This window comes from Quercus suber, unplaced genomic scaffold (genome assembly GCF_002906115.3).
Source record: "Quercus suber isolate HL8 unplaced genomic scaffold, Cork oak 2.0 scaffold_497, whole genome shotgun sequence".
Lineage (NCBI taxonomy): Eukaryota > Viridiplantae > Streptophyta > Magnoliopsida > Fagales > Fagaceae > Quercus > Quercus suber.
The window spans coordinates 137,056-209,144 of NW_027069946.1; the positions used below are offsets into that span (position 1 = coordinate 137,056).

At 37.0% G+C, this 72,089-nt stretch overlaps 3 protein-coding genes across 4 annotated transcripts in view; all 3 read right to left on the reverse strand.

Annotated features, from left to right (window-relative positions):
- Positions 1 to 15,629: 15,629 nt before the first annotated feature.
- LOC112040998 (uncharacterized) lies at positions 15,630 to 18,838 on the reverse strand. Its single transcript, XM_024073921.2, has 3 exons — positions 18,552 to 18,838; positions 16,229 to 18,139; positions 15,630 to 16,106 (listed from the first exon to the last, which is right to left on the reverse strand). The coding sequence occupies exons 1-3, from the start codon at positions 18,603 to 18,605 to the stop codon at positions 16,041 to 16,043; spliced, it is 2,031 nt and encodes a 676-aa protein (XP_023929689.1). The 5' UTR covers positions 18,606 to 18,838; the 3' UTR covers positions 15,630 to 16,040.
- Positions 18,839 to 30,170: 11,332 nt separating this feature from the next.
- Positions 30,171 to 30,575, reverse strand: LOC112009600 (uncharacterized). The gene has a single exon (XM_024041932.1). It carries the CDS (start codon positions 30,573 to 30,575, stop codon positions 30,171 to 30,173), a length of 405 nt encoding a protein of 134 aa, XP_023897700.1.
- A 39,201-nt stretch (positions 30,576 to 69,776) lies between these two features.
- The window catches only part of LOC111992783 (transcription factor TGA9), an 8,914-nt gene continuing 6,601 nt past the window's right edge, over positions 69,777 to 72,089 (reverse strand). For both annotated transcript variants that reach the window (XM_024024643.2, XM_065763212.1), the window contains 2 exons: positions 70,727 to 70,869; positions 69,777 to 70,143 (listed from right to left, as the gene is read on the reverse strand). In XM_024024643.2, the coding sequence (XP_023880411.1) occupies positions 70,056 to 70,143; positions 70,727 to 70,869 (231 nt within the window). In that variant the 3' untranslated portion in view covers positions 69,777 to 70,055. The remainder of the gene's footprint in view (positions 70,144 to 70,726; positions 70,870 to 72,089) is intronic.

Here is a 72,089-nt window from a genome sequence, read left to right on the forward strand (position 1 = left end):
TTGTTTTTCTCTAGGGTTTCTCTCATAAAATTCTCTCTGTGAGCTCTCTACATTTTGTGGGTATAAGGGTCTATATATAGTGGTGTGTGTTTGGAATACGAAAAGTCAGTTTTGCCAAACAGGGCTGGTTGGCGACTTGGCCTCGCGGCTTTTCCAAGTCACGAAGTAACAGCCTGGCCAGCTTGGGCCTTTTGTCTTATAGTGTGATAGCTGGCGTGACCATTCACCTTCCCGCAAGCTTCTCACGTGCACAGCATTTGGCATCTTGCAAGCTACGAGTCAGTCGCAAGTCCTAGCCGCGAGTCTCTGCTTCTTTGTACAAAGATGAGCAATTCTTCACACACTACCCTTACATGAATCCCACCTAAATACATGGTTACTAAGTGCTAAATTATAAGCAAATTGGCACGGAATAAAGCCAACAAGATGGTTGATAAATTTCAACCTCACACAAACAACCAATATGGGGCTTACCAACACATCTTTTTAAACCATTTTTTTTTTCCTACCACATGACTTTTTGCAAAGGTAAATGAAATACCTTTTGAAGACATGCTGTTGTGTTCTTGTGGATGAACAATTGAAAACTTTTGCCTGTCCTTTTTCATTGATTATTTTTTCACAAACATAATATTGGCAAAGTTGGGTGATAATATGTCTACACAAATATTTAACGTACCCCTCAAAATGGGAAGCCAAAATATTGCAAGAAAAAGTATAAACGGTTAATTTAAAGGAAACAAAAATATATAAAGGGTAAATTACATAAATGGTTACTATCAATTATACTATGTGTCAATTTAGTTCCTAACTTTTAATTGTATCAATTTGATCTTTAACCTTTAATTGTCGTGTCATTTTGGTCTCTACCGTTATTCCTTAAATAGAAAAATTTGACATATCAAATGGGAAAAAATAAAAATTGATTTACTTGCTACATCAACTGCCAATTGTGTAGCCATGTCATCATATTAAAAAAAAAATCAAATTTTAGTTCTCATGTGAGTTAAAATTTGGAGAAAAAACTAAGGCCAAAATGCAAAACTGACTCTCTAAGTTTCACCTTTTGTCATTTAGTTATCTAAGTTTCAATGTTGTCATTTTAGTCCTCTAAATTTCAAATAGAGTCAATTCAGTCTTCTATTAGGCTTTTGTTAATTGCTACCACCTACTGACATTAATGCTAAATGTGGGAGTAAGGGTCCAAATTCGTATATTGGGCCTTGGGCCTTATCTGAGAATAAGGATATGTCTGAGGAGGAGTAAATGATTAGGAGAGGCTCCGAAATTTAGAATTGCATGAGGAAAGAATGGAGGAATATAGTCTGAGGAGGAGCTCCTTCTCGGATACAATAAATATTGATCAAGTCTGTATTTAGATGATTTGGGTGACCTTCCAGGAAATTTCAACGATAAGGATGAGATCCAAGCACGTACAAAGGCTATAGGAACTCAGAAATATCTAAAGGAAAATTTGCTACTACCGCATTAAATGCACTGCAGCAACTTTTTTAGCTATATTTATGTGGAGAAGACCCTTGAATAGTATAGTCTTAGCTATCACAACTCAAAGAAAACTGAAATGGATATCTGATGGGACATGCACTCAAGTGAAGAACTAGATGATTAACAAGTGTAGGTTCAAGATGGTTTGAAAGGAACTATATAAGGTGAAAGATGTCCCATAAGGGGGGATAAAAACAATAAAATAAAATAAAATAAATAAAAGAGAGGGAAAAAGAGAAAAGAACTATTGTAGCTCTAAAACTGTACTAACATTTAGTTCTATCGGTTTAAATTCATAATATATCTCCTCGGACAATCATTTCATTTAGTTTTACATGTCTTTCTTGCTTGTTCATCTTTTAAATCCCTATTAGCCGTTGTCCAATCCACAATAGGCCCAGCTCTTTTACCCACTCTCTACAAATTTATTGTACTGGGCTCATTGGGCCTATATCCCATATTTTTAGGACTTGGGCTACAAATTGTGACCTTACAATTGGCGCCATCAGTGGGAAGAGCTTGTGTTATAGTGAAGGCAATGGTCAAATATGGCAGAACCAAGTCCACAATAAGCAGACTTGAGGGAATCCCAACACGATGATCCTTTTCTCAACCTTGAACGGAGAGGTGACCGTGAAGGAAGTGTACACACCACGCACACTGATAGAAGTCAACCTCGAGTTGGAAGCCATATCTCCCATGCCAAGAGCAATAGGGGAATGCAACTAGAGATTGACCAGTTGAAGAGGGAATTACGCCATGCAAAAAGGAGGCGAGCTTCCCCTGACAGTGACATTTCTTCTGATGACGGAAGAGATGTTAGTTATAGGCAGAGGTCTCGAACTCCGCCCAGTGAATCCTTCTCCTATGAAGAGGAACACCATAACGAGCGGTAGTTTAAAAGCCCGACGCATAGGGGCGTAGGAAACGATGTTATGAGTAGAGTCTTAAACCAAATCTCCAAGTCGCCATTTACGCATAAGATTGAAGGGGCAAGACTCCTTCGGCATTTTCATTAGCCAACGTACACTATTTACAATGAATGAACAGATCCTGTCGAGCATGTGAGCTATTTCAACCAGAGAATGGCTGTCCATTCTAAGGATGAGGCCTTCATGTGCAAGGTCTTTCCATCCAGTCTCGAATCCATTGTGATGAGATGGTTCGACGGCCTAAAAGTGGAGTCCATAAACTCCTTCAATGAGCTCACTCAAGCATTTGGCTCCCGATTCGTGACCTGTAGGAAAGTTCCTAGGTCGTTGGCTTCCCTCTTATCTTTGAGCATGCAAGAAGGGGAGAATCTTAAAACATACTCAAATAGATATTGGGAGATGTTCAATGATATTGAAGGTGACTTTGACGACATGGCCATCAGTACTTTTAAGCTCGGCCTTCCAGCAGAGCATAGTTTAAGGAAATCTTTGACTAGTAAGCCCGTTACTAACGTGCGTCAGCTCATGGATCGGATTGATAAGTGTAAAAGGGTAAAGGAAGACCATCAGTAAGGAAAAGGGAAGGATAAGGCTATCCCTTAAGAGGAGAGGGATTTTAGGTCGAACCGATACAACAACCGGCCACGGAGAGATTTTTCAAGACAATCTGGCTCTACCAATGTTCAAATGGTCAATGCAGTGTTCCGAGAACCGGTGTAGCGGGTTTTGGAGAAGATTAAGCATGAACCATACTTCAGATGGCCGAACAAAATGATAGGAAACCCTGAAAGGCACAATCAAAACCTTTACTGCCAGTACCACCTAGATCAAGGACATACCACAGAAGATTATAGAAATCTATGGGATCATTTGGACCAACTCGTCTGAGAGAGAAAGTTAAAGCATCTCTTGCATCATTCCAATAGCCAAAGTGGTCAAACTAATTCAGGACCCAAGAAAGATGACTCTACAAAGCCTTACTTAGTTGGAACCATGCAACCCCACGATGATGCTCTAGTGGTTACGCTGAGAATTGGGGGCTATGATGTAAAGAGGGTGATGGTGGATCAAGGGAGCAGCACTGAGATCATGTACCCGGACTCGTATAAAGGGCTGAACTTAAGATTCGAGGATTTAATGTCCTACACTTCCCCATTGATAAGCTTCGATGGAAAAATTGTCATTTCAAGGGGTCAAATCAGATTACCCATACAGACCAGCTCAAAAATAGTAGAAGTAGACTTCATAGTGGTTGTTGCTTATTCCTCCTACAAGGCTATAATGGGCAGACCTTGGCTGCATGCGTTAAAGGCTATCTCTTCTACGCTGCATCAAAAGGTGAAATTCCCATTAGGGGACCAGATTGAAGAGATCGTTGGGAGCTAGTCTATGGCTAGACAATGCATGGTTGCTGCCATTCAACACTATCCTGACGCCGAGTCCTCAGCCTATGCTGAGGAAAGCTCATAGCAGTTAAGGGTTCTGATGCTACTTGCTAAATGGTTAGCTGAGGAGGCGAGATGTGAGAATCTAATGAAAATGGTTATTGACGACGACCCTAAGAAGTTCAAATTAGGTCTCAATTGCCTATCGAAGAGAACGAAGAACTGTTGGAATTTCTAAAAAGAAACGTGGATGTGTTTGCCTGGAATGCTTATAAAGCCCTAAGGGTAGATTTAAATTTCATCTGTCACCATCTGAACGTCAACCCATCTGTTACCCCCAAGAAACAATCACCTTGATGCCCATCCAAGTAGCACGTAGATGCAATACGAAATAAAGTAACGAAGCTTAAGCGTGCAGGGGCTATCAAGGAAATTTTCTATCTTTAATGGCTGGCCAATACCATGGTAGTAAAAAAGAAGAATGGAAAGTGGTAAGTGTGTGTAGACTTCACTGGCTTGAATAAAGCGTGTCCGAAAGATCCTTTCCCTATGCCCCAGATAGATCAGCTGGTAGATGTAACCGTGGGTCACTGTCGGATAAGCTTCTTAGATGCCTTCCAAGGCTATCATTAGATACCATTAGCCATGGACGATCAAGAAAAGACAGCTTTCGTCACCCCTACTAGGAATTATCACTACAAAGTAATGCCTTTTGGTCTAAAAAATGCAAGATCTACGTACCAAAGGATGATGACCAAAATGTTTGAATCACAGTTGGAAAAGAGTATTGAAGTTTACATAGATGACATGGTAGTGAAGAGTAAGGTTGAGTCCAAGCACGTAAGAAATCTCAGAAATGTTTTTGAAATCCTAAGAAAACACAAGTTATGCCTTAATGCTGCCAAATGCTCATTTCGTGTTGGATCAGGCAAATTTCTCGGCTACATGGTGACTCATCGAGGAATTAAAGTCAACCCTAATCAAATCAAGGCAATTAATAACTTGCAACCACCTCAGAATCCCAAGGAGGTCCAAAAGCTTACTGGAATGACTGCTGCTTTAAATCGGTTTATTTCCTGATCGGTTGATAGATGCTAGCATTTTTTCCTCTTAATGAATAAGTGGAAGGGATTCGAGTGGACCGATGAGTGATCTTTAGCTTTTCAGCAACTTAAGGAATATTTATCTCGGCCGCCTATTATGTCCAACCCAGAGGTAGATGAGGTCCTGTTCGCTTACATTGTTGTGGCTCCTCATGCAGTAAGCCTCGTGCTAATTAGAGTTGACAGTGGCATACAACGGCCAATTTATTATGTAAGAAAATCCCTACAAGAGGCCGAGATTGATTATTTACCACTAGAAAAGGCTATCATAGTAGTGGTGCATGCTACGAGAAAGTTTCCTTATTATTTTCAGGCACACACGGTTATTGCCCTTACCTAACTTCCACTCAGATCCAAACTACGGAGTGCTGATTACACATGAATGATTGCTAACTGGGGAACCATCTTAGGGGCTTTTGACGTCAAGTATATGCCTCGCACTTCTATCAAAGGCCAGGTTCTTGCGGATCTAGTAGCTGAATTTGCTGAACCTTCGTTAGAAGAAATAGAAGAAACACAACAAATAGATGAAAAATCAGTCGGCAACATCTCTCTACAAGCACCTTTGTGTAGGAAAGTATACGTTGACGGAGTAGCAAACCAAAAGGGATCTGGAGTGGGGCTAGTTATGATCTCACCCAAGAAGCTCACCATTGAAAAATCATTAAGATCGAACTTCTCGGCCACTAATAATAAGGTCAAGTACGAAGCCTTGTTGGAAGGAATGTCTGTGGTTTATAAAATGGGAGGAAAGGCAGTAGTGATGTTCTCTAACTCAAGATTGGTCGTTGGCTAGGTGAATGGCGAACTGAAGGTGAGAGATGAAAGAATGCAAGGGTATCTGAGTCAAGCTAGGCATCTATAGTCAAGATTTGAATTGTTCAGCTTATTGCACATCCCTAGAAGCGGGAACACATATGCTGATTCCTTAGCCACTCTTGCAACTTCCTTGGCTCAGAGTTTACCTCAAGTTATCCTTATAGAATATTTGTGCAGACCCAAGGATGAAAAGGAAGAGGTAGTCCAGGTTCATCAAGTTAGAGTAAGTCCTAGATAGATGGATACCTTAGTACTATTCTTGAAAGAGGATATCCTACTAGAGGATAAGTCTGAAGCTAATAAGATACGCAGAAAAGCACCTCGTTTCTGGTTATCCGACGACCACAAGTTGTACAAGCGATCTTTCTCAGGGCCTTATCTACTTTGCATCCATCCTGAGGCATCAGAACTGCTTCTTGAAGAGTTACATGAAGGGATCCGTGGAAGCCATACCGGAGGCAAATCTTTATCCCATAGAGCCATCACTTAGGGCTATTGGTGGCCAAATATGCAAAAAAAAAAAAAATGCATGAATACGTGAAAAAGTGAGATTAGTGCCAGAGATTTGTGCCAAACATACATCAACAGGGAGGAATTCTTAACCCCCTATCCAGTCCTTGGCCATTTGCTCAATGGGGCTTGGACATTTTTGGCCCTTTCCCTAAAGCAGCAGGGACAAAAGATATTTGTTGGTCGGTACAGACTATTTCACCAAATGGGTTGAAGCTGAGCCCTTGGCGAATATCCGAGACGTGGATGCCAAGAAGTTTGTGTGGAAAAACATTGTCACGCGGTTTGGGGTCCCTTGTACCCTCATCTCAAACAATGGCCTTCAATTTGACAGTAAATCTTTTAGAAGATATTGTTGTAAACTAGGAATTACAAACCGGTATTCCACCCCAGCTTATCCTAAGGGAAATGGACAAGTTGAAGCAGTAAACAAAACCATAGTGAATAGAATCAAGAGAAGACTGGATGATGCAAAGGGAAAATGGGTAGAAGAGCTGCCACACGTCCCTTAGACATACAGAACTACACCTCGGAGGTCCACAAGAGAAACCCCTTTTCAATGACATATGGGGCAGAGGCTGTCATTCCTTTAGAAACTGGCTTCCCAATGCTAAGGACAAGCTCATTCAATCCAAGTAATAATAACGAGTTGCTAGAAAAAGCCTAGACTTGATCGAGGAAATAAGAGAAAGTGCAATGGTTCAATTAGCATACTACTAACAAAAACTCAAACAAGGCTACGATGCCCGTGTAAAGCTGAGGCCATTAGTGCCCGGCGACTTGGTACTGAGGAAGGTTCTAGGCACTGTGAAAAACCCAGCATGTGAAAAACTAGGACCCAATTGAGAAGGACCATACCGCATCATTTTGGTGGCTAGTATAGGAGCATACTTTCTAGAAGACTTAGACAAGCATGTAATACCACGTCCTTGGAATGTAAACAACCTGAAAAGGCATTACTATTAATGAAAATTTCCTTTGTCAATATGTTCTTTTGTTAGTTGAAGACATAATATTTGTTACTGGCATTCTTTATAAGAGTTTAAATAGATCTTAAGTCATGTTAGGTCTCTCAGACCATATAGTTGAGTGAAATTAACACTCAATGGCATCTTTATAAGTGTTTAAATAGAACTTTAGTCATGCCTGAAGTCCTCGGACTAGATGCTTTGGGGAAATTAATACACTGGCATTCTTTATAAGAGTCTAAACAGATCCTAAGTCATGTTAGGTCTCTCAGACCACATACTTGGGGTGAAATTAACACTCAATAGCATCTTTATAAGTGTTTAAACAGAACTTTAGTCATGCCTGAAGTCCTCGGACCAGATGCTTTGGGGAAATTAATACACTGGCATTCTTGATAAGAGTTTAAACAGATCTTAAGTTATATTAGGTCTCTCGAACCATATACTTGATTGAAATTAACACTTAATGGCATTTTTACAAATGTTTAAATAGAACCTTAGTCATGCCTGACGTCGTCGAACCAGATAATATGAGTAAGTTAACATTCAATGGCAACTTTTGTAAGTGTTAAATAACTCCTAAGTCTTGTTAGGTTCCTCGGACCACATACTTGGATGAAATTAAACACTCAACGACAACTCTACAAATGTTTAAGTTTATGATTGAAATCCTTGACTACTTATTCAAATATTGATAAATGTGAAAGGCATTTCCTCTTTTCAGTCCCTACCATGCGCACTGCTTATTTTTATTATAATCAACCTTCATTGACACTTAGTTAAATTACTTGTATTATTATTGGAGTACTATTGTGGGTTGGTTCTTATTGAAACTAAATGACAATGATTCAAAATTATTTGCAACAGCAAAAAGTCTAAAACTATATGAAATAAAGACGCGAGAGATAGAAAAACAAGTACATTCATTAGTCAAAAAGAGAAAAAATACATATAAAAAAAAAAAAAAAAAAACTATTAAAAAATGTACTAATAACTAAGTCTTGGTCTTGGGGGCTGGAGGATCAATGGCTTGGCTCGACTGAGAAGAAGCAGCATCCTTGGCCTTAGGATCAACTTGTTTACCATTTGCCTTGGCCTTGGAAGTAGCTTCTCTCTCTTGGGCTTTCTCCTTTTCCTGAGCACCCTCAGCTTCCCTACCCTGGTCCTCTGCCTGGCTGGACCCCTTTAAAGCCTCAACAGGAGTAAGAGCAGTTTGGCTTGTAAGGGGTTGCTCTGATGCCTCCGGAAGATGCTGAGAAGGAGAAGGGTCAGAACCTAGGAGCTTGCGAATTTCTCGATGATAGTGAACAGTTTTAGACCCCTTAAAACAACCAGATTGGTTAGCCTAGATTAATTAGCCAAGTTGTTACTTAGTCAAATTATGCAATTCTAGGTTAAAGCAATCAAATAATCATATCAAGATATAAAGCAGCGGAAAATAAATGAACACAAGATATGATGACCCAGGAAACCACACGATAAAAACCTGGGGAGGATTTGACCTAGCTATCCTCAAGGTAAACCTGAATCCACTATGCGAAAGAATCGAAGTTCATACAAAAGGACTACAAGCTCCCCGCTTGACTTCCTAATACTACCCACCAGTAGAACTTACTAACACGACCACGTGCAAGCTCCGAATCCACGGACTCCTTCTTTCTTGGATTCTTCAATCAGCTACAAGCACCCCCGCTTGATTATCTTTAAGCTTCAATGGTAGCAACCAAGTTGATCATCAAGCTATTGATACTATCTCTAACTTGAAAACCCTAAACTTTGTGTAAAGGAAAGCTCCTCTAAATCTCACAAGAGATTTACACAAAACAGCAATGTATGAGCAACAATACAATTGGAGCAACCTTCAAAAACGTGGCTAGGGTTTAGTTTATATACCTAGGGTAAAAACATAAAACCCTAAACGTTTAATGAAGTAGGGCTGAGTTGGAAATTCTGCAGAAAAATCAACCTGTGCGATTTTCGATCGATCGAGTCTATTCTTCGATCGATCGAGCCAGGCCGAAAGTCCCAAGTACTTCTGCAGCCACTCGATTCCAACTTTACAATAATAAATCAACTTTGAGCAAGCCTAAACAAGACTAAATACATTGTTTGGATCATGGTTTGCCACCATTACAAATTAGAGTTCTAAATACATAAAATCCTAAGGCCTTAGAACCTAACAGATAGTATATGCTCCCAGGTTGTCTCAAAACTGCTGGGACTCCTACAGCGTCAATGGCCTTGCCCCAGGTTACGTCGCAGTAATCCCAGCAAACCCCTACAAGTTCCTCAACTAGCCTTATCTGCGTTTCTTCCATGCCGAGCAGATAAGACGCTGACTTCTCCACCTCCACTGCTTCTTTGGCTAACTGAGTCGCCTCGTTGGCCTTCTGAAGCTCAGCTCGAAGATCTTTTACCAGTTGCCTTTTTGTGGCCAAGCTAATCTTAGTCACATGAAACTTCTGTTGCTGATCTTCGGCCTGCCTCTCTGCAGTCTTAAGGCCTGCATCAGCACTGTCCCTGGTCTTGATCGCCTCCTTCAACTATTCGGACAGTTTAGCTTGATCTTGCCTTAAATTTCCCAATGCTCTCTCAACCTTGAACTGAGATTGGGCCTCTGCCCAAGCCTCATTACGGGCATCCTTGACCCATTCCTCAGCCACAAAAACTTTTTGGGTAATTTGTGTAACAATAGCACAAGAATTCTATATAAGAAAAAGAAAAAGAATGAATAAAAATAAATAAACATTCAATTGGAAAGGTAGACCGAACCACTTATCATGGCAAGATCCCTCTTAAGGGATAAAAATAGCTCAGGCTGCTTGAAATGCCTGTAAGCATCCATATCTCTTGGCAGAAGAAGTGGCTACTCCAAAGCTTCAGCAAGGTGGTTAGAATACCCCCCTTGGTAGCTTCGGACCATGGCATCCCAAGGGATGGGAGCACCATTAACCTCTAGCTTGGGGGACTAAGTGTGTGGTGGTTGGCGCACATCAGCCTCAAGAGATTAGTCCCGGCTTTCAACGGAAGGGGATCTCCTGCCCCAGTTGTCCTTGGCCATTTTTTGTTGTTTTTCCCCTTTTGAGGGCCCACTTCGACTTCCTCCAAAGCCTCATTAGGCCTTTTCTTTTTCATCTCAGGAAGTGGCTTCAATCCGAGATCTTTAGGAACTTGAGGAGGAGGAGGAGGAGGAAGGTTAGCTGGGACTTGGGACTTACTGGCCTCCTTTGAAGTGGACACTTGGTTTCTCGTGGCCATAAGCTCCTTCAAAGTTTTGCTCCCTTTGTTCAAAGCCATTCCGTCTTCTTCTTCTTCCTCCGAGGTGTCGTCTGGAAGAGCAGTTATTAAAATTGGTGCATAGACGCTTTATTGCCTGTCGGGCTCTTCCTCGGCATCCGAAAGGGGAATCACTTGCACCTCCCGATTCACTTCATCTTCAAAACGAAATTTGTCAATTTGTTCCTCTAACGAGGAATTAGATGAAGCAACCCCTTCTCCTGCTGCTGTTACTTCAAAGGGAACCTATTGAATTGGTGGGACGATCAGAGGACCACCTTGTGGAAAGGAGTGTAGTACTAGTGAAAGATCATGCGGAGGTAAGAAATTGGGCTGAGACACTTCAATTCGGGCTATACGATGGTCACCCGATCTTATAGCATTGCCAACCTCTTGGAATATCTTCGAGATAGGCTAGAAATCCAAAATCAGGTGGACAGCCCGAAGCTGCCCGTCTTCATTTATGAAGATTTTGAATCTCAGCAAATAGTTAAGCGTTGCAACGTTAGTCAAGCTGAGCCGTGGAGCTACATGTCTTCTGTCTGTTAACATCAAAGAATAACAAAACATAGTCAAAAAGTTAAGATCCATTGTTACAAAAAAAGAAGCAAAACAAGGCCGAGGACAAAATGCTTAAATCTATTGTTAGGAGAGCTAAATCTAGGATGTCCCACCTGGCTCTCCCTCTTGGGTTGGGCAATGAAGACCATCATGCCACGCCCCCAAAGCAATTAGGTGGTCGTCTTTCATCCCCTTGTTAGATTTGGGGAGACACGAGATGAGCCTGACAATATCGGATCGCGATTTGAGGTAAAATCCTGCCTCCTTTTGTTTGTGACACTTGTACATATGCATCACGTCGTTCCAAGAGAGCCTTAAATCCAAATGCTCGTTCAGAGCATCAATACTCCCTAAGATCCTAAAAAGGTTAAGTGCACACTGGTGAGGGCATATCCAATGGTTACGGAGATAATCCCTTGTAATACTACCCATGGGGAGAGTCATTCCCCTTTCTATGAAAGCTATCATAGGAATTATAACTTCTCCCACTTCTAGGTTGGTTGATATTTCTTCTGGGGAATAATACTGCAAGGCTACTTCCTGCGTTATGTGATAAGTTTTCTTAAATATCTCTATCTTGGTAGGGCTGTCCACTAAATGCCTAAATTTACCCATTTCAGGCAAGTTAAAAGGGAAAATGCCGACAATAACAACTGAGGAAATAAAAATTTAAGGGCAGAAGAGGTTGGCCGAGGAGGAAAAAAAAGGTTTGGAGAAATCGAAACTTACGCAAACTAAGGTGAAGGATGATCCTTGAAACTTTTAGAAGAACTCTCAAAGATTTCTAGGGAAACAGGAATGGTAAGCTTTACGATTTAACAGGTCTTGTGAATTTGAATGCTTGAAATCGTTGAAGAACTTGAGAGTTTGTAAAGTAAAGGAAAAATGACTTCCTTCAAGGCTTTATATAGAGGGCAGGGAATGAGTGGGAGTTATTATGCCCAAACCCTGAGGAAAAATATCAGTCGTTGGATTAATGCCTCACCGTTGGATGCAAGAGACATACCGCCGCCTGGAGCAATTAATGGTGCTTTGCGGATTCCGAAATGTCAGTAGCAATGATGAAGCGCACAAAACTATACTCCCATACATGTTAAACTCAAAGATTTTGATATTCCTAGCTCTTAATTTTGAGGCAAATCAAAACCCCACTTTTTCTCCTCGAACGCGAGAGAAAAACTAGAATTTTGAGGGGCTATTGTGGGAGTAAGGGCCCAAATTCATATATTGGGCCTTAGGCCTTATCTGAGAACAGGGACATGTCCGAGGAGAAGTAAATGATTGGGAGAGGTTCCGAAGTTTAGAATTGCATGAGGAAAGAATGGAGGAATATAGTCGGAGGAGGAACTCCTTCTCGGATACGATAAATATTGATCAAGTCTGTATTTGGGTGATTTGGGTGACCTTCTAGGAAGTTTCAACGATAAAGACGAGATCCAGGCATGTACAAAGGCGATAGGAACTCAGAAATATCTAAAAGAGAAGTTGCTACCACTGCATTAAATACATTGCAGCAACTTTTCTGGCCGCATTTATGTTAAAAAGACCCCTAAACAGTGTAGTCTCAGTTATCACAACTCACCAAAAGCCAAAAAGGATGTCTGATGGGACATGCACTCAAGTGAAGGACTAGATGATTAACAAGTGTAGGATCAAGATGGTCTAAAAGGAACTACATAAGGTGAAAGATGTCCCATGAGAGGGGGATCAAAAAAAAAAGGGGGAGAGAAAATAGAAAAGAACTACTGTAGCTCTAAAACTATACTAACATTCAATTCTATCGATTCAAATTCATAATCTATCTCCTCGGACAATCATTTCATTCAATTTTACGTGTTTTTCTTGCTTGTTCATTTCTTAAATCCCTATTAGCCGTTGTCAAATCCATAATAGGCCCAGCTCTTTCACTCACTCTGTACAAATTTATTGTACTGGACTCATTAGGCCTATATCCCATATTTTTAGGACTTAGGCTACAAATTGTGACCCTACACTAAACATGTGAAACTAAGCTAAATAGAACTTAAACATGTGATTAAAATTAATCAAAACAGACAAAATAAAGAAAAATCCTAAATCTGGGTTTCTAGGCACAAGCATGCATACGCATGCCCCGAGTATGCCCACGCATGCATAAAGCATGCACACACATACTCACCCAGAAGCGCAATTCTAAAGCAAGCAGAAAAACAACAAAACAAAGCCTATCATACTTCTAATACAAAAACTATAAAACCTAAACTAAAACAAAGGTATCAGGGAAAAACAAATTGAAAATAAACAAAACAAAATATATTCCTAAATATGCATTGGATCTAACAACAATCAAGAACACTTAACACATCAAAACATGTTCATCAATATATCTAATCATTCAACTCTTCATTAAAATAGAATAAAAATATTGGATTAAACATATAGATCAAAGCAAATCCTAAACATGTTAAAGATCCAAAACTAATCAAGAACACAACACATGAATCATAAATTAAGGGAGAGTCATGGAAGAGACTCATCTAGCTTATGGATCACAAGTTGGTAGAGATTTAATCGACCCCCTAATGCCTACATAACAAGATCAAATGATAATTAAGGAAAACAAAGATATCAATAACTCATAGGTAATCACAACTCAAAATCAAAATATAACTCTTGAAAATATTGTTTGAAAAAGGTTTTGAAAGAGATTAGAAAGTAGTTGCTGCCCTAATCAACTAGAGAGAGGTTTTGGATGATGAAAAATGTGCATAGTGTGTTGGTGTACAGTAGATTCAAAGAGAAGAAATTTTTTGAAGAGTTTTAGTGAAAAAGACTCTCTCTCTCTCTCTCTCTCTCTCTCTCTCTCTCTCTCTCTGGCTAGGGTTTGAGTTATTTTTTTTTTTTTTTTTTTTTTTTTTTTTTTTTTTTTTTTTTTTTTTTTTTTTTTTTGCATCTCTACTTTAGGTTAATAATTTTTTATATTCTTTAAAACTATATTTTGGGTTAATGCGATTTAATTTTGTTTTTTAAATTGTTGTTGTTTTTATTTATTTATTCTCTTTGATCGTTAAATGTTACCCTATTGCATTCTAAAAAATTAAATATAGCATATAAAAATATAATATTATTTTATTACATAGCATGATTTAAATAATTTGCTATTTATTCTGTTATATAGCATTATTTTTTATAGTGCTTAATTTAGATATTAAACTATGAGACTTTACTAATTTTTTTTTTAATCCTTTATGGTGGGCAAAGTACTATTAATAGTTGTATTATAAGTACTCTATAATGCCATTTATTTAAAGAAAAGAAAAAGTTAGCCAAATGAAAATAATCGAATAGGAGATAAATTTTAACTTTTGTAATCATATTTTAATTATTATTATTTTATAACAATGCATGTATAGAAATTTAATTCTTAGATTTTGGTAATAATTTTTTATTTGATAATATGTTTTAGGTGGCCAAAATTATAATTTCTATAAAGAAAACAACCTTAATAGATTAACAAAAACAAAATTTTATCATAATATTGGTTCAATTAATCATTGTTAAGTTTTATTAATTTTTTTTTAGTTTACGTTTTTTTGGTGTTTTGGATTGTTTCTATATTACATTTATGATTGTTCCTATAATAAATAAAAATATAATTACGAAATACATTACTCATTATTAGATTAGTTTAAATTGTAAAAAAAAAATAATAATAAAACTACCATAAAAATAATTATCATGCGCAACGCACGAGTTCGCGGTTAGTTTGAAAAAATATTGCTTGCTAAAATCCTTATGGCATAACTCTACCAAGCATGCAATGATCCAATCCGTACCCAATCTACCAACCCAAATAGAACCATGATGCTTGCCCTCTTTTTTCAGTGATGGAATAGGAATCATACAACCTCCATCAAAAGCCAAGAAGAAGGCCTTTGTGTCAATATGAGAGAGAGAGAGAGAGAGAGAGAGAGAGAGAGAGAGAAAAACCTCCCCCGCCCGGAGCTGAAGGAGAAGGCTTAGCTTGTGAAATATGGGACTTGAGTTTAGGTGAGGGCTGCAACGTAGGAGGATTAAGGTTCTTAATGGGTAGGGATGGTTGAGTCGGTGTATGTTGGGGTATGTACTGACCAAATTGACTTGGCCAATATCAAGGTTGTTGGAGAGGGATAGGATTTGTAGGGAAGAAATAATGTGGGGTGTGGGGAAAAAATTTGGGGTAGCGAAAGGTGGAAAGGTTTGTGCATTAGGTAGTGGAAAGTGTTTTGGGAAAGAGGAAAGAAGCGGTGGTGGTGGGAGTTGTAAAGGATGTGGCTGAGGGAGAGGGTGGGGTGGAAGAGGCAGGGAGGGAGCACTGGGTGCACTCATGCCAAAATCACGCACTCTTCATGGATATGAATGATTACGTGACAACACGAAATCATAGCTCAACAAATATATAACACTTAACATGTTACTGGAAAGAGCTAAACAACAACCTTGCTGTTTTCATTCTAAGAAAATATGCTGTTGTTGCACACTTCTATATAAGTAAAATAATTTTATTCAAAAGAGAGATCAAATCTACAATGTGTTCATTCAAGTCACTCCTAAAAAAACAAACTAAAATTGAAGATTTAATAGATCTCTGAACTCTATATAAGAGAAAGCAGTGATGCTACCCAAGGTAACCATCCAATCATATAAAGATCACAACAAATATAGTTAAAATGATTACTGAGCTTGACATCATCAAGATTGAAACCCACACTTGGCAATACAAGACTTTAGCATTGGGTCATTAAGATGACCACAGGAGGCACATTAGTGAACTGATTAATGATTATTAAATAAATATTTCACCAAAAAATTCTTCGCTTATGAAGGCTTCAGAAGCTGCAATATATATATATATATATGTATTTATCAGCAAGATGCCTTCTTCATTGAAGCAAGCAAGATGACCATCACCTGGGGCTTTAAAACTCTCAGAAAAGTGCACCCTATTTGCAGAGTCTAACATCAGCGCTTTAGTTGCCTTCTAGCCAAAGCAGAGGCTTTCTTAGGGATGTAAACCTTGTAGCTCACCTGCACAAAAATATTTAGACCTTATATGCAGCAGTTAAACATATTAAACTATAAAAATTGTACAGCTACAGGATACTTCCTTGGAGAGTAAAGAATAACGTAAGTTAGATTGAAAAACCTACCTGCACCATTTCACCACCCCGCATCACAGTCATTGTCTTCTGCTCAAACTGTGAGCCCTCTGTAACCTCCTCTTGTGGTTTATTTGAACTATTCTCAGCTAATATGGAATTACCACTAGAAGATGACTTGGGAGCAGCAGAACCACTTGCTTTTTTAATGTCTTCATCGCTATTATTGCTACTTGGGCTCACAGTTTGAGCAGGTTCAGCAGCACTCTTACCTAAAGTCTTCCCAGCAACCAACACATTCGCCAGATGAGATTCCCCTGAAGTGGGTGTTTGCTTCAGAGTGGAGTGAGTTTTAAATGAATTTTTCCTTGCTAATGGTGTAACCAGCTTTGGTCTGGCAATTACAGAACCAACAGCTGAATTGACATTTTCATGGGGCTTCTCAGCAATAGCCACCTGATGAGGTGCACAAGGATATTCCTGCTGAGCAGACCCAGATTTGTGGCCCACATCCTTCCCATCTGGAATCTTTTCGTCATTTCGTAAAAGAAAGTTGGAAAGTCTCCTCAGTGCAGGCACTCTGATCTCTCTTCCTTCTCCAGTTGCACCTTGCAATTTAGCATCATGCTCCTTGGGGGACTTTGTACCAACAATTTTAGCACCATCTCTCCTCAGTGCAGGCACTCTGTTCTCTCTTACTTCTTTGGTTGCACCTTTCAATTTAGCATCATCCTCCTGGGGGGGATTTGTACCGACAATTTTAGCACCATCCTCCTTAGGGAGATTAATTTGAACCAATTCAGCTTCTGCAGTGGATGGTTGCTTCACATCATCGTCATTTTTATCTTTCTTACTGGCAGGAGTATTTGCATTTGTTTGGAGCCCTCCTCGAAACTTTATTAAATTTTCCAAAGCCCTTTGCCTTAAAATTGATTCCATATTGTCACCATTCACATGACCAGAAACCTCAGCCACTTTTCCTTTTACACCATCATTTCTCCCAACCCCACTGCTGCTAGGATTACATCCATTGTATTGATTCTCAATGTCCTTGCCACTTTCTGTAAGTTCAGAGATTCTGATGTTAGAAATTACAGGTTCTTCTACCTTCTCATTGTCTACCCTCATTTTCTTCGCAGCTGCAACATTTGACTGATGATCTAGCTCCCTCTTATATCCCCCATCATTACTATCATTGCTTCTGCACGAAGGGTAATCGTCATTGTCATATACAATCTCCTCTTTATACTCATCCTTATTTGACACCCTGTCTTCATTTTCTTCTTCCATTACTGTAATAACTGATCTCAGACGCTTCGAATTGTTCACACCTGTCTTTTTCTCCTCACTTGGGTATTTGTAACTTTCAATACTCTGACTGCATGAAGAACAACTCCTTGATCTATATCTAATCCTTTTAGTTCCACTTCTAACCGTCTCCACTTTCTTTTTCTCTTTCTCTCTTCTTTCAGACCAGCCTCTATGTCTCTCAAACTCTCTCTCATGACTGCTAGTACTCCTGACCTGACACATTGAGCAGCTGCACGACCCACTACTCATGGAACTTACACTAGCTTCTCTCCTAGGCTTCTTCTTGTGGGTCTTCCTCCCATCCTCAGAGCTCTCCTTTCTCTTTGACCCAATTTTCTTCCTCACACGAGTAGACTCCTCGCTACTCTCACGCCTACGAGAATGCCCTCGAGTCCTTTTCTTATTCTCCTCACCACTTTCAGAGCTATAAGAGCGCCTGTGAGCCCTCTTCTTGCTGCCTTTCAAATCTTTCCGAGTACGAGAACGAGCCCTTCTACTTTTATAATCATCCTCAGAACTAGAACATGAAACTGATACAGAAATCTTCGAATCATCTTCTTCCGACGAAAGAGAATCATCACGATGGCGAAGCTTCTTGGATTTATTATATTTCTTTACCCTCCTACTCTTACTTCCCTTCCTTGTTCGACCCTAAACCAGTGACGTTCACGTGCATACATACATTAGTTGCCATTATGAACACAAAATTCAAAGACCCATAAACAGATACACAAATAAACTAAATCAAAAATACAAATTTTATTTATTTTTTCCTTTATCCCATAAATTAGGATCTCAAAAACAAAACTTAACCACAATATTCTTAATCCATCCACTCATCTCAACAGAGTTTAAATACTATAATTTTATATATATGGGGACCCAGTAAACAAAAAGAAGCCTAAGTTTCAGTACCTAGATTTTCTATTCTTTTAGAGAATTTTCCCAAGAACCATAATAAAGGTTAGTCTTTTACAGTTCAAGAAAAAGGAAAGGTAAAACAGAAAATCGAAGAACAAAGTTATTACGTAAACATAAATAAATTTAGAGAGAAAGTAAAAACCTGAGAGGAATTCTTGGAGCGTTTTTTCTTGGAAGAAGAAGAGGATTTTCCCATCTGGATCACTTACCTTACCTGCAAGTCTGCAACAATCAAAATTACATATAAAACAAAGAAAAACCGAAAACGTTGAGAGTTAGAGGATAAAAAAAAAGTGTCGGGATTAAAGGAAGGTTTAAGGGAATCGGTAATCGCAGTATAAAATCGAAGGTAGTGCTCCTCCGGTCTTTAGATTTAAGAATGGACCTAGTTTTGAGTTTGGACCCCTAACTCTCTTTTCGTTTTATACCTTTCACAAAACCACGAACACCCTTTCCAAATAACAATAAATATATGAAAATTTAGTTAATTGTCACGTTTTAAAACAATGCTAAAAATTAGCATTTTGAGTGTCTAAAACTCAAATTTATAAGTGTCGATTTGTAAGTAGAGATAGAAATCGAGTTTTAAAGACTCGATTTCCATAAATTGTAGAAAAACGCCGCTATAGGGCTTTAAAACGTCATTATAGGGTTTTAAAACGTCACTATAGGGCTCACTGAACCTGGTATTAACACACTTAAAAATTTTTTGTAAGAAAACACCGCTATAGGGATTTAAAACGTCACTATAGGACTCAAAAACGCCACTATAGACCTCCCTGAACCTTGTATGGTACGATCATCCAGACAAACACTCGCAAAGCAAGTTTTTGGGACTCGAGTTTTAATATGGATCTCGAGTTTCTAAAACTCGAGATGCTATTTTTCTTAAAACTTTGAAACGTTACTTAACTTACTACATAGAACCCCTTCATTAGTCTACTCTGCAAATTCCCACTAGGTATGACCATTTAAAGTAGGAGAAATTATATTTTACCACCCTAAACTATACACCAGATTATATTTTGCACTTTAAACTATTCGAATACATGCTTTATATCCTAAACTATGATTTTTGTTACACTTTGCACCCTAATGTTAGTTTTACCATTAAGTTAGACAGAAATTAATAGCATGTGAGTTGCATGCAATTTTTGCTTAGATGACACATTGATTAAAGACGAAATAACCATTTTCACAAAAAAACAAAAGCTTAATTCTTTTTATTTTTTCCAGCTCTCTCTCTCTCTCTCTCTCTCTCTCTCTCTCTCTCTCTCTCTCTCTCGTGAGTACAGGTGTAGCTTTCTCTCTTTGGTACAACTCTCTCTCTTTCCCCAAATTAAAAGCCTGTAACCCTAAATCCCCTAATCAAAAATATCTTCGGCTCCACCAAATCAAAAAAGACAAAGTTAGTTTGATTTGGGGATTCAGGACCCATAATAGATAAAACTCCTTTTCTTTTGTTCAAATTTCAAACTCGCTTAAAAAATTAAGAAAGGAAAAGTGATATGGGTAAATCGGTGAATCCATATTAAGCATATTTTTCAATATTCTTTTGAAGAATCAGGGTGACATACTATTTGAGCAGGGGTTGTCATTTCCAAGGATGGAACCACTGTTTCTCAATTTGTTATGCATAGAGAAAAGTGGTAGAGGTTCTTCCTTCTTCTACTATACGCTTGACTTGAGTTCTTGCTTCTATAGATACCCCTTAGAGCATCTCCAATAGGAAATTCCGTCATATCCTATTTTACCATCTTAAACAGCTATTTTATCAATTATACAATACCATTTTACAATACACCAAGTGTAGGGACACGTTTTATAGCCCAAGCCCAAGGTGTATGAGATTTTGGCCCAGTTAGCCCAATATAATAAATTTGTAGAGAGTGAGTTGGAGAACTAGGCCCTAATGAATTTGACAACGGCTAGTATGGATTTAAAAGGATCAAGCAAGAACAAGGAAAATAGAGCTGAATGAATTCACTGTTTGAGGAGGTATTTTTTGTTATATAAATCAATAACATTTCGGTATAAGTCCAATTTTAATTGCTGCAGTATTCTTTCTTTATTTTTCGATCCGTTCCTCATTGAAGGTCTCTTGCATTATATATCTCCATTTGGGCCATCCTGATTCTACATTTGTTGATCATTTGAGCCCTTACTTGAATGCCCATTCCATCAGACACCCTTTTTGGCTTTCTGGGAGTTGTGGTAGTCAAGGCAGCATTATTCAGGAGTCTTCTCCACATAAATGCAGCCAAAAAAGTATCTGTAGTGCATTTAATCAATGGCAGCAGCTTTTCCTTGGATATTTTCGGACTCCCTTCATTCTCATATGTTCATGAGGCACATCCCTATCACTGAAACTTTTTGGAAGGTCACCTTGATTGCTGGAATACATATTTCGAGCTGTATTTATCATATCCGAGGAGGAGTTCCTCCTCGAACCACCTTCCACCCATTCCTTATTTATAAGACTCTAAACTAAACTCCCTCATAACTATTTATCCCTTCTCGGACCTATCACCATGCTTATACAAAGTCCAAGGCCCAATATATGATTTTGGGTCCTTATACCTATAATAGCCCCTCAAAACTCCGATTTTTCCCTCTCACCCGAGAAGAAAAAGTGGGGTTTTGATTTTTAAGAGATAGAACCACTCATTTCATTGGTTCACACATGTGGAATTACTGTTTTGTGCTTCCCATGATTGCTACTAATGCTTCGGAGCCCGCAATGCGTAATTAATTGCTCTAGACGGCATTTTGTCCCCTACATTCAACGATGAGGCGCTAATCCAATGACTGACATTTCTCCTTGGGTTTTGAGTGGGCTAACTCTTACCCCATTCTGCCTTCTATATAAAGCATCTGGAGAAATCATTTCCCTCATTTCATAAGTCTTCAAACTCTCCAGAGATCCCAAGCACTCAAACTCACAAAGCTCTCCAAGTTACCAAACTTCCCATACTTTTCCTCTGAGAAATCCTTGAAAATCTTTCTAAAGGTTTCGAGGATTAGCATATATCTTAGTTCTCGTAAGTCTCTATTTCTTCAAACTTCTCTTTTTCTCCTCGGCCCATCTTCTTGGCCTTCCAGTTCTTATTTCTTCATTTACTAATTTTAGTTGTCTCCCTTTAACCCATCTGGATGGGTAGATTTAAACATCTAGTAGACTCGCTTGCCAAAATAGAGCCCTTTAAGGATAAATACCACATGTCGCAGGGAGTAGCCTTGCGATACTATTCCTTAGAACAAATAGTGACACATAGAGAGGAGGAGAAAGTCATCATCCCCATGATAGCTTTCATAGAAGGGGGATGACTCTCCTTGTAGGTAGGATAACATGGGACTACCTCCTCAACCATAGGATTTGCCCACACCAGTGCGCGCCTAATCTATTTAGGGTCTTAGGTAATGTTGATGCTCTTAACGAGTATCTGGGCTTGGGGCTCACCTGGCACGATGTGATCCACATGTATGAGTGCCATAACCTTAAAGGTGCGGGGTTTTACCTCAAATCCTGATCTAATGTTGTTAGGCTCATCTCGGGGCTCAAGCAATTTATATCTCGGATGCCGAGGAGGAGGTTGATAGGCACTCAGGCATTCACCCCCAACTCTATTGATTGCTAATCTAGACGATACCTCAGAGGAATAGGAGGACGAAATTGCATTGAACAAGGGGAACAAGAGCCTAAAGGACCTCATGGCTGCATGGAACAAGGTGTCAACTTCGAAAGAAGTCATCAAGCCCCAAGTTCCACCTATCTTTCCCCTTTCTCCCCCTCAAAACCCTGCCGACCTCGGACTGAAGGCTATGCTGAATATGAAGAAAATGAGGCCAGTTGAGGACCTTGAGGAAGGAGAGGTGGATCCTCAAAAGGGGACCAAATAGCAGAAGGTGGCCAAAGACAAAGACAAAAAGTCCACTTGTGTGGATAGCCGAGAGGAGCAAAATAGGGCTGATGTGCGCCTTCCTCAATGCACCCGGTCTCCTCGGCTAGAGGTGGATAGGGCTTGCATCCCTTGGAACACCTTGGTTAGGGACTTCCAAAGGGGGCGTGTGTTCGCGTAAAATAATCTGCAAGCGCACAGAATCGTAACAAGTAGTAAAGTGTTTTTAAAAAACGAATGTCGAACCACAGGGATTAACTATGTTATTGAATACCGAAATTTACTAAATTAAGTACTATTTGGAAAATCGAAAATAGATGGAACGTTCTACTATTTGAATTAAATTAAACTATTTAATAAAAATAAATCTATGAATAAAAAATTAACAAAGCGTAAAATCTAAAAGTGTAAAAATATGATAAGAATGGATCTAGAGCAGTTGATTTCACCTAACAAATCCCACACAATTTATTCTTCCTAATTATTAAATTCTAATAATCTCCCGTTGATGATTAAAAATTCCTTAAGTATTCAATATTTTCTCTCGAATAATATTAAAAATATCTTCAACTAACAATTCCATATCTCTATGTGAATTTAATTAATTGGAGACTCATTACGTACTTTGAATTTTTTGAAAAATCACACTAGTCGCGGTAAAGCATCTCTACTTTCGCTCAACTAATGGTGTTTAATTCTAGAACTAAAATAACAAATCACCTCTCGGTCTCATTGTAATTCAATTGATCAAACCATAATTCGTAAAAAATAGTAAGCATTAAGAATAGGAATTAAACACTCAATCATGGAAATATTAAAAATAAAATAATTCAGAATATAAATTGTGTGTTCATTGCTAGACTACATCAACGCTCTAGAAAATAAAATTTAGTTCATAATAAAACTGAAAAGTAAACAAATAAAACTTATGTCTTTCATCTGATGGTTGATCAACATGAAGCTCTCGCCTTTGCCCTCAGATCCTCCTCTTCAGAAAGACTCCTAAAAGAAAAATCTTCAATGCGGCAGCCCCCTTTTCCTCTCAGGTTTTCTCTCTCTTTCTTTTTACCCTAAAGAGCCTTTAAATAGGTCAAGGAATCCTATTCCCGTTTGGAGAAAATCCCAGAATTTTAGGCTTCACTTAACCGACGATTTTGGCCCATTTAACGTCAGAATTCGGACTTTTGGTAAACTATAAAGTTGTAGCCTTTTAAGTTAACTTTCCAGCCCAACTTGAATCATCTCGATTGGATATCTGAGCCCAAAGTTATGCTGAAAATACTAACTGATGTGCAGGCTGGAATCCTAATCCGAATTGGACTTGGATTTTGTACAAAATTCCTTTGATTCCTTGCTCTTCTCATTCCTTTAAAGCACAAATGAATAGATAAATATAAATAAAAAAATAAAATAAAATCAAAAGAAATAAAGGAAAACTAACAATTTTAATAAATAAGAGGATAATAAAAATCATGTAAAAATTACACTTATCAGCGTGCAGGCTATGTCGCTAAAGCCCTAGAGCAGCCTCTTCTCCTCCCCCGAGACATGGAGGCTTACAGGCATTTCAAGCAAAACGACCCCTTTTTGTCCCTGAAGAGGGACCTCACCATGGAAAGCGACCTGTCATATCCTTGAATTTGAATGCTCAGCCGTACTTTTGTCATTTCCCTTCATTTTTACTCATGTGATTCCTCCACTGTTTTTGTGCAGGTTACTTAACAAATTTTTATGGCCGAGGAGTGGGTCTGCGATGCCCGTAATGAGGCTAATGCTGAGGCCCTCTCCCTTGCTGACGTTGAGAAGTCCTTAAGGGCCTTCAAACAAGAATAGGTGGAGATGTTTGAGGCACTGAAAAAGGCGGTCCAAGCTCAAAAGAGTGCCAAGGCGGGTCTAAAAACCGCAAAGAAGCAGGCCGAAGATCAGCGTCAAAAACTGCACTTGACCGAGATAGACCTGGCCACCGAAAGGCAAATGGTCAGAGATCTAAAGGTTGAACTGCAAAAGGCCAAAAAAGCAGTCGAGGTTGAGAAGCAAGCGTCCTATTTGCTCAGCGTGGAGGAAACGCAAGTTAGGCTTGCCGAGGTTTGTAGGGATTAATGCGACGTATCATGGGGTAGGGCCCTTGATGTTGTAGGCATCCCTACAGATTTTGTATGGAGGCAGCCTGGGAGCATCTACTACCACCCAGATATTCGTGAAATCCCAATTGTCGTCCCTTCTTACTCTGCCCTTGCTCCAGAGACTTCTAAACAGCCCTTGACTGCTGAAGCTGCTCTCCCTCTCCCTAAGGCTTCGAAGGGATCTAGTCAAGCTAGTGATCAAGGACAAGGACAAGGGCAAGGAGAAAAAGCACTCTTTAGAAGCCATAGACGCTGCCAAGGCCAAGGAAGCTACAGCTAAGGCAAAGGAAGCAGAGGCCGAGAATAAAGAAGCTGATCCTAAGGCCAAAGATGCTACCACCTCTAAGCTAAGCCAGAAGGAGGACCCTCTTGCCCCCAAGGCCAAGTCTTAGAACTTATGATTTTCTTGTAGTTTTTATTTTTTATTTTTATTTTTTAGTGGCACTATGTCACTGAATATAATGTACTCCCTTTTTAATTGAGGAATTGACTTTCCTTTCTATCTCTTGTGTTTTTACTTTACATGCTTTCAAGCTTACTGTTATTGCAAATAAACTTGATCTGGTGCCACTTTAATTATAATAAAAACTAACAACGATACCTCGCCACCAGTGTAAGTAATTTAACTAAGTACCAACAATGAAGAGATTTACCCTATATTTGTACTACGAACTGCTCTTTCTGTAATAAAGGCTGAATCTAATAAAGACAAGTAATAAACTTACACTTGGATAAATAATTAAGTATTTTAACTTACTCAGAGCTACCAATCTGAGGAATTGGCTATAATTTTAGATCTGTCTTGACACTTAGTGAGAAACAAATAGATATCATGGAGTGTTAAATTCCCCCAAGTATGTGGTCCGAAGAGGCATACACAACTAAGGTTCTATTTAATCACTTACAAAGATGTCACAGAGTGTTAATTCCCCCAAAGCATCTGGCCTGAGGACCTAGGCATGAATAAGGTTCTGTTTAAACACTTGCAAAGATGTCATAGAGTATTAATTTCTCCAAAGCATCTGGACCGAGGACCTAGTATGACTAAGGTTTTGTTTAAACACTTGGAAAGATGTCATAGAGTGTTAATTTCTCCAAAGCATCTGGTCTGAGAATCTAGGCATGACTAAGGTTTTGTTTAAACACTTGTAAAGATGTCATAGAGTGTTAATTTCCCAAAGCATCTAGTTCGAGGACCTAGGAATGACTAAGGTTTTGTTTAAACACTTGCAAAGATGTCATAGAGTGTTAATTTCCCCAAAGCATATGGTCCAAGGACCTAGGCATGACTAAGGTTCTGTTTAAACACTTGCAAATATGTCATAGAGTGTTAATTTCCCCAAAACATCCGGTCTGAGGACTTAGGCATGACTAAGGTTCTGTTTAAACACTTTATAAAGAAAGAATAATAGAAAATACAAAGCCTTTATATAACAAATGCACATATTGATAAAGGACAGTTCTATTAATAATAATACATTTTCAGGTTGTTTACATTCCAAAGGCGTGGTATTACATGCTCATCTAAGTCTTCCAGAAAATACGCTCCTGTACCAACTACCAAGGTTATGCGATATGGCCCTTCCTAATTAGGCCCTAACTTTCCCCACATTGGGTTCTTTGCAGTACCTAGAACTTTTCTTAATACCAAGTCACTAGGCATTAATGGCCTCAACTTTACATTGGCATCATAACCTTGCTTGAGTTTGTGTTGGTAGTATGACAACTGAACCATTGCATTTTCTCTTCTTTCCTCAATAAAGTTTAAGCTCTTTTCTAATAACTCATTGTTACTGCTCAAATTGAATGAGCTGGTCCTTAACGTTGGGAAGCCAATCTCCAAAAGAATAATAGCCTCAGCTTCATAAGTCATTGAAAAAGGAATCTCCCCGGTTAACCTATGAGGCGTGGTCCGATATGTCTAGAGGACATGTGACAGCTCTTCTACCCATTTTTCCTTCACATCATCCAACCTCTCCTTGAGTACATTCGTTATGACCTTGTTAACAGCCTCGGCTTGTCCATTCCTTTGGGGATAAGTTAGAGTAGAGTATCTATTTGTAATTCTCAAGTCGTAGCAGTATCTCCAAAAAGATTTGCTATCAAATTGAAGGCCGTTGTCCGAGATGAGGGTACGTGGGACTTCAAATCGTGTGACAATGTTTTTTTTAAACAAACCTCTTGGCATCTTGTTAGGTTCTAAGGTCTTAGGATTTTATGTATTTAGAACTCTAATTTGTAATGTTGGCAAACCATGATCAAAACATTGTATTTAGTCTTATTTAGACTTGCTCAAAGTTGGTTTAATATTGTAAAGTTGGAATCGAGTGGCTGCAGAAGTACTTGGGACTTTCGGCCTGGCTCGATCGATCGAAGAATAGACTCGATCGATCGAAATTCGCACAGGTTGAATTTTCTGCAGAATTTCCAACTCAGCCCTACTTCGTTAAACGTTTAGGGTTTTATGTTTTTACCCTAGGTATATAAACAAAACCCTAGCCACGTTTTTGAAGGTTGTCCATATTGTATTGTTGCTCATACATTGCTGTTTTGTGTGAATCTCGTGTGAGATCTTTGAGGAGCTTTCCTTTACACAAAACTTAGGGTTTTCATGGTGGAGATGATTTCAACATCTTGAAGATCATTACTGTTGCAACCATTGGAACTTAAAAGAAAAGCAAGCGGGGAGCTTGTAGCTGATTGAAGAATTCAAGAAAGAAGTAGTCCGTGGATTCGGAGCCTGCGCGTGGTCGTGTCAGGAAGTTCTACTGGTGGGTAGCATTAGGAAGTCGAGCGGGGAGCTTGTAGTCCTTTTGTACGAACTTCAATTCTTTCATAATGAATTCAGGTTAGCCTTGAGGATCGGTGGGTCAAATCCTCCCCAGGTTTTTACCGTGTGGTTTCCTGGGTGATCATATCTTGTGTTATTTATTTTCCGCTGCTTTATATCTTGATATGATTGTTTGGATTGTTTTAACCTAGAATTGCTTAATTTGACTAAGTAACAACTTGGCTAATTAATCTAGGCTACGCAATCTGTGTGTTTAAGGGGTCTAAAACCGTTCACACGTCTCTGATGTTTGCTAGGGGCTTAGCTTCGACTCACTTAATGAAGTAGTCCGTGTCGACCAACAGGTATCTCTTGTTTCTTGCTACCTTGGGGAAAGTGCCCATAATGTCTAAGCTCCATTGAGCGAATGGCCAAGGGCTGGACAGAGGATTAAAGACTTCCCCAAATTAGTGCATGTTTGGTGTGAGTCTTTGGTACTAGTCGCACTTCTTTACATATTCTTGTGCTTCCCTTTGCATATTTGGCCATCAATAGTCTTGAGTGATGGCTCTGTGCGCCAAAGATCTGCCTCCAATGTGGCTTCCACAAATCCCTTCATGTAATTTCTCAAGGAGTAGCTTTATTGCTTCGGGGTGTATGCATAGCAAGTATGGCCTAGAAAATGAGCATTTATACAATTTCTGATCCTCGAACAGCCAGAACCGAGGAGCTTTTCTTCATACTTTGTCAGCTTCTGATTTCTCCTTAGGTAGAATATCCTTTGCAAGAATAGTACTACGAGGTCCATCCAGCTAGGCCCTACTCTAACATGGTGAACATGAACCACTTCGTTGTTCACCTCTATGGGCTTGCCCAAGTCTTCCACAAGGATGACCCGGGGTAAGCTTTTCACCGAGGAGGTTGCAAGTGTGGCTAAGGAATAGCATGTCTGTTTTCGCTTCTAGGGATATACAACAGGTTGAAGGATTCAAAACTTGACTACAGACATTTAACCTGACTTAAGTACCCTTACATTCTTTCATCTCTCGCCCCAAATTCTCCTTTCACTTGGCCGACGACTAATCTTGAGTTTGAGAACATCTCTACTGCCTTTATGCCCATCTTTTGAGCCATGGTCATTCCTGTTAGCAGAGCCTCATATTCAGCTTCGTTATTTGTGGACGAAAATCCCAACCTTAATGATTTCTCAATGGTGATTTTCTTGGGTGAGACCAAAACTAGCCCCACTCCGAACCCCTTTTGATTTGCTGCACCATTAACATATACCTTCCAAAATAAAGGTTCTTGCGAGGAGATTGTGTCAACTGATTTTTCATCCATGTTCTGTGTCGCTACTACTTCTTCTAATGGGGGTTCGGCAAACTCGGCCATTAGGTCCGTGAGGACCTAGCCTTTGACAGAGATATGAGGCATGTACTTGATATCAAAAACCCCTAGAACTGTGCCCCATTTAGCAATACTTCCCGTATAATTAGAACTTTGAAGTATGGCTCTAAGTGGAAGCTGAGTAAGGACAATGACTGTATGTGCTTGGAAGTAATGGGACAACTTTAGTGTACCATGCACTACCGCCAAGATGACTTTCTCCAATGGTAGATAACGAACCTCAGCCTCATGCAGTGACTTGCTCAAGTAGTAAACTGGCTGTTGTATGCCATGATCAACTCGTATTAACACCAAACTTACAGCATGAGGGGCCATAACGATATAGACAAACAGGACCTCATCCACTTCAAGACTAGACATGATAAGTGGCCCAGATAGATATTCTTTAAGTTGCTAGAAAGCCAAGGCGTACTCTTCAGTCCACTCAAACCCTTTCCACTTATTCATCAGTAGGATGAAGAACCTGCACCTATCTGCTAATCGAAAGATAAATCAGTTTAAGGCAGCGGTTATTCCGGTCAGTTTTTGGACTTCCTTGGGATTTCGAAGTGGTTGTAAACTATTAATGGCCTTGATTTGATCAGAATTGACCTTAATTCCCCTATGGGTTACCATATAGCCCAAGAACTTACCTGATCCCACACCAAATGAGCACTTGGAAGTGTTTATGCGCAACTTGTGTTTCCTAAGAACTTCAAAGATGTTTTCGAGGTATCCTACATGCTCAGAGACCACCTTACTCTTCACCATCATGTCGTCTATATAGACTTCAATACTCTTACCCAAATGTGGTTCAAACATCCTTGTCATCATCCTTTGATAGGTAGACTCAGCGTTTTTCAAACCGAATGACATCACTTTGTAATGGTAGTTCCCAACGGGGGTGACGAAAGCAGTCTTTTCCTGATCATTTAGGGCTAGCGGTATTTGGTGGTACCCTTGAAAGGCATCCAAGAAGCTCATCCGAGGATGGCCTACAATTGCATCCATTAGCTGATCTATTCTAGGTATAGGGAAAGGATCTTTTGGGCAAGCCTTGTTTAGATCTATGAAGTCTATACACACTCGCCATTTCCCACTCTTCTTTTTGACCACCATAGTATTGGCCAGCCATTCAGGATAGAACACCTCTTTGATAGCCCCTGCCTGTTTTAATTTCATCACCTTGTCTTTGACAGCACTGGAGTGATCCTTGGAAGAGTGCCGAGGTGGTTGCTTTTTGAGGGTGACAGAGGGATTAACGTTTAAATTATGACAAATAAAGCTCGAATCTACCCCTGGGGCCTCATAAGCATTCCATGCGAACATGTCAACATTTTTTCTAAGAAACTCTACCAGTTTTTCCTTCTCTAGAGGAGGTAGCTAAGCCCCGATCTGAAAGAATTTCTCTATATCATCACTAACAACGACCGTTTCCAAATCCTCACATTTGCCTTTGTGGCCGATCTGTTGACAGGCAATGCCGGAGCTCTTAATTGCTATAAGCCCCATTCAGCATGGGCCGAGGACTTGACCTAGGGCATCAGTCAAATGGCGGCCACCAGGCATTATCTAGCCACAGATTAACTCCCAACAATTTCTTCAATCCGATCCCCGGATGGGTATTTCACCTTCTGGTGCAGGGTAGAAGAGATAGCTCTTAGGACATGAAGCCAGGGCCTGCCCACAGTGGCCATGTAAGGAGAATAAGTGTCCACCACGGTAAACCTCACCTCCACCACCTCTGAGCCAGCCTGCACTGGTAGCCTAATCTGATGCCTTAGAATGACTACCTTCCCATCAAAACTTACCAAAGGAGAACTGTAGGCTGCTAAGTAATCGGGTCTCAAGTTCAGCCCCTTGTATAGGTCAGGGTACATAATCTCAACGCCACTACCTTGGTCCACTATCACCCTCTTCACGTCATATTCCCCAATCCTGAGCATCACCACCAGAGCATCATCGTGGGGCTGTGTGGTTCCAACCATATCTTCCTCGGTAAAGCACAACGCCGGTCGAGTGTTCACTTTAGCCCTTTTTAGCTCAGAGTTTGAGTCCTTGATGGACTGCCGAGCAATAAAAATTACCCTAGAGGGGCAGGACCTGGTCCTCCCTAGAGCGGCGAAGATGACATTTATCGTTCCCAAAGGAGGTCTCAAAGGAGCATCTCTTCGTGGTTCCTGGCCAATCTGGTTCTTCACTAGAATGATATAAGAGGTGTTTCAACTTTCCTTTTCGGACTAGCTGGTCCAAATGGTCCCACAAATTTCTACAGTCCTCTATAGTATGTCCCTAGTCCTGGTGATATTCGCAATAAAGGTTCTGATTGCGCCTCATAGGGTTTCCTGCTATCTTGTTTGCCCATTTGAAGAATGACTCATTCTTAATCTTCTCCAGAACCTAATGCATCGGTTCTCAGAATATGACATTAACCGCATGAGTACTGCCAGATCCTTATTGCCCAGTGAAATCTCTTCGTGGCCAGTTGTTATTATATCGGTCCGACCTGAAACCCTCCTCTCTTGAGGGATAACCTTATCCTTTCCTTTCCCTTGCTGCTGATCTTCCTCAACCCTTTATACTTATCATTTCGGTCCATGAGTTGGCGCACACTAGTAATAGGTTTCCCCATCAAAGACTTCCTTAAACCTTGCTCGGTTGGGAGGCCACTCTTGAAAGTACTGATGTTGACGTCATCAAAGTCGCCATTTATCTTATTGTACATCTCCCTGTATCTATCTGAGTATGTTTTCAAGGTCTCCCCATCTCGTATGGACAAGGACAGTAAGGAGTCTAAGGGCTGAGGAACTCTGCTTCAAATGATGTAACGAGAGCCAAATGCTTAGGTGAGCCCCCTGAAAGATTCTATGGAAATTTCCCTCAAGCCATTGAACCATCTTATGGCCACAGGTCCTAGATTGGAGGGGAACACCTTGCACATCAAGGTTTCGCCCTTAGAATGGACAACTATTCTCTGATTGAAATGGCTCACATGCTCTACAGGATCTATTCGACCATTGTAGATGGTGAACGTTGGCTATTGAACCACCGAGGTAGTTTTACGTCTTTAATCTTGCCCGTGAAGGGTGACTTGGAAATCTGGCTTAACGCCTTGCTCATAGCGTCATTTCCTAGGCCTTTGTGTGGCGGGCTTCTGACCCTCTGTTCGCGATGGTGTTCCTCCTCGTAGGAGAAAGATTCGCTAGGCAGGATTCGAGACCTTTGCCTGTAACTAACATCTCTTTCGTCATCAGAAGAAACATCTGAGTTAGAGGGGGTTTGCCTTCGCCATGCATGGCACAACTCCCTCTTCAACTGGTCAATCTCTAGTTGCATGCCCTTGCTACTCTTTGCATGGGAGATATGGCTTCCACCTCAAGGTTGACTCATATCAGTATGGGTGGTATGCACATTTCCTTCATGGTCACCTCTCTATTTAAGGTTGACGAAAGGGTCGCCATGCTGGGATCCCAAAGACTCTATTTGGTGTGGACTTGAACCTACCATGGTTGAATGTTGCAGTCACTCACTATTGCACCAGTTCTTCTCACAGAAGGTGCCAATTGTAGGGACACGTTTTGTAGCCCAAGCGTAAGGTGTATGGGATCTTGGTCCAGTGAGTCCAGTACAATAAAAATGTAGAGAGTGGGTTGGAGAACTAGGCCCTAATGAATTTGACAACGGTTAGTATGGATTTAAAAAATGATCAAGTAAGAACAAGGAAAATAAAGCTAAATGAATTCACTGTCCGAGGAGGTATTTTTTGTTATATAAATCAATAACAGTTCGGTATAAGTCCAATTTTAATTGCTACAGTATTCTTTCTCTATTTTTCCAATCCTTTCCTCATGGAAGGTCTCTTGCATTATATATCTCCCTTTGGGCTATCTTGATCCTACACTTGTTGATCATTTGAGCCCTTACTTGAATGTTCATCCCATTAAACACCCTCTTTGGCTTTCTGTGAGTTGCGGTAGTCAAGGCAGCACTGTTCAAGGGTCTTATCCACATAAATGTGGCCAGAAAATTAGTTGTAGTGCATTTAATGCGGTGGTAGCAGCTTTTCCTTGGATATTTTCAGACTCTCTTCCTTTTTGTATGTTCATGAGGCACGTCCCTATCACTGAAGTTTCTTGGAAGGCCACCTGATTGCTGGAATACATACTTTGAGTTGTATTTATCATATCCGATGAAGAGTTTTTCCTCAGACCACCTTTCACCCATTCCTTATTTATGAGACCCTAACCTGGACTCCCTTATAACTATTTATCCCTTCTCGGACCTGTCACTGGCCTCGAACAAAACCCAAGGCCTAATATATGATTTTGGGTCCTTATCCCTACACCAAGCATCCCAAATTTATTTTTACCTACAATATATTAAAATAATATAAATTACAGAATAAAATAATATAAAAAAATCTCTCTCTCTTCTCTCTTCTCTTTTCATCTTTGTTCTCTGTCTCTTTGTTTTTCTTTCTTTCTCATCCATCCACCACAAACCCAAACCCAGAACAACCACCCAAAAATTCACACTGGACCCATGAATCACGCCAGAAAATTTTTGCAACCATCGCAATAAAATCTCATAAATAAAACCTAAACAAAAAAACTAGCAATAAAATCTCAGCAATAAATCCCAAACAAAAGAAATCAGCAACCATAAAAATTCAAAGATAAAAAAACCTAGCCACCACAAATTCAGCCACCCATGGCCTTTAACGGCCTGGACTTTGAGCCCGTGCTTCTTAGCCATCTCAAGCAACTTAGGGTACCCACCCCAATTGTACGATCCAGCTGCCATTGATCATCGACCCCCACACTGCCACCATCGAGACCATGGGTTTGAAAAAAATGGGTTCTATGTTGGTGGTGGCCACTGTTACCTATCATTGGAACCCAACGCTAACCATAGCTCTACCACGGCTCACGACCTCCATGCTGACCACGGCTTATGACCCCCACGCCTCCACCACAGAAGTTAATTAAGCCTTTAATGCCGTTGTCTCCATGCTGATCTGAGAGAAAGGAAGGCAGAGTCTTCGGGTTTGAAGAAGAGAGACCAGGAAGAAGAAAGAGCAGAAAAATGAAAGAGAAAAAAAGGAAGAGAGAGAAAGATCATGAAATAATGAGGGAGGAGAGAGAAGAACTAAACATTAAAAAAACAATTTTTTTATACCATTGTGCTACAGTTCCGTCCTACCTTTAGGACAGTACTGTAGCACTATGGCAAATTTTTTTTGTATTTTTACATGTTTCCATGTCTGGCTATTGAGCAGTTTGGGCCTCACATGCTAAAATTTTCTTACATTTGCCATATCCATGACTAGCTGTGGATGCTTTTACCTCATATCATAACTTCACTTGTTTCTTTATTACTCTTGCTTTTTTTTTTCTTTTTTTAATTCCTCCTTTTCTGGGCATACACATTCTCCCCTTTCTCTGTCTTCTTCATAAATTTCATCTTCTCTCTCACTCATATCCACGTATCCAAGTATCCTAACATGTATCTCACTGCTATTTTTTTGCGGTCTAACTTTTCTTTCCACCTTGAGGCAAATATGGAAATTACATGAATTGCATCAATTGCTTGATGTGCTAGAAAGGATAAAGATTGCAAAGCAGAGAGAGTATGATTAATAAAGAAAAAGACAACATTAGTTTGATTTAGGGATTTAGGGTTACAGGGTTTTGTTTTTAATTGTTTATGAAGAGGTAATAGAAATCAACAAGTATTAAAGGATTCATTGCATGTTCCAGTTGGGCCTATTACTAGAGTAAGATCCAAGAAGATCAAAGAAGCACTTAATGGGCTGATTCAAGAGAATTTGGCTGATTCTAAAACAAGACATTCCAAACTTGGCCTAAAGGAAGATGAAGGCATAATAAATTTAATTCAAGCTATTGAGGGCTGATTTGGCATAATTGGGCATGATTTATGGTGTTAATTAATGGTTGATTGATTTTCCAGCTCCATACTAATTAATAGATTTTTTTCCTATTCTAGAGTTGCTAAATTCAGACCAAATCCACCTTAATTTTAGGATTCTATTATTTAGAACGTTTTTTTTATAGTTATTTTCCTATTTTGGAGCTACTAATTTTAGACTAAATCAACACTAAGGTTACTTTTTTGCCCCAACAATAATAACTAGTAACAACCTGTCACTTAGAATTTATTTTTAAAAAGTTGTGAAAATGTTGTGGACATATCATTTCTCTTTTTATATTTTCCTATTTTCAGTCGTGTCTTATAAATAGCATGCACTCATTGTAATGGAGGATTATTGAATAAAAATTAGAAAAAACGTGAGTTTTTGCTTCTTCTTTTGGTTCTTCAAGAACTGTGAACTTATCATGGATTCTTCCTTATGACGTTCAAATTTTATACCTTCAGTTCGTGATTCAGTTATAATCATTGGGTCGAGGTATGTTACTTATACCTTTAGTTCGCATTTCATTTATAAACGTTGGGTCAGGGTTTCTATCAAAATCTAAATTTTAGATTTCTTGGGCAAGTATTCCAATACTATTTGTTGGGTCGTAAAGCATATCGATTGAGGTTCGCGTCAAGAGGGTGTTTTGGTTTTTAAACAGTGTCACACTTAAGTAAAAATCACATGCAAGTCACATGCTATTAATTTCTGTCTAACTTAACCATAAAACTAATGTTCGGGTGCAAAGTATAACAAAAGTCATAGTTTATGGTGCAAAGCGTGCATTCGAATAGTTTATGGTGCAAAGTGTAATATGGTGTATAGTTTAGGGTGGCAAAGTGTAATTTCCTCTTAAACTAGCCTCACCCACTCTTAATAAGGCAGGTTTAACCACCCTGCAAACAATTTGGACGAGGTTAAATTTTTAAACCGCACCCGCCCCAAACCCATCTCGCTTATATTTTTTTTTAAATTAAATATTTTATAGGTTTTTATTATATGGCATATATCTCTATATATTAAGAGGATTTAGAAAGTTAGTTATAGTTTCACAAAATGTCTAAAATACCCTTAATCTAATTAGATAATCCTTATTCTTAAAAAAAGAAAAAAGAAAAAAAAAGAAAAAAGAAAAAAGAAAACAAAAACTACTAGAGAAACTTTTTTCCTAAAATTAACACATTCTCTATTTAAATATATCTCACGCACATTTGATACATTTTTTTTCCCTAAAAACTAGCACACATTAAACCCTGTAGTTTACTCCATTTCAAATCCTAAATTTTAGTTTCTTAATAATTCCTTTCTGTGTAACCTCACTAACAAGAAATAAATTCAAATTGAAAAATTACATTAAACTCAAAATAATAAAAAAAGAGCCTCATCGCATGTATAGAATGCGTGTGATGAGGCTAGTAATAACTAAATTATTAGAGCATTCATAGTCAGGTAATAATAATAATAATAATAATAATAATAATAATAATAATAAACCTATTTTAACACCAAACAAATTATTTATCTACTTTAAAACACCATTTTTCAAATCACCTAATCTCATTTCTTATTTTTCACATCACACCCAACACAATTCAATTTTTTATTCATTTAACTCTCTTTCTTTCTCTTCTTCACCATCTCTCTTCACCAATAGTAGTTTCTCTCTCTTCCTTACTGTCTCTCTCTCTTCCTCACCGTCTCTCTCTCTCTCTCTTCACCCACAATCAAAACCCATCCCAAAATCAAACCCCATACCAAAAAAGAAACTCAACCATTGCAACGACTACCACTAGTATCCATTAGCACAACCTCCACAACCATCAAGAACCACAAACAATTAGCAAACCTAGATTTTTTTTAAAAAAAAAAAAAAAAAAAAAAAAAACCCACTAGATAAGGTGAACCACAACCCATCACCACCATCGCAGATTGATCTCACCTATAACCCAATTTGAGAGAGAGAGAGAGAGAGGAAAAAAGATTTTTTTAAAAAAATGATGATCACCTACTACAATGAGGTTTTACTTATAGAACGTTACTATAGCTTGTGTCTAAATTTTTTAGCTATAGAAACCCAAATGTAGAGTTTTTTGGTGTTTGGGGTTTAAAAATAGCCATTTAGGGGTTTTACACCCCCAAATGCTAATGCTCTTATTGTTGTATCACCTTGTTTAAGATTTTGTTATAAATAAATTATGGCTTTATTAGTATTTGATGGGTTAGACTTTTTTTTTTTAATATATATATATATATATATAATCTAAGACAGAAATCATACTCTAGTATGTGTTGAAAATACATTCAGTCTAGACTTGGCATAAACTCCCTATTTTACACTCTCTAATTGCAAGATGCCACATTAGTATTTCACTAAAAAAATGAAATACACTTGCCATAAAGAATCAAGTCTCTAAAACACAATTTTCAACAGAACAAATAGATACACTTCTTTCAAACCACTCCACTAACCCATCACGTTGGCAACCACCCTAACCCATCATGTTGGCAACCTAACAAATAGATACACTTCTTTCAAACCACTGCACTAACCCATCAAATAACGATCAAAACAACAACCAACAAAATATTCAAGCCGCTACTGACAATCGCTTAAAAAAACATTAGGAACCCAAATCGCCTAACCAACACCAGCTTGCCTTTACTGCTCCACTGCCAAGAAACATCAATTTTCTCTCTAAGCTAGTGTAACACTCAACATTGATGCAGTAGATTTAAAACCAAAGAGAACATTATCTATAAATTCCTTTTAGAATAGTAATTAGGAGAAAGACTTTACCACCCTAAACTATACACTAGATTAAACTTTGCGCCTTAAATTATTCGAATGCAAGCTTTGCACCATAAATTATGACCCTCGTTATGCTTTACACCTTGTTGGGGGGCCTTTTTGGATTGCCCATAATGATATTTGGGAAGCCAAGAACGAGACTCGACTTTGGGATTAAAATATAGTCTAAAGGCTATCGATGAAGTGTGAAATGCCCATTTTTGCTCAAAGTCTGCGTTGCATCCAACAAAGATTATAATAAGTCCCCAAAAGTACCTCTTGCAAAGATAAGCTAGCACAAAGGATGGCACGCCACAATATGTGCTTAAATAATAGTCCAGCGGTAAACAAGAGAAGCGTCTAGCAGTAGATGTCTGGAAAATTAATAAATATATTCGCACAGTAAAAATTATGCATTTCTTTCGTAGTTGGTTAATATAAAAGTTGGCCCATTATAATAAGTACATAAGAGGAATATGGTCCAGCAATGAATATGATAGACCTCCAACGGTAGATATCTGACAGATTAATAAGTATGTTTACATGTTAAAAATCATATATTTTTCTCATTATTATTATTTTTTTTAGGATAAATGGCAGAATGTTTTTCTCATTATTATTAAGTGAACGTGAGGGAAAACTTCCATTGTATCCAAGAAATTATGGCCTTCATTATAATAGCAATAAACAAGGATTAATGGCTTCATAATTACAAGTAAAAGAGGAAAAACTAGGATAGAATGAGGGAGAGAAAGACCCCCAGCTTAGTGCAGCAAATATTTAACCAAGATTCTTATACTCATTTATAGGCCAAGAATGTATTGACCCATTTGGTAAATTAATCAATTAATTAGCCAAATTAATTAATTAGATTCAATTACATACAATAAGCGTGGTAGCATAAACAAACCACTAACTAAGTTAAATGCAGCAGAAAATAAATTTGACACAGGTGATTTATTTACGAATGGGGAAAACCATCGAGGGAAAACCCCATCGGGTGAATTTGAGGTCACCACTCCTGAGAATCCACTATTATCAAAACAAGCGGTTACAAGTAAAAGAAATCTCAGTACCTAATACCAAACTACAGTTGAACCCTTACCCCAATACCCAATTGGACTTGTAATGTAGCAGCAATCTCTCCTTTCAATGCACAAATCCCAGTACGTGACTAATCAATAATGCACAGATCTCAGTACGTGACTAACACACCAACTTGAGGAAGATGTTGACTGTAAAGTTCTTTAGTTCATCTAACAATGAAGATCAGGAAGCTCCTTGGTCACAAAACCCTTTGGCACAAAGACGCAGTAGCTTCTAAAGAGAATATGATGAACTAAGGCAAATTCTGTCTCTAATCACAATTTGCATGCACAATGACTTTGCATCAAGTTGTATCACCTTTGACGGCCCTTAAAATAATCCTTATATATGTCTAGGGTTGTGAGAAAAGAAACCCTACATAAATACACATGGATATGCGTGAAATCAAATCTGAAAATCTGAATTTCGTAATTCTCGATAGATACAGCTGCAGTCGAGCTGCTGTCGAGCATCAGCATTAAACCTCGATAGATATGATATGTCGAGCTATCTATCGAGCTTTAATGAACAGCACTTCTTCACTTATTTCTTGGACAGATTTACATGGCTTCAATACTAAACTTGAACTCTTGTTCCTTGAAGTACTAAACTCATCCTAGATCAACCCAATTACAAGTAAAATATGTTTTGTCAAAAGATTTGCCAATTTACATAACATATTTCTTTAACAAGATCCACATATGTCTTAACAATCTCCCCCTTTGGCAATCTGTGACAAAACTACAACAAACAAATGAATTATGAGAGAAGTCTTAAATCACTAAACTCATAACCACTTGTTGAATACAATAAAATCTAACCCTAACACAAACTCTTGAAAAACTTTGCAAGAAGAGAGTTCATGGCATGATAGATTTTCACAACTTGTCTTTCTAAAACACTTTAAACAAAACTTATCAAGGCATCTTAGAGTGAAACAAAAATAAAGGATTGCATACATAAAAAAACATGTGTATAAAGATAGAAAAGAAACAACACATTGAGAGATAGGTGAAAAACAACATACATCAACATATATATAAATGAAAATAAATACAATGTATGTCATAAATAAATGGTCATAAGACCGGTGTACAAGAGGATAATGTAACTACAAAGAAAGAAGAGAAAAATACATAAGATCCTTACTACATCCCTAAAAATATAGACACTCCCCTTAACAAAAATGTCATATGCTAACTCTCCCCCTAGATACAAGACTACTCTCATCATTCCAAAACTACTCCCCCTTTTGGTCATGAATGACAAGGGTAAGTCACTAAGAGGTTGTCATCTCCTCATTACTAGAAGAGCTAGCATCCTCATCCTCATCATCATCATCACTATCCTTATCTACAGTAGCACCTAGAGAAGGAGAGGAAGAAGCAGCGAAACCATTGAGGCGAGCCTGTCGTCGAGTAATACGACCGACACAGGTGTTCACCTGACACAACTCATCACTAAGAGTGTTAAGGCAATCATCCATGCACTGAAGCTGCGCCATGATGGCCTCGAGAGTCACACCATCACTCGAAGAAGAAGGAGCGGAGGTGGAAGGAATGGTGGAGGCTAGAGGATCAGTCATCTCTGTCCGTGGCCGCTTCGGTTGAAGTTGGGTCTTGGTTTGCCAAACAGACGCTACGTTGATGGCACCCATGACAGTGAAGTTAGGAGAATCAAGAATAGGGATAAAAAAATGATAAAGGATCCACATGATAGCCGAAGGAAAAATAAACTTATCACGGGTTGTCGTATCCTTATAGACATCTATGATAGAGATAATGAAATGAGAGGGAAAGTCTATGGAAATATCCTCTAAGAGGGACAACAAAAATCGAGCATAAGGCTCTGTGATGGAGCTATAGTGAGACAGTGGAGTAAGAACAAATGTCATTACCATATTAAGGAATCTCGGGCCTTTTGCAAAGCTCGAGCATAGGGTGTTTTAATACTCACCCCAAATGAAGGGTTTCTCATAGAAGTGAAACAGAAACTCGTCTTTGGACATAGTTCTTAAACATTGACAAGCAGGGTAGTCAAGATGCGCAACCTGCGGGACGCATAATATCTCAGATACAAGATCCGGAGTGACAACGATACGTGTACCTCGAAGTACCGTAGTAAACTAAGGTACAGAGGTATTAATACCGTGCATATTGGAGTAAAACTCCTGTAAGAATATGATGGGACACCTCAAGGGTATCTCACAAAGAGATTTTCATCCTCGAGTGTGAATGACATCGGGTAAAGGAATGTCGGCAAAGTTCGATGGAATCACATGGCGCTCCGAATGAACACCACGTTTAGAAGCATTCTCATCACAGAACTGAACATGAAAAGGGGGAATGAGAAGATCAGAAGATGAGGATGACCCAGAATGAAAAGGGTTCCAAGTCGGATTAGATTTACGCTTGGGTACCATGAGCAGTCTATGAGAGAGAGAGAGAGAGAGAGAACACAGTCACAAAAGAGCAAAAAAAAAAAAAAAAAAAAGAAATGGTATGAATGCATGAAATATGCAAGAGAGAGAGAGAGAGAACACAGTCACAAAAGAAAAAAAAAAAAAAAAAAAAAAGAAATGGTATGAATGCATGAAATATGCATGAACATGTGACGTGCTAAAAATAATTGCATCATGGGTTGAAATCCAATCCAAACCTACCAACACACAATTTTCAATAATTAAGCACACATCTAAATGCACGAAACATTGTGAAAATACTAATGGAATGCAATGCATGATCATATATCATCAAATAAATAACACCCAACCCAAAAATTTCACAAAAACCTCAAAAATCCCAAAAATTATCAAAAACCCCAAAAACCTAGGTCTAAAATGCATGAATGCATGAAGAATGAAGGATTTAGGACACTTACAAGTGATTTGATCTTGGTCTAGGTCGAAAAGCACGTAGGTAGAGGGATTTGAGTGAGAAAAGAGTGTTTAAAGGGAGAGGAAATGACTTTCTATCAAGAGAGAAGTGAGAAATGAAATCTAATTTTGCATTGAGCATATATAAAGAAATCACATCTCAATGGATCGAGGAGCTATCGAGATTTGTTGAGCACTAACTTTCGATAGATATGAATCTATCGAGGTGCTGTCAAGAATTTGTCAACAACAAAAGTACCTCGATGGATCGAGATTCTGTCGAGAATCTATTGGCCAGATAGAAAGTTTCTCGATGGATTGAGAAGATGTCAAGAAGCTATCGAGACAAATTCTAGAATGCTCGACGGATCGAGTATGCACTAACTTCTGTTGAGAAAAGATGTCCAAGGGGCTCAATAGATAAGAATCTGTCGAGAAACTGTCGAACTTGAAGAAAAAGAGTTTTTCAAAGAGAGGAAAAACACATAGAGATGAATGCAACAAACAAACTACTCAAACATAGATCCAATCAACATGTTAAGCTCTCAAAAACATCTCTCAACAAGAAAATGCAAAGCATTCAAAGATCCAAAACACACACACACACACTAAACAAGGCTAACCAACTTTATATTAACACATGTATTCTTTGTGATGGCTAGATCACATTGTACCTGTACATGTATCAAAAATAGCAAAGAATTTGCATGTTGTGTGTGAAAACATAGCAAGAGTGCATAAGTGTCTCATATTATGATGATTTGAGATATGAGAAAATCACATACACTCACACACAATCATAATTGCTTGATGGGAACTATCACTTTCGAAGTACATCCTATAACTCCCAAATCTCTTAGAAACACGCTTGCAACCATATTTAAAACCATTTTGATTCTTTTTTTTTTCTTTGCACATACACTCACACACAATCATAACTGCTTGATGGAGACTATCACTTTTGAAGTACATCCTATAACTCCCAAATCTCTTAGAAACACACTTGCAACCATATTTAAAACCATTTTGATTCTTTTTTTTTTCTTTGCACATTCTTTTTCTTTTTGAGCATGTCATGCATGGGCATATAAGGGAAAGAAAAGAAATACCCAATTATGTAAGCTTAAGCATCAAATTTGCTATGTCGAAGCATACATATGTTATTCATGATTGGCTGGCTTTAGCAGTGAGATGATTATTTATGCCTTTCATTTAGGATTTTTTAGTCCTTCCCATCAAAAAGAGTGATATGAGTGTTAAGTATAAGAGATTACTTAATTGTGCTCATCACAAACACAAGCCACAAAGCTCACTTGCTTAGTTGTGTATTGAGATGCTCATCTAAGTTACAAAAGATACAAAGTTTAGAAAACTTTGTTTCAATGGCCATCCAAGGTACACAAATAACAAAGTACACAAAACACATTGTTTTTGTTTTTGTTTTAGGTTTTTTTTTTCTTTTTGATTTTTCAATTTTTTTTTAATTTTTATGAAAAAAAAAAAAAACTAAAAACTAAAAACAAACAAACAAAAACATGTTTGAACAAAACAAAGTATAAAACTAGACTAACTCAAAACAAGAAAGCAAAACAAACAAGTAATGCATAACCATAAGGGGAGAGAGAGAGAAAAAAAAAATGATTAACTCACTTGAGCCTTTTTCCTTCCACATCTAGGAAAAACCTTTCCTTTGAGTGAACCTTTGATCCGATGGTGAAGGGGAAGAATTGAAACTGTTCAAGTTCGAAAGGAACATGAGGGCCTTAAAAAAATCTCCAAGAGGAGCAAGAGAGGATGGAAACTGATTCTGGTTTCCGGACGAGATCATACTATTACTTTGTTGAGTGGCTAACCACTTGTAGCAATTTGGACAAGTATGCCTTGAACGTCCATAGTGATAACAAAGATGCGGCTTCTTTGGTTAAGACTTTTTGTTATTAACCTTCTTAGTCCTAGGGTTTCTAGTCTCTTTCTTTTCAAGCTTAGGGGGTGCTCTTCCTTGTCTATGTTCTCACTAGCTATTTCATTTTTAGTTACATTGTTCTCAGAATTAACATTATTAGTAGGTGAGACAAACACAGTAGTACTAGATGAGCCAAAATTTGGAGAAGAGAAATCATACCCTAAATCGGTTTTATCAGAAGCAGCTTTCTGAAGGCTTATCATCTCATTGAGCTTTGCATTAAAAGTCCTCTCCAATTGAGCTTTGACTTGGAATAATTCTGCTTCAAGCTTCTTTGTCCTTTTAGCAAGGAAGTTGTTTTCAAACCGCAATGCTCCAATGGTTTGATTTGCTTCATCAACCTTGGTAGAGAGCTCCTCTCGATCTAGCTCAACATCACTCAGCTTCTTGGTGGTCAGCCTATATAGTTTCTCATGCTTCTCAGAAATCTTGTACAATTTTGCATAAGCTGTATGGATGTCATATTGATCATTCATTTTCTCAAACTTATAATCCACCAAGTCCTCTTCATCATCTACTGTTTTTGTAACCCCTTTAGTAGGATTAACTATAGCAGTGAAGGCATTTAAAATTCCCTCGACATTACTATCATTTGACTTAATCTCAATCTCAGCATCACTCAAGGTAGCAATAAGAGCCTTACTTTTACCAACTGACTTGAGATATGTTGGACATTCTTGTTTCATGTGTTCAAAACCTTGACATTTGAAGCACTTTGGTTTGGAGGGAATAGTGTATTGACCTCCATCCTTAGCATCCTTTTTTCCTTTGTCTTGGCTCTTGAACTGAGATGAATTGGATTGCTTACGATCCTTATCAAATCCTTTCGCATTGGCATTCTTCGTGAACTTCTTGAACTGCCTAGTGATGTAGGATTTCATCTGGTAATCTTCATCATCAGAAGACTCATCAATCTCATTACTTTTGCCCTTCAATGTCATGCTCTTACTTTTGCTTCCCGATTCTAGTCAATCCCAATTTATAAGTTTGCAAGTTGCCAACCAACTCCATCAAAGGAATAGAGTCAATATCCTTTGATTCTTCAATGGCAGTGATCTTGATATGAAATCTCTCAGGCAAAGACCTTAGCACCTTTCTTACAACCTTGGGTTCGGGAATGGTTTTCCCAAGATTAAAGGCTGAAGGATAGAACTCATCAAAAGACTCATTCTCCTCCATTTTTATCTCTTCAAAGCTAGTAGTGAGCTTTTGGACCTTTGAATTATTGACAGCCTTAGTTCCTTCATAGGTTGTCTGGAGGATAATCCATGCTTTCTTAGCCGTTTCAGTAGAAGATATCTTTTTGAACTCCTCATTGGTGACCATACTGAATAAAGCATTCAATACTCTACTGTTGAAGTTTGCTGCTTTGATCTTGGCATCTTCCCAATCAGCCGACGCTTCCTTTGGCTTAGTCCAACCAATCTCCACAGCTTGCCACACATTCTCGTCTAAAGACTGTAAGAAAGCTCTCATGCGTACTTTCTAATATGTATAGTTAGTGCCATCAAATAAAAAATGTATAATTAGAGATTATCCTCTATCCATGACAAACAGGAGTCAATGGATCACACAGCAAAGATTAACCTTAATCAGAGTGTGCCTGCTCTGATACCACTTAATAAGCCAAGAATGTATTAACCACTTTGGTAAATTAATCAATTAATTAGTCAAGTTAATTAATTAGATTCAATTATATGCAATAAGTATGGTAGCACAAATAAATCACCAACTAAGTTAAATGCAGCAGAAAATAAATTTGATGCAGGTGATTTGTTTACGAATGGGTAAAACCACCGAGGTAAAATCCCATCGAGTGAATTAAAGGCCACTACTCCCGAGAATCCATTATTATAAAAACAAGCGGTTACATGTAAAAGAATCTCAGTGCCTAATACCAACTTACAGTTGAACCCTTATCACAATACCCAATTGAACTTGTAATGTAGTGGCAATCTTTCCTTTCAATGCACAAATCTTAGTACGTGACTAACCAATGATGCACGGATCACAGTATGTGACTATCACACCAGCTTAAGGAAGATGTTGGTTGCAAAGTTCTTTAGTTCATCTAACAATGAAGATCAAGAAGCTCCTTGGTCACAAAACCCTTTGGTGCAAAGACAAAGTAGCTTCTAGAGAGAATATGATGAATTAGGGTAAATTCTGTCTCCGGGCAAATTCTGTCTCCAATCACAATTTGCATGCACAATAACTTTGTATCAAGTTGCATCACTTTGCATCACTTTTGACAGCCCTTAAAATAATCCTTAAATATGTCTAGAGTTGTGAGAAAAGAAACCCTACATAAATTCATATGGATATGCATGAAATCAGATCTGAAAATCTGAATTTCGTAATTCTCAATAGATACACTTCTGTTGAGCTGCTGTCAAGCATCAACATTAAACCCTGATAGATATGATCTGTCGAGCTATCTATCGAGCTTTAATTAACAGCTCATCTTCACTTGTTTCTTGGTTAGATTTGCATAGTTTGTTAGAACTCTAATTTGTATTTAGAACTCTAATTTGTATTGTTGGTAAACCATGATCAAAACAGGTTATTAAGTCTTATTTAGACTTGCTCAAAGTTGGTCTTTCATGTAAAGTTGGAATCAAGTGGCTGCAAGATGCATTGGTGCATTTTGGCCTGGCTCGATTGATTGAAGGAAAGACTCGATCAATCGAAGCTCGAGCAGAATGTTTTTCTGCAGAAAATTCCAGCTCAGCCCTAACTCATTAAACATTTTGGGTTTTCTGTTTTTACCCTAGGTATATAAAGAAAAACCCTAACCACGTTTTTAGAGTTGCTCTAGTTGAGTTGTTGCTCATACTTTTCTGTTTTGTGTAAATCTCTTGTAAGATCTAGAGGAGTTTGCCTTTACACAAAGCTTAGGGTTTTCAAGGTAGGGATTACTTCAACATCTTGATGATCAACTCGGTTGCTACCATTGAAACTTAAAGAATATCAAGCGTGGGTGCTTGTAGCTGATTGGAGAATCCAAGAAAGAAGGAGTCCGTGGATTCGAAACTTGCACGTGGTCGTGTCAGTAAGTTCTACTGGTGGGTAGCATTAGGAAGTCAAGCGGGGAGCTTGTAATCCTTCTGTATGAACTTCGATTCTTTCGCATAGTAGATTCAGGTTTACCTTGAGGATAGCTAGGTCAAATCCTCCCCAGGTTTTTACCATGTGGTTTCCTGGGTGATCATATCTTGTGTTATTTACTTTTTCGCTGCTTTATATTCTTGATATGATTGTTTGATTGTTTTAACTTAGAATTGCATAATTTGACTAAGTAACAACTTGGCTAATTAACTAGGCTACTCAATCTGGTTGTGTTTTAAGGGGTTTAAAACCGTTCAAGTGGTATCAGAGCAGGTAGCTCTCTTGTTAGAGATTTTTTGATCTCTGAGCTGATCTTTGACCCCTATTGTCATGGAGCATGGACACTCTCTTGTTGTTCTTCCTCATTTTGATGGGAATAATTATGCTTATTAGAAAGTAAGGATGAAAGCATTCCTGAAATCCATTGATGAGAGAGTTTGGAATTCCGTTGAATACGGATGGCAAAAGCCCACTACTCCTGTGAGTGAGTGGCAAACTTCTGAAAAAGAAGCAACATGCTTCAATAGCAAAGCTATGAATGCCATCTTTAATGCTGTTTCTATGGAGGAATTTAAGGGGATCTCTAATGTTGAGGTTGCTCATACTGCTTGGAAAATCCTCCAAGCTGTGCATGAAGGCACAAAGGCAGTTAAGATCAATAAACTGTAGCAATTGACTTCTAGATTTGAAAGCATTAGAATGTCTGATGATGAATCTTTTGATAAATTCTATGCTAAATTAAATGACATTGTTAATTTTGCTTTTAATTTGGGTGAAATCTATGATCAACTTAAAATTGTTAGGAAGATTCTTAGATCTTTAACTAAGGACTTTAGACCCAAAGTGACTATCATAACTGAGACCAAGGATGTGGACTCCATCCCTGTTGATGAGCTTATAGGATCTCTTCAATCCTATGAGTCTGACCTACCCAAAGTGAACAAATCCAAATCAATGGCTCTTAAGTCAGTTGATGATGTTGATGGTAGTGGAGTTGATGATGAGCTCTCTGCTACAGAAATTGCGTACCTTGCCAAAAACTTTAAAAAGTTTCTTAGGAATAACAATAGAAAGGCAAAAGGTACAAACACTGTTGAACCTAGAAACTTTAGGAAGAATGATCCCACTAAGGTTAATAACTTTGAAAAACCTAGAGAAAAAGTTGGTCAATCTTCAAACAATCCATTGGGTGCTCAGTGTTTTGGCTGTCAAGGGTATGGTCATGTGAAATCTGAATGTCCTACATTCTTGAGGTCTAAGGGTAAAGCTATGGCTATAACCCTTAGTGATAACGAGGTTTCTGATGATGAGTCCGGATGTGACGAGGATGGGAACTTCATTGCTTTCACTGCTACTGCTATAGTCAATGAAAGTATATCTGTTGAAGAGAACCCTTCTGAATGGGAACTCTCTGAGGATGCAGATCTTCAAGAGGCCTAAAATAAACTTTGCAAATTGCTGCAAAGGATGCTATGAATGTTGAACTTAGCCTGAAGAAAATTGAATCTCTTTAGCTTGAAAAGAAAAATTTGCTTGTTAAACTGTTTGATGCTAATGATCTTTTGAACAATGTTAAATCTGAGAACTTGCTTTTGCTTGATAAAGTTAAAACTTTGGAACATGATTTATTTATTGCTAGATCTGCTAGTTCTAAACTTGATCACATGTTGAATGTTCAAAAGTATCCTTCTGATAAATCTGGTTTAGGATATATTGAAAGCATCTTTGATTCTGCACCACATTCCATGAACTTTGTTCCTTCTTCTTCTTTTGAACCTTCTGTGAGTGAGGTTATGAGTGAAACTGTCAAACTCCCTGTGAGTGAGGTTGTTAAACCCATAGAAGTTTCACCACCTAGGAAGATTAGGGTTAGCCTAGGAAAGCCTAAACCTAAGGATTCTACCCATTCTAAGGACAAGATACATGGTAAACCTGCTTGGGTTTGTCACTATTGTGGAAAGTCTGGACACATTCGTCCTAAATGTTACAAGCTTCAAGCTGCTAAGAGAGCAAACAAACCAAAGGTGCGTGTACCTCAAGCACAAGATCCTATGGCACTAATTGGTTAATTGGTAAAGGCGTTGAACCTTTATTCCAATCCTGGAGTTGGAAATCATGCGAATGTGAATAAAAACTCCAATGCTCATAGTGCATCTAAAAGGTTTTGGATGCAAAAGACTCGACCTAATTGAGTCTTTCTGTCATAGTCCTTGTGCTTCATTGCTCATTCCTATGTGACCATTGTTCTTTGTTTTTTTTTTTTTTTTTTGTGTTTTTTTTTAGGACTTGCATTGCATTACATTCAATCATTTCATTCTAGGATTTAGTTGTTTTCTTTTTAATAAATAAATAAATAAAAGCAAAAGAAAGAAAAAATATGTTTGACATTGTTTTCTTGGTTTTTTTTTTTTTAAAACAAGATTGGTCAATTTAGTTACACATAACATGTATTATGTACCTTGTTTAGCTTTGATGAGCTATTTATTACACTTGACTAGTTGGAACTTTGTAGTGCATGTTGTGTGGGAAAGATGTTTATGGTGTTTATCACTTTGTCTTGATCTTGAAGTCACATATTGTTTGACTGTCAGACTTGATCCTTTTGAGAAAGGCATAAATAACCATCTCATCACTGTTCACTAGCCAATCATGAACACCTTAGTACATATCATAAGATTCTGTACTCGAGAAAGTGTAGCACATGTACAAAAAGAACATAAGGTGTAGCCTCAACTTAATTGCTTAATGCTTAAAATTGGTATGTACTATTAGGCTTGATGCCATCTCACATAATTAAAATTGATGTGTATTATTAGGCTTGATGCCATCTCACATAATAATGAGGCAAAAATACAAGAAACTTACATGATTGCAAGCTTTTGTTCTAGGAGATGTGGGAGTTATAGGATGTAACTCTTTAGGTGATAGTCTCTTTTAAATTCTATGTGATGAATTTTGTAGACTTTGTGATTGATTTCTATTCACATATCACCTCACATGTATCTCAAGTTTTTGCTAGTTTGCACACACTACACAAGTTACTCTTTGCTAAACACTGTATATGTTATTGTGTGTGTTTTTGGTCTGACCAACCAAGTTTGAAAAATGTCTTGAGAATTATGCAAAACATAATTTTTGGCCGTGAAATTAAATGAAGAACTGGCTAAAACTGTCTTTGGAGAATTTGGGATTATAAATTTTGGGTTTTTGAAAAAGCATTCAATTTCATCTCATACTCATGCATTATGTTTCATTGTTTTTAATGCTTTGAGGAGTTATTTTCAAAAAGTGGTTTGAGTTTTTCAAAACTGAAATTTTTCTCAAAATGCTGTGATCCACTACTTGTTTCGATCGATCCATTCTGTTTTTCGATCGATCGAAAATGTTTAAAATCCTTTTAAAACTTTCGGAGTGTTTCAATCGATCGAATGTAATTTTCGATCAATCGAAGGTCGTGAATTAGCTTTTTCAAATAGTGTTCTTTGACTGAGTCTATTCACTTTTCAAAAGCTTTTTCAAATCTTCTTTTCTCTCTCCAACTAGGCAAGGATCTACAGCGATTTTTTTGTCGTTTTCCTTCAAAATTTTTGCAAGATTTCTCTTCCCTCTAGCCGGTAAGTCTCTTTTGCCCCTCATTTTTGGTTTTCATTGCATTTTTCATGCATTTTATCTCAAATTTTTGGACCTTTCTAAAATTAGGATTTTTGATGATTCATGCCAAATTTTGTGCAATTGATCAATGGGTTTTGATGGGGACATGTTATAAACTTGATTGTGATCGATTAATTTGATCAATTTTGAGTTTTGTGAGAAATTGAAATTTCTAGGGTTTATGTTTAGTTCCGAATTGGGGATTTTGTTCAATTAGGTTGAATTTGTTGAAATTGGCTTGTTGATTGGATGTGATTAGGCATTATAATCTATGTGTTCTATTTTGTAATGGTTAATTCATCCATGTGTTTCAAAAAATTTCAAGTGGTTTTAAAATTTTTTTGGTTTTTTAGAAACTCTATGCTCAAGCCTTCTTCAATTGAACTTAATTTTGAACTGTGTTTACTACATTAGTACATGCATCATGCCATTTTAACTGTTCATGCATCATATAGATTTTTGTTCTATATTTTTTTGTGCTAATTTACAGTCTGCCATTGGTTTTTTATTTTTTTTTTCTCTCTTTCTTGTGTCTCTGTCCTTTCCTTAGCATCATGCCTAGGAAGACTAGAGCTCGTAGGTCCATCCCCTCACCTACTCCTTCCCCCCCATCTTTTGACCGAGAGAAATTTCCTAGTTAAAAGAACCAGGAAATTTATGAGAAGCTAAACCTTAGGCGTAAGATCTGGTCCGAGCGATCTGTTATTCTAAAGGAGTTAGATCCTGCCATTAGGGCAAACATAGAGCGTCGGGGCTGGTTACCCTTGGTGGATATTTCTGATCCTCCTCTACCTGCTACCTTGATCCGAAAGTTCCTTTCGAACATCTCGATCCGCGTCTATGATTCCAACACTTTAGTAAAGAGTTGGATACGAGGCGTAGAGTACACCATTACTCCTAACGTAGTGGCAGATGCTCTAGACGTACCATTGGTCCGGCACCCTGTCTATCCCTATGATGAGTCTCCTGTTCTGAGTGGGGTTCTGATCCTAGAATCACCACTGCTGAGCTTTCTGAGCTACACTATCTTATCTTTAGGATAGCATATCATTGCTTTTGGCCCATTTCTCATTTGCACACCATTCCTCTCGAGAGGTGTGTATTTCTGTACGCTCTTGTTACTGATGCTCCTATCAGTTTTCCCCACTTGTTCCTTCGTTCTTTGAACGATGTGTATAAGATTTTATCTTCTTCTCATGCACTGGTTCATCCTATTTTTATTCATAAGATTCTTCTCTATTTAGGTTTAGAGGATTTCCCTTCCTCAGAGCCTGTGCATGTTATCGGTCCCATAGGTGCGTCTTTTCTTAGACAGAGGGCTGCTCATCTTCAAGCTGGATCTAAACACCCTAGGTCTTCTCCTTTTGGGTCCGCACCTCTTCCCTTTTCTTCTACAGGTCCTACTAGTGAGGATGTTCCTGATCCTGATACTGCTGCTGCTGCTGTTCCTCCACCTCCATCGGATGAGTTTGATATTCATCGTACTTTGGAGACTGTCATGACCGTCCAAGCGGCTCATGGTCAGCTTTTGGTGGACATTTTTGACGAGATCTGAGCTTTACAAGCTGATCTGGCATGTCTTCGATCACTGTCACCACCTCTTTTTTGGTGATGGATTGTGATTGCCCTTTGGCATTTCGTCACAAAAAAGGGGAGTAGAGTTTTGTAGAGGAGTTTTGTAGTTAGGGGGAGATTTTTTTTTGTTTTGTGGAGTAGATTGTATTTAGGCGCTTCACCTTGTATATCATTTTTTTTTTTTGGGATATTCATGTTAGGGGGAGTAACATTGATTGATATACATGATTTTTTGCTGATTCTTGTTTCTTTGTATTCACTATCTATTGATTTATATTCTTTGAGATAATTCATTGATATATGTCTTTATTATGTGTTGTGTGAATCATACAAGAATGATATACCTGTTTATATACTATTTTCTGTCACACATGCATTTATGCGTTTGTTGAGTATTTTAGGAATATACAGGTTGATTCAATTGAGCTGCTATCTACACTTGCAACTGATAGATAGTAGTTAGGATTGAATTTTGATTTATGAGCATTATTTTGTAAAGGGCTGTTTAATTGTAAACTTTGAGCTTACTATTTGTGTTTTGTCACGGATTGTCAAAGAGGGAGTTTGTTAGGTTCTAAAGATTTAGGAATTTATGTATTTAGAACTCTAATTTGTATTGTTGGCAAACCATGATCAAAACAGGTTATTTAGTCTTGTTTAGACTTGCTTAAAGTTGGTCTTTCATGTAAAGTTGGAATCGAGTGGCTGCAAGATGCATTAGTGCATTTCGGCCTGGCTCGATCAATCGAAGGAAAGACTCGATCAATCGAAGCTCGGGCAGAATATTTTTCTGCAGAAAATTCCAGTTCAGCCCTAACTCATTAAACGTTTTGGGTTTTCTGTTTTTACCCTAGGTATGTAAAGAAGAACCCTAGTCACTTTTTTAGAGTTGCTCCAGTTGAGTTGTTGCTCATACTTTTTTGTTTTGTGTAAATCTCTTGTGAGATCTAGAGGAGTTTGCCTTTACATAAAACTTAGGGTTTTCAAGGTAGAGATTACTTTAACATCTTGATGATCAACTCAGTTGCTACCATTGAAGCTTAAAGAATATCAAGCGTGGGTGCTTGTAGCTGATTGGAGAATCCAAGAAAGAAGGAGTCTGTGGATTCGGAGCTTGCACGTGGTCGTGTCAGTAAGTTCTACTGGTGGGTAGCATTAGGAAGTCAAACGGGGAGCTTGTAGTCATTCTGTATGAATTTCGATTCTTTCGCATAGTGGATTCAGGTTTACCTTGAGGATAGCTAGGTCAAATCCTCCCCAGGTTTTTACCGTGTGGTTTCCTGGGTGATCATATCTTGTGTTATTTACTTTTCCGCTACTTTATATTCTTGATATGATTGTTTGATTGTTTTAACCTAGAATTGCATAGACTAAGTAACAACTTGGCTAATTAACTAAGCTACTCAATCTGGTTGTGTTTTAAGGGGTCTAAAACCGTTCATGGTTTCAATACTAAACTTGAACTCTTGTTCCTTGAAGTACTAAACCCATCTTAGATCTACCCAATTACAAGTAAAGTGTGTTTTTTAAAGGATTAGCCAATTTACATAACATATGTCTCTAACAAGTTCTACATATATCCTAACACTCATGATGGAATATGTGGAAGGATGTATGACAAATAATGGAAACTATTCTTATATAAGTGAGTTAGTAGATATATGGTGATGTGGGAATAAAATGGTAAAGGAACTTGGCCAATTTTAGCCATGGTGGTGAGAGACTAATTATAGCTAATCATGAGACTTTTTTGGTGCTAGGTTTTGTTAGAAAATAGAAGGAATGTTTATGAGTTGATGGGTATAGGCCTTTACAAACTAAAAAAGGAACTTATTTTTGAATTAAGGTCTGAAAATAACAAGATTGATGGAGACTTTGAGAGGACTTTTGTCACACCCCAAATCCAAAAGGGTCCAAAGTATGAGAAATACACCCCAAAGGTACCTGTTGATGATGCCAAAAATCGTCAGTGAGCTGCACAGTCCTCACGTGCTCTAGACAGAAGCTGCAAAACAGAAATAAAGAAGACCTTGCAGAGAGTACCAGTGTGGTACCAGCCAAATACCTTCTGAAGGTTAAGTTAGAGATAATTTTTACAACTTTAGAGTGCTAGAGCTGGGAGAATTATGCGTACCTTCACTTGTGAAGGCTTTGGGGGGTTTTTATAGTAATGTAAAGCTAACCTCCGTTTCTTGGTGGAGAAGATCTTTCCTTGTAGGGAAGATCCTCATTGATACACATATTTTGCGAGATCCTTTCCTTTTATAGATTCCTTTGATTAGGGTTAATCGTATGATGCAAGGTATTTCCTTGTGCAGATATTCGTGGAGACCAAGCCAAGCCACACTGCACCCATCGGCCTTCTCACCTCGTCGGTTTGTTGCCTCATTTGAAACTTCCTGTTGACTTCATAAAGATGACCATCGGGTATTACAAGGCCGTTATCTTTTTGTGGTGTCATTGCTTTGGGTCCCGTCCGCTTATGGGAAGCCGACGAGCTTAGAGGAGCCATCGGCTTCCTTGCGTGTCATACTTTGAATCTCTTTAATGAGAACGCCCTTATCACCTGTAGGAGATCTTTCTTTTCCATAGGTTAAGAATATATAACCAAACTAAAATCTCCACATTAAAAATTAGAGCTCTATAATACATTTATGAACAATAACTAAAAATCATGTGCCTCCACATAACGCATGAATATATTATAAAACTCCAATTGGATTACACAAAGTCACAATCTTACCACACCAAAGGCTAACGAACCTTAAGCAACCAACCTCCAATAAAATTAATTAAGGTCTCGTTGAACATAGCAAGATTGAGTCACCAACCATTTATAGCAAAAGTTTCCAAATTTAACATAGCACTCTCATCGTCATCAAAGAAGTAAGCTCAATACCCAAGGTATAGCTAACTGATCTGAAAAACTGTTAGAGGGTGGGATGAGCTAAAGTCCAGTAAGTAGCATAATTAATGGGGGTGGGGGAAATGTAAGTTTCATGATGATGAACAGTTTGCAAAGCATGTTTAATTTGGGAATTTTCTAATTGAATACTGCAAGATCATTTCAATAATAGTATGACAAGAATGATTAAATAATGGAACACAAAGTTTCTTAAAGTAAATACCTTGAAACTATATACTATAATCTATGAGCACTAACAATATAATTCTGAAGCCATAAAATCTAACATACGGTAATTTATCACAAATATACCACATTACCACATAGACTGGTCAGGGGGTCCACTCATTCACAATTGGCATTATATTGTCCTCTCTGGTATGCAATTTCTTGGCCCCATGGGTAGTAGCCTCACCCATACCCTCAAGGTTTTCTCTCCCCCCATGGGCAGCAGGCTGAATGCGTCAAATAGGACCTCTTATGCATGTGGTCTTTTGGCCCTATGGGCAGTAGCCTTATCCACACACACAATCAAGGAACCTCTTCCCCCAATGGGAAGCAAGAAAAAACACGTCATCCAAAGTGAAAGGGCACTGACCTAGATCTGATTTCATTATCACAAAGACTACGGACACCAAATCAGGTGATCACCGGGAAATCACACATGACATAAGGTTATGTTAGGACATATGTGTTCTCACTTGTCAAGAACATATGTCACTTATTTATGTAAATTGGCTAATCCTTTGACAAAACGCACTCTACTTGTAATTTGGGTAGTTCTAGGTGTTTTTAATACTTCAAGAAACAAGGTTTCAAGATCAAGTGTTGAAGTCACCAAGTTTGTCCAAAAAAAATCAAGCTGAAGTGCAAATTCATTAAATCTCAACACTTGCTTGATAGCTACCTCGACACCTGCTATTTGTATAGAATTACAAAATCAGATTTTCTGATCTGATTTTCTTGGGATCCGTGAATATGCTTTTGGGCATTCTTTTCTCCAAACCCTAAACATATAAAAAGATTGTTTTAAGAGCCGTCAAGTTGTACACAAGTTGCAAAAGCATTAAGCAATCTTTGTTCAAGCAAATTGTGATCAAAGACGAAGTTCTTGACCTAGTTTATCTTCTCTGAAGAAGTTGTTGTGTATTTGCACCAAAGGGTTTTGTGACCAAGCATCTTCCTGATCTTTATCGTGTCGGATAAACTGAAGAACTTTGCAACCAACCTCTCCTTCTTAAGTTGGTGTTTGAAGTCGCGTACTGGGATCTGTGCATTGGTTAGTCACGTATTTGGGAGTCGTGCATAAAAGGTGGGAACTGTCACTACAGATCAAGTCCAATTGGGTATTGGGGTAAGGGTTCAACTGTAGATTGGTAAGGTACTTGGGATTCCTTTTCTTGTAACCGCTTGATTTGATAATAGTGGAGTTTCAGGAGTGGTGACCTGAAAATCACCCGATGGGGTTTTTGCTACGAGGTTTTTCTCCATTCGTAAACAAATCACCGTGTTATTTAATTTTCGCTGCATATTTAGTTTTTGGTCATTTTTTTGTACTTCCATGCAATTGCATGATAAATTGATTAATTAATAACTTGGCTAAGTAATTAATTGGTTTAATCACAAGGGGTCATTCAGATTGTGGCCTATTAAGTGGTATTAGAGTAGGCACACTCTGATTAGGTTTAATCTTTGTTGTGTTGATCCATTGACCCCTGTTTGTCATGGATAGAGGACAGTCATTAATCATACCTCCTTTATTTGATGGCACTAACTATGCATACTGGAAAGTACGTATGAGAGCTTTCTTGCAGTCTTTAGATGAGAATGTGTGGCAAGCTGTAGAGATTGGCTGGACCAAGCCAAAAGAAGAACCGGCCGATTGGGATGATGCCAAGATCAAGGCAGCAAACTTCAATAGCAGAGCGTTAAATGCCCTATTTAGCGCAGTCACCAATGAGGAGTTCAAGAAGATATCCTCAATTGAAACTACTAAGGAGGCTTGGACCATCCTCCAGACAACCTATGAAGGAACAAAGGCTGTCAAAGATTCAAAACTTCAGAGGCTCACTACAAGCTTTGAAGAGATTAAGATGGAGGAGGATGAGTCATTTGATGAGTTCTATGCCAAGCTCAAGGACATAGTGAACTCAGCCTTCAATCTTGGGGAAACCATCCCTGAACCCAAGGTTGTAAGGAAGGTGCTCAGATCTCTACTTGAAAGATTTCATGCCAAGATTACGACAATAGAAGAATCGAAGGATATTGAAAAAATTCCTTTGACTAAACTCGTTGGAAACTTGCAGACCTACAAACTAGGACTATCTAGGATTAGCAAAACGGGTAAAAGCAAGAGCATGGCCTTGAAGGCAAAGAGCAGTGATACAGATGAGTCTTCCGATGATGAAGATTCCAAGATGAAGTCCTACATTACAAGGCAGTTCAAGAAATTTATGAAGAATGCCAATAGGAGGAACTTCGACAAGGACTGCAGACAATTCAATCCTTCTCAATTTAAGAGCCAAGACAAAGGGAAGAAGAATGCTAAGGATGGCGGTTAGTACACTGTTCCTGCAGGACCAAAGTGTTTTAAATGCCATGGATTCAGTCACATGAAGCATGAATGCTCGACATATCTCAAGAGCATTGGGATGAGCAAGGCACTTGCTGCAACCTTTGCTGCAACCTTGAGTGATACTGAGCCCAAAGATGATTCCAACAATGAGGATGACGGAATCTTAAATGCCTTCACTACCACAGTCAATCCTACTGAAGGGATTGTTGAAGAAGTGGATGAAAAAGAAGAACTGGTGGAGTCAAAATTTGAGAAGATGGATGATTAAGATGATATCCATTTAGCCTATGAGAAGCTTTACAAGCTCTCTGAGAAGCATGAGAAATTGTATAGGCTGGCCACTAAGAAGCTCAGTGATGTGGAACTTGATCGTGAAGAGTTGTCCACAAAGTTTGATGAGGCAAATCAAACTATTGGAGCACTAAGGTTTGAGAACAACTTTTTGGCTGAGAAGACCAAGAAGCTTGAAGCGGGGCTGTCTTAAGTCAGAGCTCAACTGGAGAGGACTTCAAGTGCAAAACTTGATGAGATGCTAAACATATAGAAATTTGCTTCGGATCGAACAGGTTTAGGGTATAATCTTTCTTCCTCTCATATTGCTTCTACTACTGCTACTGTTTTTGTTTCTCCTGCTAATAACACTGAAACTGAGAACATTAATGTTAAAACTGAATTAGCTAGCAAGAACTTAGACAAGGGTAAATCTATCTTAGGAGCACCCCCTAAGCAAGATAAGAAAGATACAAATAACCCTAGGGCTAAGAAGGCTAATTCTCAAAAACCTAAACAAAAGAAGCAGCATCTTTGTCATCATTGTGGAGCTGTCAGTCATACTCGACCAAATTGCTACAAGTGGCTAGCCACTCAACAGAGCAACAGCATGATAACATCTGGAAGCCAATATCAGCTTCAATCCTCTCTTACTCCTCTTGGAGATCTTCTTAAAGCCCTCATGCTCCATTCGAACTTGAACGGTTTCAATTCTTCTCCCTCACCACCGGTTCAAGGTTTTAATCAAAGGAAAGGTTCTTCCAAGGTGTGGAAGAAAAAGGACTCTAAGTGATTTCATCACTTTCTTTTCCCTTCTTGTTTTTCTTGTTTGATGCATTGCTTGTGTGTTTTGCATGTTTGTTGAGTCAGTCTAGTTTTATGATTTGCTTTGTTTAACATGTTTTTGTGTATTTACTTTCAGTTTTGTTTATTTTGTTTTTAATATAAAAATAAATAAAAATTGAAAAATAAAAAAAATACAAAAACAGTGTCTGTTTTGTGTACTTTGGTACTTGTGTACCTTGGATGGCCATTGAAATAAAGTTTCTAAACTTTGTATCTCTTGTAGCAGATGAGCATCTCTATGCACAACTAAGCAAGTGAGTTTTGTTGATCTTATTTGTTATGAGTAAGATTAAGTTATCTCTTAAACTTAACACTCATATCACTATTTTTGACGGGTAGGACTAGAAAATCCCAAGAGAAAGGCATGAATAACCATCTCATCACTGTTGCCCGCCAATCATAATATGACACTTGTATGCTTCGGCATAGCAAAAGTGCGGTGTCAAATGCTCAACATCTTGGGTATTTCTTTTCTCTCTTTTTATGCTCTTGTATGATATGCTAAAAGTAAAAGAAAATAAAAAGAAAAAGATCAAAAATGCTTTAAATATGATTGCAAGCATGTATTCTAGGAGATGTGGGAGTTATAGGACGTACTTCGAAGGTGATAGTCCCCATCAAACAGTTATGATTGTGTGTGAGTTAAAGTTATTTTCTCACATCTCAGATCGTCATTACATGTATACACATATGCAATCTTGCGATATTTTTCACACAAAACTCTCAATATTCTTTGCTACTTTTGATACATGTGGAGGTACAATGTGATTTGGCCATCACAAGTGTTTACATGTGCTAATGTATGCTCACTAAACTGTCTTAACTTGTTTTTTGAAAAATAAAATTGGTTAGACTTGTTTAGTGTGTGTGTGTGTATGTTTTTGAGGATCCATATACTTAATTCTTTGTTGAGAGATGATTTTGAGAGCTTTATATGTTGATTGGATCAATGGTTGAGGTGTATGTTGGATTGCATTCATGTCTGTGTTTTTCACTTCTCGAAAAACTGCTTTTTAAACATGTCTCGACACCTCCTCGATACCTTGGTTTCTTTCCCAGGACCCTTCCCGGATTCTTCCTTAAGAATCTTCACCCCTTAGCCATCGTCTATACTGTTATAGTGTGCTTCATAAAGTGCCGCCCATCTCCATTGCTATGACAGCCTCTCGGTCCACTCGAGAAAGTGGTCTTTCTATTGTTGGCACAGATGCCTCCAAAGGCTTTCGGGGCTTACACCTCCCTACTGTTCGATCCATCGAGGTTGGCTTCTACTCGATAGCTTCTCGACACCTTTTGATCCATCGAGATTCTCTTGCATACATTGTTTTTCACATGTTTTGCATCTTTCTTTTATCTTGTCATCCATAACATATTGTTTATTACATTCATGCATTTATATGGATTCCTTGTGCCCCCTTGATCATCTTTGATCATCTTTATGTTTCTTGGGTGAAGCTTTCTAACTTTTTGTGTCCTTTGTCAATCATGACAAAAAGGGGGAGAAAATGTGGAGAATTTGTGGTTTTTTTTTTTTTTTTTTTAAAGATTCTACATGTTAGGAGGAGAAATATATGCCCTTGTAAGGGGGAGATGTGTTTCATCTTGTTAAGGGGAGTGTTTACTTCCTTCTTCTTGTACACCGGTCTTATGACCATGTTTACATACATTGTGCTTATCTTTGATATATATATATATATATATGATGATGATGTACATTTTCTTCACCTACCTCTACATGTGTTGTTTCTTTTCTCTCTTTATACACATGTTTCTTTACTTGTATGCAATCTATTATTTCTGTTTTACACAAAGATGCCTTAATGAGTTTTGTTTAAAGTGTTTCAGAAATACAGGTTGTCAAAGTCTACTTGCTATAAACTCTTTTCTTGCAAATTTTTTCAAAAGTTTGTGTTATGATAGATTTTATTATATTCAACAAGTGAGTATAAGTTGAGTAATTTATGACTTCTCTTATATGTTCATTTGTTTGTTGCAGTTTTGTCACGGATTGCCAAAGGGGAAGATTGTTAAAGACATATTTTATATAATTGGCTAATCTTTTGAAAAAATGTACTTTACTTGTAATTAGATAAATCGAGGATGTGTTTAATATTTTAAGAAACATGTTGTTCAAATTTAATATTAAAACCATGAAAATTGGACCAAGAAACAAGTGAAAGAAACTGTTCATTAAAGTTGAACAGATAGCTCAATAGTTGCAGACAAAAAGCTTGACAGTTGCTCGACAGATAGCTATCTATCAAGGTTTAATAAGGCTCAACAAATACTCTCTATTGAGGTATCTATCGAGAATTACGAAATTTAGATTTTCAGATCTGATTTTCGGTCCATGCTTATGTATTTGTGTAGGGTTTTTTCTTTTTCACACCCTTAGACATATATAAGACTTATTTTAAAGGCCGTCACAAAAGAGAATATAAGGAGAACACATGCAAAAGGTGACCGATGCCATATTCTCTCTAAAAGAAACTACTGCGTCTTTTGCACCTTAGGGTTTTATAACCAACTACTTCTTGATTTTCATTATTGATGAAGTGAAGAACTTTTTGCAGCCAACATCTTCTTCAAGTTGGTGTGTTAGTCACATACTAGAAACCGTGCATGTTTGGTTAGTCACGTACTGGGATCCGTGCAAAAAGGGTGGCGTTCATATATTAAAAAGTTTAAAAGTTCTGAAACAGTAGAAGGTTTCTGCTGTAAGTTCATCTATGGGGATTGTAGAGTCTAGGGGAGTAATTCATAAGTACTCTCAAAGCACAAATAATGGTGCTCCCTCCTCTCATATTCATGGTGGGGTTTGTTCATTAAATTCATTGTGGGGTCCACCATGAATATGAGAGGAGGGAGCACAATTTCACTATACTCTGGGACTACCTAAGAATTTTCCAGTCTAGGGACAAAAGTTTTGTACTAAATCTGAAACTTCTCTTTACTATAGTGGTTGCTTTTCGGGAAGGTTTCCCCCCAGATTTTTTATTGTGAAACTAATTTGTTTTATTGATTTTCCTAAGTCATCATATCTTGTCTTATTTATTTTTCCATTGCATGATTTTGACAAGATATTGATGTTTGTTTGTTTTAACAATGTTTATTCATAATTAATCTAATTAACAACTTAAGTTTAAAACTTGTTAATTCTATCCATCGGGGTCTAAATTTCCCAACACGTTACGTACAAACATACTTTGGAAGCAAGTCAAAGACTTGCACGCCACTCTACAAAAAACAATGCCAAATGGCAGTCTAAATACAAGTTACTTATTAGGTATTAAAATGAATAGTTGACATTTGATTAGTTTTTGTCAAATAAATAAGGAATTAAAAAAATAGATTATGTGTCAAATAAATAAAGAATTAAAAAATAGAATTTATGTGAAAAATTGTGAGGCTATCAAAAGCTTATGTGGCATATATAATATGGAAGAGTCCAGAAAAAAGTTAAATCTCTTATTTTATATATATATATATATAAACTTTTGAAAATACTTGGGACTTTCGTGCGTAGCCTATAGACCTTGGTGTTTTCTTCGTATTAACGTGTAGTTTGAGTTATTGAGCATTATTAAATTTTATCATTAGCCTTTTTAGATTTAGTCATAATAATTTCAGTTTGCATAAAATTATATATAAATCTTCTAACAATAAGCATTTTAAAATTACCAAGAGTCTTGTAACTCAATTAACACATTTCGGTATTTCTAACATCCAAGGTTTAAATTCCCCTTTCCTCGTTATTGTATTTATCTATGAAAGAAGAAGAATGACCCATACGTACTGCACCGTTACTAATCTTTTTTCATTAATGTTTTGGGAAACGACTATACTTAAAAAATAGAAGAGGACTTAGGTATGGAGACCTTCTCTTTGCTTATTTGTCTTGGCAATGGAAACTTTATTAAAACTGTTGCAGTCAGGTCAGCTATCAATAACTCTTCTGCCTTGAGATTTGATCCCAAATAACACGAAGTATTAAAACTCACTCAGCTATGCTTATTTGCAGATGATTTATGCTATTCTCAGGTGCTAATATCCACCCACTTGCTCTATTTGAAGACGCAATTGAATTGTCAATAGCATTATAACTCAATTGGCATCTCTTAATTTTTCTAATGAAGACATCTAAGGTTTAAATTTCTCTGACTGAAAGTAGTCTATATATTAATGTATATTCTATGTATCTAACATTGTACAATAAGTGTTTCTCCAAAAAAAAAAAACATTGTACAATAAGAGCCTTATATAGGCATAATATATGTTAAGTATAAGTAATAAAGTGTACTACAAATACAGTACATTAGGCCCAAGCCCAATGGCCCATGCTAGTGTATATGCTAACATTTTCCTACCCCAATTATCAAATTTTAAAATGCAATTGAATCTTTTGGAAAAATTTCAGGGTTACGACCAAATCCTATAATTGCTGCTTTTCCTGCCCTTATGAAGCAACAAATTCTTGATTTCCTTCAGTTTAAAGAGGGGGAAATTGCATGTTAAATCTCTCGGTGTCCCTCTAGGAATTAAATCCTAGTCTGTGACATATCTTTTCTATGCATGCAAACTGATATTCCACCATTTTTAAAGTCAAAACTTTCTCCTAGTTTACGCTATTATATAGATATATAGTTATAGATATGGTGTTTATTATGACAATGAAAATCTGCTGCATAAGTTATATTAAGACAGACAAAGAGACCATACTGATTTCCTCTATACACATCAGAATCATTTGGTATATATGATTCCAGCTTATACAATATTGGACCACAAGTCATCAATATCAAGACGTACCAAACACGTGATATCTCTAATCCTGCCAAGTTAAGAGTCCCTGATAATCTTCGAAGCACAGCTTTACAAGCATCACAATGATACAAATAGTTATCATCATCTCTATAAATGGGTAGTAAACATGTTAGCTTTTTACACCATAACGTAAATGGAATATCTATATGCCTTGACTTTTTCTTCCAATAGAGAGAAAAAGACAAGGTTTTTTAATGTTGAAGTGTTCACAGTGTCAAGCCTGAACAAAGTTGGACATATCATAGAAATAAATTGCTTTTATATGCCTTGCTACGAGGGAACAGATATATACATTCCCAGAACATTTTGCTAACTGCGGAGATTAGAATGATTAAATAGATAAGTATTTGGCTTAGCCACAATTTATAGTACTTAACTTTTAATGAAGGAAAAAGTCAACCGATGTCATAAGAGTATTGGTTTAGGAAATTTTTTTAGAAATTTTTTATAGAAAAAAGAAGGTAATTGATTTTTTTGATATTTTTCATAAAAGTGATATTAAAATTTTCCTTATCTATTAACAAGTGTTTTAAGAGCATTTATTAACCGAACTCTTTATAAATTACTCAAACAAAAAAGGTATAAAGCCTGGATACAAATACGGGTTTTGGATAGAATGACATATTAAAAATGTTCACTAAGTGACAATTGCAGAAGAAACAATAATAATAGATATGTGGTGAATGTAATACTAATCATACAAACATTCTTGCTTATATATATATATATATATATTTTTTTTTTGGGTTTGGATAGAAACTAAAATTTATTAATGAGAGAGTAACAACAGTTTTAGGACAAAGTCTGTAAGAGTACAACCCATGCATTAAAGTCTGAATTGAAAGCATTTACAACCCCTAGCGGTGGAGTGTCAAAAAGAACAAAATCCATCAGTTACTTAGTCCCAATCCTTACAAGAGCATCTGCACATTTATGAGAAATAATACGAATAGTCATTTTAGTACTGGATACCAGATCAACAATAAATTTGGCACCAAACTCTATTTCCACAGCCTCAAGATTAAGACTGTTGCAAAGCGTCAGGCCATCCTTGAGAGCCCAGAGTTTAGCAAAGAAACTGGTTGTAGAGCCCCCATGTTTCTAGTTTTATACATCAAGAAAGAATGCATGCTGACACCGAAAGGGCAAAATATATAGCATGTCATACATATAGAGCTTCTTATATATTTTTCATTCCATTTTGTTTTGCAGTTTGTCATAGTCAATCACAACATATGGAACTAGGACTCATACATATAAATGATAAACCCTTTCTTCCATTCATCATAAAATAAGAGAGTGATGTTTTTATTCCCTCTTAATTGTTTCAGAATAGCTAGTGCAGTTTTCAGTAAAAAAAAAGAAAAAAGAAGCTAAACATTAGGTTTTCTAAAGCCATGAATATATGCAATCCTCTTTGACCACAAGGAGGAGACAGGGATCTTGATCTTTTTTTGACTTCATAAAGTAAATACATGTTACTTGCATAAATCAAGGAAGTCACTTTCTTGAAATCACAGTGTGCTGCTATTCATATATAGCTTAATTATTTTGGTCTGTGACTCTGTTATTGTTTCAATATTTTGCTATTTGATGATCAATTTTCTTATACATAAAAAATATATATATATATATATATATGTGGTCCTTTTACCTCAACATTGACATCCTAGTCATTGACACATCCACAAATTAATAAATTAAATTTTTTTATTTTTTTTTATTTTATAAATATGGTGAAGCTAGCGGTACTGTTAGAAATGGATGTAGAGTTGTGGACCAAGTAAAACAGGGAATCGGATGCCTTTGGTACAAATTGCACAGTAATGGCATGGATGAGTTTTTCACACGTAGAATCTTTGGTACAAGCACGGAATGGGGTAGATCATGAAAACATTGTTGTACTGTAGTTACTGTACTGTAATGTTCCGACTTCCGAGAGGATTAGGATCAGGTCTAGCTAGTATAATCTTGTGCTCATGTAATGCTGTAACTTGTAAGTAAAAAAGAAGGATTGGTTAGAATCTGTGACCAGGTCTTTGCTTGCTTAGAGAGAGAGAGAGAGAGAGGTTTTGCTTCTCTCGAGTGGTTTTGGGCACTTGAGAGGACATGAAACTGACACGTATCTTAAAATGAACACTACATATCAATTCAATACCCATTGTATTCGTACATATTAAAAAATTGGGTTTTAGTTATTGATTGATACATGTCAAATAATATATGTAATCTAAAAATAGTGAAAGTTTAAATATATTTAATATAACTTGTATTGTTTGCAACCTTCATTGGGTTTATCACTTGGATGCAATTGAGGTTCGACTCCTCCAACATTTTTTTCATTTTAATAACTCTAGAGTCATACTAAATTACAACTGTTGATATGACAAGTTGTGAATGGTTGATGTTAAAGTGATGATGCCAGTAGACAAGCCATGAGAATTGAGAGGATTGAGATGAGGATGTATCCATTTATTTACCAAAAGAAACTTTGTTTAAGATGAATTTTCTTTGGCAAATTAAATACTGAGATAATCTTTCTTGGAGATATATTTATTATCTTGGAAACTTGATCCACTATCAAAATTTACCTAAAATAAAATGTAGTCATCTGTAATATTTTATTAACAATAAGTTTAGGGTCATGATTCTCAAAAAAATAATAATAATAATAATTTAGGGTCATAAAAAATTTTAATTTTTTTCGTAGTAGTTTTTTTTTTTTTTAAATGACAAATTATAATTGATGTATAATAATTTGTCACTAATAAACTCATATAAAAATAATATCACTCCAATTACAGCTTATCATTTTAACTATATTTTTCTATTTAAGTATTTATTTTATTGCATGTTCAAGCTCGTTCTGTTTTGTTACCCTCATGCTCTTGGCTCCTCATGTCTTGGAGGATAAAATGTTGTCATTCCTAATTCTCATAATAATAACCTAATCCTCTTGAATACTAGGGTCGGCTAAAGGCTGTACCTATCTTTATGATATATATCTCCTTTTTGAAAATTTGTGAGGATAAACAAAATTAGTGAATTACATGCGCTTTCATGCGAGAAATGCTGGTGATACACACTTTTGTACAACTTTGTGCCACAACTCGCCATGTGTCGAGTTGTGACACAAAGTTGTGTAAAAGTGTGTGTCATCAGCATTTCTCCTTACATGCTGTGAAGGAAATTTATTTATTTATTTATTTATTTTTTTGAGAAGAGTGAAGGAAAATTTGACTCTTAATTTGTTAATAACTAAACCGTTGACCATAGATTACTATACTATTAATTAAAAAAAAACCAATAAAGAACACACTACTTTTAGACATAATATCAGATCAATTAAAGCATTGGATTTGGCCCTCTTTCATTTAACCCCTGCTATTTCTTTATAGTGGAATATCGGGTGGGATTTAGCAATCATTCTAGTCAATGCCAAACAAACTCAAATGAAAAAAATTATTGTTTATACCTAGCTAAAAATTTGAATTATTGAAGCTTTTCTAAAGCAATTTGATTTGCGTGGACAAGATTAAAATATTTGGGCAAGTTATGGTCAACACATATACCACTAAATCCTAACCACATAATATACTATTCAACAAATTAAACTAATGCTTCAAATAAATAAAAAACAAATTAAACTAAACCCACTTAACCTAACTTATCAATATTCCTAATATATAAATTTCCATCCAATGCATACTAGAAGATATATATATATATATATCAGATTCTATGGATAAACCATAATGACAAGGGTAAAGGGCATGCTAAGGTCCTAATAATTAAAACCTAAGCTAACCGTCACTTTATGAAACCATAAAAAGAAACTTAAAAAAAAAAAAAAAAAAAAAATCCGTAAAAGTATTCATGAGGTGACAATTTTATTTTTGGCTAAATGATCACAATAGAATGGTTTCTATTGCACACTAAACCTATACTTAATTAATGCATTTAATACTGTTTTTACTATAAAGTAATGACAACAGCAACTTTTCTAATTGATCATACCTAATCTCTCTAAAATGACGTTTATGCATTAAAGTAAAAAAAGATAAGGTCATCTTGTCTCCTTTAATCTAATTGGGTTAATAAAGCACGCTGATAAGGACCCAAATTTGCCACCCCTTGTTAAAATTTTATTCATAATGGAGCCAAAAGTAGAGCGGCAAAAAGAAAAGTTATAAATTCTAAACAAAATATTGAGATTCAAGTTCATAGTTATGAGCTATAGGAACATGTTAGTTGACGTACATGTTATAGTCATAGATATGGGGAAGAATACTAAACAAGTGTGTCGGTTTCTGGTGATTTGCTGTTAGCATCCTAAGATATGGTTAATCAATATATAATTAATAAATTTTTTGACCATTTTTGTTGTGTCCAATTTTTGCTTATTGTGAATTGTGATTGTCATTGCTCACTAATGAATCATATATATAAACCTGTTCAGTATACATACTAATACGGAAGTGGGTGATGATATCTAGAGTGAAACTTAGTCTCTTTCATTATTTTTTTTTTTTTGTTTAATCTCACAGTGAGTTTCTCACTAACATAATAACCTAGTTGGCTACAAAAATGGAATAATGATGTATGAGTTGATGTTTATTTTCAATAGTAAATATAAGGTTTAGGTCATGGTCATTTTGGTATGGTGTGACATGGAGAACCATAACTAGTTCAATTTAATAAATTCACACATTCAGTATATACGTATGCTTGATTCTATGTTATAATAATTTATTTTTGCTTATCGAAAAACAGTATTATAATAATCTCAGCCAAGAGACTTTTAGCTCAACTAATACTTTTAGATTTTAAGGAGATATAATTGTATGAGTAAGATATTTCCTAAAATAAATGTTAAGTTTCATTCTAATGTTATAAGTTACAACCAAACTAATGAATATGTTTAGTTATTACATTACAATACACTTTATTACTAGTAATAAATATTACAATTTCTGTCGTAATCTTCATTCAGTGTACCAAACGTACCCTTAGTGTTTTCAATAGAGATATCATGGTTTAAATCACCTCTCTATTATAATTATCAAAGAAAAAATAAATAACAAAGACCCGCGGTGCCATAGTTTCTACAACTCCAAATTCTTATAGCAAATTTGCAGCTTTTGCGCTTTTTTTTTGGTTTCCTACACTCAATGCTATTGCTGGGTTTGATCGCCAAAATTTATGAAGAAATAAAGGATCAAGCTTGGTAATAATGACCACTGGTAACTGGCGGCTCAAACTGAAGTGAAAGGGCATATTGGGTTGGGAGTACTTTTGTAGCTAAATGTTCGTTATCGTTTTAGTCGGACACATACAAAAGCACGAACAAACAAAGAGAAAAGCGTACGCCATATATAATGCATGAATATTGTATGCATGCAGACATGCAGTCTCTCTCATAAGAAATGCATGCGAACATGCTTGCTGAGTGGCTTCCTATAAAAATGAAAACCACTAGCAAGAGAAATATATTTGAACTTAAAACTTATATATATGTTTAGATATATTTATATTTGAGTATTATGCTTGGTATCAAATCTTTTTGGAGCATATCTTTTCGTTTTATATGAGGATTCCAAAGCATTTTAGGTCTATTCAACTAGTGGAGTTCCATAATTTTTTTATTGAAATTGAATGGAAATTACTGCATAAATCATGTGTATGACTTAATTAGTAAGGTCGTGTATTAAGAAAAATTATAGGTGAAATGTTAGATCAGTGTATAGTTGACATGGACCACCGAGCCTCATAGTTCAATTGGTACCTTCATCTCTCCCTAGTAAATAAAGCTAACTCAATTCTTGAGAAAGTAAACACCTTAAAAATCTAATTGTAACGAAAATATACATATATATTGCTGGCATACAATGCCTGCTTTGGTCACCTCACACATTAATGCTTTGGTCACCTTACACATTAACAAATGCTGAAAAATAAGGGATGATTGAAATCTCATTTTCATAATTTAGACATTGAAGGAAATTTTTTTATATCTAAATTTCACCAAAGCAGTGGTATCATTAGAAAGATGGGGAAAAAATTATTATATTCTTTTTTTAGATTTAATTGTTTATATTTTATTTTCCAAACTTTTTGGCTAGATTATAACCTATTAGTTTTGCTAAATGCATATACATCTACAGAAACAAACATCTCGCTCTCCAATAAATAAATAAATGAATATATATATATACACACATTTATATTTAGGCAAGACTTAGATAGTCACATGGTTAAATCTAAAAAATGAACTTAAAGAACAATATCTAAGTTTGTCTCACACACACGTATATATATATAGTACAACATATTTATAATATGAACCACAAATAATGTACTAGAATAACTTATTGATGTGGTTCTTGCATTCATCTCGTGAAGTGCGTTTACCAAATTAACTTTGGGCACCATTCATGCCATTTGTTCCTTCTATGCAATTAATTAAGTGAAAGGAACTCTCTCTCTCTCTCTCTCTCTCTGCCATTAGAATAATCGCATTTGTAACCAGTTGATATAAATGAAGCTCAACGACCTAACTTCTACCTCTCTTTCCACTACAATTTTTTAAGAAGAGAATGTTCTAATTTGTATTATTTTCCTCGTCTTGTTCTTTCTATTAGAATACTCTTGCTCTCAACCACTTCATTTAAATGATGCCAACAATTTCTTTCTCTCCGAGTTTGTTTTTATCCCTTTACACCTATCTAAAATTTCAAAGCCATTTGATGAAGGTAGTAGTTTCATGGGATAGAAACAAAAACGCAACATGCTCAATTTATAATGGTGTATATACTCAAACTTTTCCATTTTTTTCTCATTGTTTAAGCAAATAGAGAGATATAATATTGATTTAATTATATGTACAAGATAACATAGTATTATATATAAAGATACTAAAAAAAGCAGAAGATAAAAAAGAAGAAGAAATTTCCTATCCTCCTCTAAAGTAGCTTGAAGATATCTAACGGCGGCTCCTCCATGAAAGCAAGAGTTAATTAAGGACTTCTTTTCATTGGGTCATCTTTTTGTGGCTAATGGATTCTCATTCAATAACTTGAGAAATGATTATGCGAAGGTTGAACAATTTGTAAATCCGTGGTGGTTTGGCATGAGTTATCTTCAGTCATCATGGTCCTGATAGAGAAAACTTCAACATTGGTTACCTTAATACATGAATAGTCTAAACTAATAATAATAATAATTAACAAAAATATATATTTTAGACAAGCTTATCTAAAAGCTAGCACTTACATTGTAGCTATAATTAACTTTTCTCGTTATTATTATTGTTTTTAGTTTAATTTTAAATTGAATGGAAGCTAGAATACGTATAGAATAAAATTACATGAAGTGCATCTTAAGTAATCTCAAGAAGAATGACTTATTATATTTGTGCTCTTTACATTAGTTTCTTTTTTTTAAAATTCAGGGTTGAAATGATATCCCAAAAGAAGTCGCTGCCACCTTTTTCTTTAGGTATGAAGTTATAATTAGTTGAATTTACTCACCCAATACAAATTATATTCTACAGTTCTTTTGACTAATTCGAAAAGGAATAGAGAGAAGGGAAAAAAATGTAAAGGGTCATTTTGAATTTGTATGTAAAATATCCAATAGAAACTATTTGTATGAACCATTTCAAAGATCATTAAATAGAGCCTAAGAAAAAAGAATATATACCAAGAATTAAATAGTTATAGTTTTTTGGTGATCTTACTCTCTTGGTCTTGAAGCCCAAAGAGAACTAAGAGCTCTTAGTCTGCCATAGTACTCCCCAATTACAAGAAAACACCTTGCTGCTTGTCGAACCGTCAATATTCGACGCAGTTGATGAAGGGTTTGCTGTCTCAAATTATCAGCCTGAATTTAAAAGCATGTATAAATGATAAATCTGTTAAATTACCCATTGTCCCAAAAGCTTAAACTATTAGGAAATTATGAATTCAATCACTTAACCATAATTTTAACAAAATCCATAAATAAAATTAATCATAGAAAATATAGATGAACAACAACACAAATAGGTATATTATTTATTTATGAAACCACAACTACCAAATAGAGTTGAAATGTGTCCCTAGTGCAAGGGGGCACATGGACAAGAACTGAACATTTCAAAGAGGTTGAAACTCATTATTTTGTCTTATATATAAATTTGGACTATTCCAATCATAGAATTGAAAAAATAGAAAAATCATAAAGTTCTTCCAATTGATTAATTAGTAAATATTTCCCAAATTATTTTTAAAGTTTTGTTGATAGGTGTAGCTAGGGCTTTTATTTCAACAGGCATCACTTTCAAACCAACTTCTGATAGGGACCTTATAAGATGAAAATACCACATCAAAAACCCTAGCGTTCAACATTTTTTGATGGACTTCTTAGCAGCAAAGCAATATATATTCCCTAATAGAAATAGACAATCCACCGTACAAATGGCGGACATGCAGTGGAGATTATTTATACAAAATTCACATAAAATATATGTCACATCTCAAAGTTGACCAAACACACAATAGAAATATAACCTATTCATGATGATCAAAAAGTTGGACTGTATTGGACCGTTGGATCAGCATCTAATACATTAGAAATGTTCTTAGCATACATGTTGACTAGATTAACATTGCCCCTCGATCGCTTTCCTCTACAGTTTCTTAAAAAAGCTTACAGGTCAAATACTCAATAAAAAAAAGTAAAAATCAAGCTGAGGTCATAAAGTTCCATGGATTCTTGCCCTTCAGGTCTTCAGGTATAACTTGGTGTGTTTGAATTGCGGCGCAAAACAAGGTATATAGTGGTATACAATGAAATGGAATGGACTATAAGAAGGAAACGTTTTAACCAATTTGTTAACCTACCAAAGCTTAATCTTGACCCGATTGTTGTGTATTCAACAAAAATCATCTCTATTCCGCCCTCTATGTTTCATTTTATACTTTTCATAAAAGACGTGTAAAAAACTGCGATTAGTGGAGTATAATATGAAACAATAACATGGGATTTCGAGTTTTTTTTTGTCGGCATGAGCGACAAACATAGTTAGGATAAAGGTTTAAATAAAATCCTTTAACCCTTGT

Excerpts from the sequence above, each read along its gene's own strand:
- LOC112040998 (XM_024073921.2), bottom strand. The coding sequence starts at position 18,605 with ATGGGAAAATCCTCTTCTTCTTCCAAGAAAAAACGCTCCAAGAATTCC. Across the intron at positions 18,140-18,551 it reads GCTCCAAGAATTCCTCTCAG|GGTCGAACAAGGAAGGGAAG; the intron begins GTTTTTACTTTC and ends TCACTGGTTTAG. Across the intron at positions 16,107-16,228 it reads GGGGTGGTGAAATGGTGCAG|GTGAGCTACAAGGTTTACAT; the intron begins GTAGGTTTTTCA and ends ATTTTTGTGCAG.
- LOC112009600 (XM_024041932.1), bottom strand. The coding sequence starts at position 30,575 with ATGGTTGGAACCACACAGCCCCACGATGATGCTCTGGTGGTGATGCTC.